The following is a 54,093-nucleotide window of genomic DNA, read 5'->3' on the forward strand; positions in this document are numbered from 1 at the left end:
GGTGGTGCACTACTTATAAGGTTACATTGCCATGGTAACATGCTGCAAAACTAACCTCTTTTTTGAACAGGTTATATTCCAGATTAGAGATCAGCAGGTATGAAATCACCATCAACTCACTAACCATGAAAATAGTATCACCGCGCCTGGATGATCCCTCAGTGTCTGTTTTTGAAATATTGTCTAAAGTCTCTGTGTTTCCTCAATGAGCATAATTTTTTTTTATTGTCCTGTTTGCTGAAAACTGTTCTACAGCATTTTCATTGAGCTATAAGCATTAATACAAAACAGGGTACCTACTTGTAGGCTATTTGTGGCTAGGCTAATTTGTGCATGGCCTGTTGTAAGCCTGCATTTATTGATATATTTATTCTTTGCTCTCAAACCACAGAGCGCCACAGAGGCTCCAGCTGAAGGAAGCAAAAATAAAACTGTCTTATGTACATTTAAAAATTAATTTTAATAATGGGTGATAGAGTAATGGGTGATGATAGATCAGGTTCTGAAATAGGACAAACTTTCTTATGACACTAGCTCTTTTTCAGTCTTAAGAGCTTAAAGCAAACACACATTCATACAGCACTTTTTATACTAAACTGCAGTGCTTTTCCTCTTACACACACACAAACACACACACTCTTGTAGCTACCTTGACTGCAGCTGCTGTGGTGCTTTCAGTCTGCATTATGTGCTTAACCTCTTCACCCCCGCCCCCCATGAAATAGTTTTATCTTCCTTTGTGCCGTCGCCGATACAGTTGCCTATAATTGTGACTGGTCAGACACTGCTGGCACCTCCCCATTCATGTGTGTTAACTTACAGAGTTGACAACCACCTTCAAGTGACACTTATCCTGAGTCCAGATAATGGAAAGATACCCGGAGCATGCTGAGCTCTCTTCATAGTAGAAGCCTCAGGGAATAAACCATAAGAATGAGGGTGGGGTTCTAAAAACAAACAAAATGGGGAGGATGCAAACACACTCCTAGTTGCTAAGGAAAAATAAAAGAGCACATGAATGATTCATTTAATGCAACACATCAATCTTTCAATCGATATTAATGAAAATGCATTCACTTGAACCACATGCACAATATGTTTTGAATCTATGTGAAAACACAATGACATTGGTCTATGAAAAAGGAAATAGTCACAGTTTACTAAGGGTGTGTTAATGTCACATAGTCATACAGTTAATAGCATCTCCATAGGGGTTTCACCCTCAACTATCTTGGTTTGTTTTATTTTCATCATTTTATTGTGAAATAAAAAAAATCTTCCACTTTTCCCATTTTGCATCACACACATAAACTTCCACGCAGTCCCTCCAGGGAGCTGACCAAGTCTGACCACGATCCTGCTGCCGGCTGTTTACGAGCTCCATGGGAGCAACTGGGGTTTAGGAGGCTGGCTTGATGGCACCTCAGAGAACCTTTGGGGAGAAGAAACAAATATTAACTTTCCCTGCAAAGATTTTTCCAGCTGTTCTGAGGACTTGAACTATGACCCGCTGTCAAAGTCTTGTTCGGAAAAAAAAGTTTGTCTTGGCGACTGGAGAGAGCTCATAAAGTTTTAGTGGATCAGTCAGTTATGGAACAATGACAATTTACTTTTTGCTTCCTGCTTTCTAAACACTAATGTAATTCAGTTGATCAACTGCAAAATTTACAACACATATTTGTCTAAAAGCCCAACTCTCTAGTCAAGCCTTTGGGTAGTATGAAGTGTTTATGGTTGTAGCATTCAAGTAAATGTCTCCTATGCACAGATTAGTCATTAACACCAGTTTCTCAGGCTTCAGTATTTTCACAAACCATTTCCTTGTTAACAGTTTCCTGAAAGAAAAGCCAGAGAAAGAGTCATGCTGAATCACCTGAGCTCTACATTTGTTCTTTCAGCGATTCAAACTCATTGGTCAGACTTCTGTTCTGATCAAAATCACACCAGTTGCCACCACATTTAAAATAACAGAGTATGTTTTGTCAGTGTTCATGTTTCATGGCATGTTTGAACCTGAATCACAATCATTTCCTGAACCTAATCTAAATAGTTTTACAGTGTAAACCTCACCTGAAAAACAACTGGTGCCTAAACATCCAACGAAAAGCAAGAGTAAGGGGAGGGGGGGGGGGGGGGGAATCAGTGAATCAAAAAGTCACAACAAAGCAAAATAAAAAAGCAAACATAAAACTCATAAACAGGACACAAAGTGTAATCTCCTGGCTGACAAATACACTCTGCTGTCACCTCTCTGTCAACCCTAATATGGATTTTATCACCTCTTTAGAGAAGACCATTTCTCTGTAACCAGTATCGCCATGAGTGGTGCATTAAGGCACCAATACCAAAGAACACCTTGTGCTTATCTATAATGGCCCTGAGGGTGTAAACTATAACAACAAAAAGGAAAAACATAATAGCATTCCAGAAAACACCAAGACATAAAAACACAACATTATTCACTTTACTTGAGAATTAGTTAAAAAAAATAAAAAATTCTTGTTTTTGGCTATTTCTGTTCCTGTGCTACTCTGAGCTATGCCCTGTGAAAGGATGGAAGAGTAAAGGGAATATTTTAACAAAAGACATTAAACAAACTAATGTCTGCAGAAAAAATATTTTTAAACCTGAAAAGAATATTCCATAGCTTAAAAGAAATGTTTCCAGTTTACAGCAGATGAGATGTGGTGTGCAGCAGAGTTCGACTCTCCTTTTGGCCCGAGCCTTTCTGTGTGGGGTTTGTGTGTTCTCCCTGTGTTTGTGTGGGTTCTCTCTGAGGACTCCGGCTTCCTCCCACAGTCCAAAGACATGCTAGACACATGTCAACGTGTTAACTGGTGATTTTAAATTGGGCATAAGTGTGAATGGTTGCCTGTCTCTCTGCGTTAGTTGTACAGTACAGTGCTGTACTGTCTCCCTATAGTAGCTGGGATACGCTCCAGCCCCCCTGCAACCCTGATAAGGATAAGCTGAAGAGAATGGATGGATCCTAAAACAACATAGCATCTTAAGTGTTCACAGCACGGGGCAAACACCTTTAATCTCTGACAGATAAAGAACATCTCCACCAAAGTGTTCTATGTGACAGTCAAAGCACTGATTTTTTATTGTTGTTGACCCCCCAACTGTGACTCAAATCCTCAGCCTTGGCAGCAGTGCAGCCACCTGCATTTAACAAAGTGTGCTTTGTACATAAATCCACTGGGGTATTTAATGCAGTGTAATGAATCCATCCAAGTTATGAACATTTGTGGGGAAAAGAGGCTTGCAGACTGTAATTTCAGGCTATATGAGCCAACTCAAAGCTCAATTACAGCTTGTGTCACCAGAAGAGGCCTGGAGGCGCTGGAAAAAGAAGTGTTTCAGAATCTTTTCAAAGGCTCAGGTACACATTTTCTGCATGAAGCAGACAGCTGAGGCTCTGTAATGCACTTCAGATGAAAATTTCTCATCACAGGGAGATGAATATGTGTCGCATCTTTGCAGCCCTTGAGGAGCTGCAAAGATGCAACCGGCTTGATGCAAGTTCATGATTCCCGAGCGTGTGTGTGAGATGGATTTTCTCCCGCTGTAAAGTTTCTGGCCAACCCTCTTATTACTCTTGTTATGATTACATTTATGTAACATTATTTACTTGAAAAACATGATAAGAGACATAATCAAATATTCCCATCTTCATACAATCCATTTCAATTCTTTGTAAGTGTTATGAGTCAGAGTTTATTCCCTTCTATCGATATATCCCAGGAAATTATTGGGAGTTTCAGTGACGTAGGCAGTGTCTACGGTCTCAGTGTTATCAAACGGAAGTACTCACCCTCCCATACACGTGCACAATCGTGAGCGCGCGCTACAGCACTTCAACTTGTTGAAGTTTCCCCCTGAACTTTACATTCCGCGCGGACCTGCCCCCCGTTCAGCAGCATGCCTCTCTCCAACAAGTGGTGGATTTTGTGCGCAGTTTTGCTCTCCTGCCTGGTCCGTTTTGGGTCTTGCAGAAAAGGTAAGACGAATAAGACAAAGTTTGTATGTGTATATGCATGCGGGTTCTTTTTTAAACTGGCTTTAGTTAGTTCGCAACTTGTTTTTGTTGCTATACGACCGTGCTTTAGGAGAAAGTTCTCCTCGCGAACCTCGTGCGTAAAATACGACTACGCTCAGGGTTTATACATATTCACTTTCTTATATTTATCACTTAAGTTTTATTCCTGTTGAAATACTGCATGGATGTGTTAGGCATTAATGCGTGTTATTGTGTACAGCAGTACAGTCCTGTCCTATATTCATATATTCGTAAAGATTGCAACAAAAAACATTTTAGAAATTACGCGTAAATGTTCAAATGTACTCAATAGAAACTATTGTCATTTTTTTTTATTTACTTTTTTGCTTAAGAAGTATTACGTGTAAAAATCCAGAAAATGTTGAGACGTGACCCCATACTTTAATCAATGTCTTTACTGAGGTCCTGGCAACAACGTTTGTTTTGCTGTGTGTGACCTTTTAAAGTCGAGATGTGGCGTCTGGAGAGGCCAAAGTCCAGAACAAATGCAGTTCTCATACTGGCCACGACCCACACCTGAACCGCTTGGCACCTCCTCTCGTTCTGTCACGTCGCAACAACAGCCTTGCGAGCTGTAATGAGACCGATGAGATTGGATGTCAGATACCCAACAAGCTGTGAAAGGTCTGAGTTGTGGCAGGTCTGGTCCAAAGTGGTGAAGAAAATGTAGCCTAATATTCTGCTTTCACTTCTCCTTTCCTGAAAGCAAATACCGGTTTGGGTGAACTGTAACATTCACTGTATATCTTTAATGTCAGTGTCTGCTTTCTTCCTATCTCTCAAAGACACACAGCTCCTTTTTGCATCATTTCCAAGCATGGAAGGGACATTTTAAAGCTATAGTTAGAATTTGTAAGCCAGACACTTTGTTATGTTGACAAACTTGATATTTCCCCTGATAAATACACGTGTACATTTAATATCCAAGCATTTTCCTGGCTTCTTGTAAGATTTACATTTTAGTGAAACCCATGGAACAGTTTGAAGATGAGGGACTGCCAGCAAAGTTGATAGACCTTAATTGCAAATAGACTACGATAAAATTTTTCTTTGTAAAGATTGAATAACAACAAACTTAAAAACTGCTCTTAATGGGTGGCAACTTTCTAGTCCTTTGTCCAGAGGTGATTCAAAGGACTAGAAAGTTGCCACTTAAAATGCACATACATGGAAGAATGCATTGTTCTATTCCGTAACCAGAAACTAAGTCCTATTCCTGCAATATAGTTTATTAACTTACACTCAATGTTGGTATTATAAAAAGCCCTGTACACTCTCAAGACTGTATTCATGAGATGTGCCGTAATCTGTGAAAAATACTTTGTTATTGAGGCTGATGAATATGTAGTGGGTCTGTAGCTCGACTACAAATAATTACAAAACAAACTGAGGAAGGAGAAAATTTTGACTGACTGGACTTTATTTAGTTGGAAATGTGTTAAAGCCCAGTAATTTATTTTGTCAGCCTTCAATTTTTTAGGTCTGTGGGATATAGAGTGGAACTCGGTTGCCACTCCCTGTGGGTTTGAATGAGAAATACAGTCATGTATCATCTGCATATAAATGGAAAACAACTTTAAATTACATTGCAGAGGGGCAGATTTAGACACGTTTTAAAACTCCAGAGTTGACAAAACACCAGAATCATAACCTCTGTAATGATATAATCAGAGCAAAACACCACTGATATGTTCCCGAGTGACCCAAAACATAATCTTTCCAATATAAGCTGCGAGAGAATACATTTCCCTCCAATGGTAATTGAGAAACTAATTTCACTTGTACAGAAGAATATTGTGGAAGCAAGACTTCTTATTTTTCAGATATACTTTTGAAATTTTAGCGTTTACTGGACTGGATAGTAAAGAAAGTTTTCAGAAAAACGGGGAGAGAGTGTTTGGCATTGCCACAAAGGAAATGGTCTTGGGTTGGCTCAAACCAGTCACTCCAGTAGCTTTCAGCATATAGGTCACCTGCTTATCCAAGCGTCCTATATCAGTACCCATGACTTTTTTTTTTTTTAAGCATCTAAGAGACATTATTTTCCCTAAACCATCATTTTCTATTTATTGATGATTAACATTGTAAACATACAGGTCTTTTTAACCTTAAGGCAAAAACTTTAAAAATACTAAATGTTTTCTTAAAGCCATACAGATATTGTTATAGCAAACACGACCAGGGGCATTTTTATTTTTTAGCCACCCAGTAGTATGAGAAAGAAAATCTTCAGTAAATACAGAGAGACAATTTGTGTCTATTGCCCTATAGTGGCCTTCAATGTTTTGCTCACAGAAGAACGTTAGCTTTTACTATTTGCATATCATTTAGGTGCTCTTGAGAGGTAATGCAATAAGGGATTCACTGAGCCAGTTTGGGACTAAACATCGGTATCATTGGAGCACAGTTCTGGTCGTATCACTAATCGTCTCATGAAGGCGTAAACACTGTCTCATTAATTTGTGGAGGAATTTAATTAGAAGCTCGCTAGCTGTTTGAAGTGGCCCTTTTATTAGAGAGCCTCAGGCCATAGAAAGAAAACACTGTAGCATGTGCCATCTTAATTAGCGTCTGCAGTAAGGAGCAGACTTGAGAAAACTACGAGCCTTAGAATGTCACTAAAAACATTTTACCACAAGATCATTTCACCTATAACTGGAAAGTCTTCTCTGCACTGACTATTATTAGCTACAGACTAATGTTTCATGCTGGCAGTTTCTTTAATAAGGAATGTTAGTTTTGTCTCGACATGAAGCTCACCAAAAAGTGGCTCCACTGCAACATAACCAGCAGCCTTTCCTCAGGGTCATATAAGCATTAAAATGCAAGAGGCACGAAATCTCTCTCAGTGACGTAATTCATTGTTTTGCCTCTGTTCTCCATTTGTGGATGTACCAACTCCTAGTTTTTCAAACTTTATACTTTCGAGAGAGAATTTTTTGTTCTGTTTTTTTATGCCTAACTTTTATGTAATTTCACTTTGCCATGCAGACTTCGTTATTTCTTCTTCATAACTGACCCTTGTGGTCTTCAATGTCCCCACATACCAAATGCGTAATGGAAAAAGTAAACAAACTTACAAATTTTCTGCATCCGAACTTGCCGTGTACTATATGTGCACACTGTATGTGTTGTATTTTTGCAGGAAATTTGGCCTCAAAAAACACACTGTGAAAAGAAAAAAGTGAAGTTGGCATCAAGACATGATTAGCTGGTCCTGTAAGAACGTGAGATTCTGGGTACATTCAGTTCTCATGAGAAAGCAGCAGCAGGAAGAATTTCATGGTTTGATCCATGTTGAAGCTGTATCACGACCACTTTTATACGTTTTCAGAATGTCAGTCAAGCAATTTGAGGTCTTGTTGGCAGATTTGGGAGCAGATCTTAGGAGGTAGAAAAATGATTTCAGAGAGCCAGTTGACCCGGAGCATGGTCTAGCTTTGTGTTTGAGGTAAAACATTATTGTTTTACTATTTCCAAATCACTGTATATTTAGTACTGGTGTGCGATTTGAGTTACGAATGTGCTTGATGCCAAATGTAGTGGTCTGATTGGTTAGATCTTTTTGTGCAGATCCAAAAAAATCAACCGTGTTTCTAAAAATTCTAAAATGCCGCAAATTCGTCCAGTGAAATTATGTGGTTGGTATGTGTGGCTGCATTAAGAAAGGTGAGTCTGAAAAATGTTTTTAATGCACAAATTATTCACACAGGTTTTAGATGTTTTTACAGATGTAACTGAAGCCAAAAAGTGAAAATCCTAAAGGGAACATTTCTTGTAGACCTGCAGGTAGTGAAGAAAGGCATTGCAAACTTTTGTTAACTTGGAAATTGCTGCAAGGCATGAATATTTAATAACATAAATGGGACTTTAAGAACATCTAAATTGCCTCCTAAAAACATGGAACTGTATCACCAACAGAAAAAAAAAAGATAGAGCTTAAAAGTTCAGATTTGGAAAGCTTAGCACTCTGAGGATGCACTGTAAAAACTTTATGGAAGGACATTTATATAGCACTTTTCCAGGCTTACTGATAACCTAAAGGCACATTCTATAATAGAGCCAAGTCTCCGTAAAGATGTGGGCACAACAGACTCTGATTTCCTGTGTCTGGGTCTTATTTCATCCATTTTATTTTCCTGTGATGTTTCCTGTAGGCTGGGCAGAGGAACAGCTTTAGGTCCAAGCTGACTTAGCTTAATTCTTATCCCTCTCTTTCTGGGTCGATCACACTGCCTGCAGGGATTTTTGGACTGCATCCTCTGCCTGGCTGGTCAGATGATAAAGAGGTCAGCGATGGGCTCAAAGTCTCTTAATCCAGTCTCTGAGGAAAATTTTCAGGTATCTAGTAGAGATGGACCGATCCGATATTACGTATCGGTATCGGTCCGATACTGACCTAAATTACTGGATCGGATATCGGAGAAAAATAAAAAATTTAATCCGATCCATTAAATATCACGAAAGCATCTCACAAAACTTGCAACACACCGTAACTCACCTCAGAACGTTAGCACTCGGAGCAGTATGCATCACGTGATAGAGTGGCTGTGGCATGCGGGACCTGTCGGTGGTCTGGATAGCATTTGGAGCTTCGCTAGCAACCCGGCATTTCATCTCCGACAAAGTTATCCCGAGAGAAGTAAAGCAAGTGTGTAAGTCCATCTCTGAATGTTTGTAAAGCATTCCTGCGTTAAGCTTAACAAACGATATATGGAGCGACTGCCTCTTCTTGCTGCTACTTCAATCATGAAACTGCTTAACGATCAGCTGATCGGCTTTTCTGTCGCGAGTCCGTCTCTCTGGTTTGCTTTTGGCCCACTTTGCACCAGAAAGAGGAAACCAGCGGCTGAACAACAGCAGCACGTTTAAGCTTGATCAGCTGTTGTTAGAATTTATTTAATATTACTTTCTACTCCAGGATCTTTTTCTATGTAGCTGACGACTGGTAACTGTGCAGGGGCGGATCTAGCAAAGTTTAGCCAGAGGGGCCGATAGGGCATTAACAGGGAAAAGGGGGCACAAAGACATACTTTTCTTTCTTATTCTCATTTAAAATGTCAAGCTTTTAATAAATAATTATCTGACACCCAAAGTTTTAATTTGATGCAAAATGAATAGAAGTCCATTACTGTATATAGTAACTATTAAGTCTAATATATATACCCTAGTAAGCTATAGTACTTTTTCCTTTGGGAAGGTACCATCTGTGCAGTCTGCAATTCTGTTGAAGAAAGATGTTGAATCTATTTAATATTTCTTGAAAAATAATTGATTTCTGTGCATTTTTTTTCACACTGCATCAAATTAAGGTTGATTACGTTGATTAAGCATCATGAGGTGGAGCGTGAGGGGTGGTTCCCTATTTTTTATTTATTTATTTTTGTTGTTGCTGGGAGTTGGAACCCTATTAGTTAGGTTGCTTAATATTTATGCTAAGTACTCTTTAAAATACCAGAATAGGGAGGATGGTGTAGGTTTAAGTTTATTAGATTGATCAGTATTGCTGAAATATGAAATTTTTTTTTTGCATACAGGTATAACAGAATAGCTTTAGTGTAGTTGTTGTTTTAAACTTGAGTATGAACTTATACAAAATGCAGCAAGATATTTAAAAAACAGTTTTGTTGATTAAAAAACACTATATCGGATTCATATCGGTATCGGCAGATATCCAAATTTATGATATCGGTATCGGTATCGGACATAAAAAAGTGGTATCGTGCCATCTCTAGTATCTAGTGCATTGACTGTATCTACGTTTTGTTGAGTTCGTAACTTTAGTGATACCTACACAACACTACAAAAGACACCCAGTACTGCTGTTTTAAAGCCTTTTCATCATTGAGAGGGAGTAACAAGATAATTTCGAGCCCATTATTCGCAGCCCTTGAGTGTCTTTCCGGTTTTGTTACTTCAGCTTTCTGAGCGTTGCTGCCCTGTGCGACACCAAAAACATAAATATGTGACAATGTTCTGAAGTGGAAGCATATTTAATTAAATACGATTGTTTTATGTGGCCTACATTTTCAGCTTTCGCCCACCACAGTATCACTTTAAGTTAGACAGAGTGTTAAAATTCTGCTTGAGGTAATGCCTCTAGCTTTGCTGGTTGACTAATTAAAATGTGTGCCTCATCTTTTTCTGTGAATATACAGTGCATATCGCTAAGAAATATAGCATGTGTAATTGTAGCCTACACACCTGCTTGAGCGGGAACCATAAACTCATTGTGATACACAGTTACATAATTTAATTGGCTGGGAACAGCTTCTTATTTTATTTGACCTCATGAACTTTAGAAAGTCAGAAATTTCAGAGTTCAAAGGTCCTTGCTGATTCATCTGCTGCAGAATATAAAACACCTCAGCCTACATCAGAGCAGCAGGAACGCTAGTCGAGAGCCTATATAACACCCGCTTAATCTCTGAGCTTATTTTATATCTATGTGACAAACACCTTAATGAACACTTAAGGTTGGGTTACTTAGGCCTTGATCTATAAAAAATGAGGACACAATGAGACAACTCAGTCACTGAGGAAGATTTCATATATCCATGCAATTTATTATTTTTGAACAATCGTTTGAATTTTTGTATTGATGTACTTGTCTTGATTTCATCTGTGCAGGTGTTCCACACACTAACTCCTCTGACTGTAATGCTATGATATTTTACATTTGTACTTACTACTGGCTTGCTGAACATAAGGATTCCTCTCAGGTATGAGTATTTGGTCTTATTTGGAACAAGTTCTGGATGTTGTGGGGCAAAGATTTATTCGCAGCCTTGTACATTGTTCGCGCAGTTCTGAGGTCAACCAAATCTTTAAATTTGAGAATATTTAATTTGATAAAAAGTGGTTTTGATGGTTCTCTTGAAGTAGCTTTATTTAAACACCGAACTCCAATAAATTTTCCGTACACTAAGAGTAAGTAACAGTAACACAACATTTCCACTTTTGATTTATGATGTGCAAAATACAGATACTTGGAAACCCAGAAACATTCCAGTGCAAAGTTGTTCTGGGCATCAGATCTTTGTGCCGCTATTACCCTATTTTCAGATAAAAAGCTGACTGCAGTGCGTTTGGTGAATATACGTGTCCTTTGAGAGAAAATACCTGTCCACTCCAGTTTGACAGAGCTGGGGGGAGATGATAAATGTACTCTAAGGAGCATCCAGCGCAGGTTAATCGGTGAGTCCTGTGCACTGTCACCTGTAGAAGCTGGCAAACTACACTACCTTGGCTCTGTATTTAGAGGGAAGATGCTGTCTCTATAATCATTTCTCAACTCACCTGACAATATTTTGCTAGTGTGTTCTTTCACAGCTACAGAGGCATAGCCAGAACATCTGGAAATGCATGTACCAATTGCTCAATAGGAAGAAAAAGTGGCTCACCAAGGGATAGAAACATTACTTTCAGTGTACTAGCTTCCCATTATAGGCGTCAGTGAACACATGGATGTACTTTTTATTTAAAACTGTGTTGTTAAGTAATTTTAGGGCCACCCAGAAAAGGTTTGTAAAGAGACTCAAAGTCAGAAAGTCTTTTTTCCATTACTGAATATTCACTACCTGAAAAAAGGAATTCGTAATGTCTTTATGGTAAACAACAAGCAAAAATTTAGGTCTTAAATTGACTCTGAAGACTGGGATAATATTCTCAACCTGGGTCAGATTCCTTAAAAAAAGACCTGTTGCTATTCATAATTTTCAGTGACTGGCACAGATACATGAAGGGAAAAATGTGTGCAAAAGTACAGATATTTATCTGGAACATGGACTTGGTTATACTAATAATTTTGTAGTTTTGGGATGTGAAAGACAAAAAAAGGATATTAATATTTTAATAATATATTAATAATAATTTAAAAAAAAGAGCGTCCTAATTAGCTAACCTTACTTAGGGTCGCTGTACTCAGTAGGTTGATGACGTGAATTTGAATCAAAACAAATCATTTCAGTCGAAATGATCAAAACTGACTGTCTGCTATTATTTGTGAACAGACAGAGTAGCAAGTTGTTACTGGCCTGGATTTAACAACCATCTGGCAAACCTGATAAAAATAACTGGAACACGTTGGAGAAAAAGCTTTGTTTTGTCCTCCTGGCTGACGCTCCTATAATGACGTGACGTAACATCACAGCTCCGAATTCCACTGGTGTCACTCTGATGAATAAAGACCATCTGTAGTTACGTAGGTTGTTAAAAGAGGCCCATTTGTGCCTTTTTTTTTTTTTTTAACAAGACATGTTTAATTTCTGCCTTTTGTGTTGTTGATGGTGTTGTGTCATTCCAGGTACAAAACCAAACAAAGCTGGCCTTTTGTTCAAAGCTTTTCGTCCCTTTATCTGTCCCTGCACAGTGCGCTCTATCTTGAAGGAGTCTGCGGCTGACGGAGCTTCCTGCAAGCAGTAGCAACATTATTAACGTTGCTGTAGCTTGCAGGAAGCTTTAATCTCGCAAATGTTGAGTCATAATTGCCATTTTGCACAGGGGGTGAATGACACCGACATGGGAACTAATTAGGTCTGTAGCCTTATGCCTTCGTGAATGACTCACATTTGTTTGCTGAAAAAGATAGTGCTATCCTTTTTCCTTGACTCTGGAAAGTTTTTGTAGCCGAGCTCAACTGGCTGTCTGCAAGTGGATAAGGCTATGGTAGCATTTCCTGTTGGTGGAACTGACAATAAATGTAAGGTTTGTTTAAGGGGGAGTGTTTCGGAAGTTATGCATCTCACAGGATGCTGAACTTGTGGGAGATAATGGAAGTGGAAATATGGCTTGAGATATGGGAATGGTGGTAAATAACTTGTGCTATTGCATTATAGTAAATGGCCTGTATTTATATAGCGCTTTACGAGTCCCTAAGGACCCCAAAGCGCTTTACATATCCAGTCATCCACCCATTCACACACAGGTGAGGGCAAGCCACATTGTAGCCACAGCCACCCTGGGGCGCACTGACAGAGGCAAGGCTGCCGGACACTGGCGCCACCGGGCCCTCTGACCACCATCAGTAGGCAATGGGTGAAGTGTCTTGCCCAAGGACACAACGACCGAGACTGTCCAAGCCGGGGCTCGAACCGGCAACCTTCCGATTACAAGGCGAACTCTTAACTCTTGAGCCATGATCGCTTGCATTATTTCATTTTATATATAAATGCTGTATTTGTGTATGTTGGATTTATGTTGCTGGGGGAAAAAAGAAAAAAGAAGAAGAATCTCTTTTCTTAAGAAGGTGTGCTGACTTAACTGTGCTCTAGCATAGCAGCAAATATCAGCAGAGTGGACAAAAGGTTTGGGGAATAAAAGACAGAGGTGAACCAAGTCTGAACCTGTTGGAGGAGCAGTCAAGCAGAATGTCTGATGAAAGGCCAATCACTTCTTCTGGTTTGTACCAGTTCAGACAAGGCACATGTGGATGATGGGTTTCTTGTTTTTGACTGCTTGAGGTTGATAGTCACTGAAATTGAGCTTACGCCTCTTTCGCAGTCCCATGCTGCTCAGACTGATCTGATCTACTGAAACAACTCAAATGAAAGACCCGAATGAAATGTGAAAAACAACAGAGTGAGGTTGAGCTTATACCAACGTTTAAGGCAAACGAAGGCGTCAGCTGTCCAGGCTCCGGGCTGCAGTTGGGTCTGTTTTTGTTTACCTTCAGCCGTGCAACCTTTAACTTAAATATTGCACACATATCAACACGCAGAGCAGTGTCAGGTTCAGAGCAAGTCCGTCAAATGCAAGTCCATCACAAAAATGAAAACACAGCACACTCTGCACGAGTACACCGTCTTTAAATGCCACCTGCGATCTTGGCTTTGCCCCAGTGGTACTTTCAAATCAAGTGCAAAATCTTTACACAAAAACACAAGCAAACTGTAACAAATCTCGATACTGCTACTCGTTGATATTTCAAACATTGTTGAATGTATGAACTGGGAGAGTTAAAAACATGCAATAAAAGGCAATGTTTTATTATGAGAAATGTGGTATTTATAACTCCACACTGAGATTTGTGAATATGTGCTCAGATGAACAGCAGGATATTGGTATTTCTGGGCTTCTGAGCATATTGAAATATAACAAATAATAAATTATCAAGTTGTATCTGAACACACTGTTTCTTAAGCCTCCCACTGTGTCTTTCTGTCTGCCATTTCTCTAAAAAATGAGTTTTCCATTTTACGCATAGTGCAAAGTCAGACACAATCAGTTTTTCCTTTGTATTTGTAACACCTCTGACTTATTCCCTACAGCTTCTTTCTTTTCCATGCACTGTAATGTGAACAGATTGGTACTGCTCAATTTTGAGGAACAAAACATTGTTTATTTCTCTTGTTTGTGGTTTTGTTATTCGGTTTTAGTCATGGCAAAGCCATGACCGGGTCAGCCTGCTGGGCGCTCCGGACTGAAACATTTCATTGTCGTCTTGGTTGTTCCCACGATTGCATTATTTATTTATTTTTCCACCTGCAGTCTCACCATTGTTTTGATTTTCTAGTTGATTTTGTGAGTAAATTATTTGCAAACAAAACTGAATTATTGTGGTTTAACAATGATGCAAATACATAAATAGTCATTTCAACTGATGAAAACTCCACTAGGTTTAGAAATCATTGAACAGTCACAGCTGACAAAGCATCATAGCCACAGATTAAACATGTAAAAGCGACTAGCATCACTGGCACTGCGCAGGGGTTCGAGGCAAAACAGCACCAGAAAATGTTCAGTGAGCTACATTTTCATTCAATTTGTGTCTTTGGTGGACTTTTTCATGTCTTGCATCATATTTATGGCGAATTCTTGCAGCTGTAATGATGTTTAGAGATAATAATACTTGAATAGGAAAAAAAATACTTTATACGTTAACTATGGTGACAACTATGAAAGTCCATTTCCACCACCAAAAGAAAAAAAAACAATTATCCATAACTCGAAATTTCGAGTTAGTGCTGCCAATCAGTTATCTATGTGAATGACATCATTTCCTTGTTACCCAGAAGTAGAAGTTACCCTCCGCTACAATTGCTACAGCTAACCAGTATTACAGCCAGTCATGAATGCACAAATTGCTGAGTATTTTCAGCATGGCTTCACAAATGACGAAATCCTTGTGTTATTAGCTGAATCGTTACTATCGTGGCGTTACTATCAGCAAATGTACTTTCAAAAGCGCCAAATTGTTGCCAACCCGGTTTTGAGTGCGCATTCCTCTGCGCCATATCCTTCCGGGTAACAAGAAAATGACGTCATTATCGTAGATTACTGATTAGCAGAGCTAACTTGAAATTTCAAGTTACTTTTCTCAAAATTTTGAGTTAATAGGTCGAAATTTCGAGAAAGATAATGAGTTATGGATTGTGGTGTTTTTTTTTTGTTTGTTTTTTTTGCTTTTTTCCTTAGTGGCGTAAACAGACTTCCATGCAAAACAGTACCGTGCTAAGTAGCTTGCAATGCTGTATAATCTCAAGGTGTGTTCACATAGAAACTGAAGTTAAATTGAATTCGCTGTAATGTTTGTATTGTGTTGCCCTTGAAAGTCATAAAGCTGATTCATTGGAGCCTAACTGTCACAGGGTGAGAGGCTAGTTACACCCTGGACAGGTCATCAGCCTGTCACAGGGCGAACACGGAGACATGCAACCATTGCTCACATTCACACTCATTGTAATTATAGAATAACCAGTTATCCTAACCTTATGCACTCAGTTCGCTGTATTCAACATATTTGAATAAAAAAAGAAATTCTGTCACAGTTTTTTCTGTGGAGCTTTAAAAAGACATCATGTCATTTGTTAACCTCCAGGTCATGACCAAACCACTTAGGTGCAAAGTTGGGTTCAGGTTGCATTTCAGCCACCTGCTAACCAAGCATGTGTTAATTTTGATTACTGTTAGAGAGACTTAACCAAACCCAAATCATGTAATGCAGCAGTCCCCAACCCCCGGGCCTCGGACCGGTACCGGTCAATGAGTCGTTTGGTACCGGGCCGCGAGAGTTGAGGCTCAGGTGTGAAATGTGTGGTTTTCAGGGTTTTTATTGGTTTTCAGCGTTATTTTGTTATCATTTTTATCGTTAACTCTGTTTTCCTGGGTCTTTTCACGTGTGTTATGAATAAATCTTCTTTTTTTTCAGTACCGGTACTAGTTTTATTTTGTCCGCAACACCTTAAAGGCCGGTCCGTGAAAATCTTGTCGGGCATAAACCGGTCCGTGGCGCAAAAAAGGTTGGACCGCTGATGTAATGGAATAATAGTGTTTCACAAAGGGGACAGTTTGGATAGATGTGAACCTAAACATACAGGTCAATGGAGACCAGCTGGCTGTGAAGAGATTAAAAAATAAATTAGTAAATGATCTCATTTTTCAAGCTTAAAATGTCTCTTTGTACTGGTTATATTTTATTTTCTATAAAACTGGTCTGCCCATGCTGCCATCCATCTTGCTAATCTTTTCAGTTGATAACATAATGGCGGTGACCATGAAACCGTGGATTGAAATGGTTGCTGCTGATGTGAACAAAGTGGAAATAAAACAAAAGTGAACTTTCAGTGCCATTCGGCTGCGTTACCCTCAGGTGTCAGTGCAGGAGCAGCAGGCATAATCCTTCATATGAGAGCATGCTTTCAAACTTAACTTTTAGTCTCACTTTGGCTCTCCAATCAGCAATAGAAGAAGGACTTCCTTTTCTCTCATCTGTTTGTCTGAATTATAACCTGCACTGTAGAAAAAGGCTGCTGTATTGATCTCCTAATCTAATGAGTGTATCTACTGTACAATCGGTTGAGGATGGCATTTGCACAGATGGGGAATGAGCCACTTTCTCTCTGACCCATTGATTCAGCTGCACCATCACAACCACATCAAAGCCAAAAACATTAATGACCGTAGTCCTTAGAATCCTTCAGGTTCTTTTCAGTGCTTCATTGTACCTGGAATATTGATGCATCTGGAAAAAAACAAAACAAAAACTTTTAGCTAAGTTACTTAAAACAGCCAGTATAGCAAACTGTGAACCTGCGTCATGATTGTGATGTGCAGGCCAGCATTGTTTTTCTTCAGTCATTTACACCTTCAGCAGCTATGGGTTGTCCTGTCTAAATTATGAGCTGTTTTTATCTTTCTTTAGAACAATAAATCCTCATATTAAAAAATGTAAATATTTCACTTGTACCAAATATGACATTTATGAAATTTTACCTTCTTGAATGATGGATGTGAGCGTGATCAGGGCTTATAGCTATGAACCAACAAATCCTGTAGCGAAGCCTCTGTACCTCTTTTTCTCTTTAACCTATGTTAGAGTCATCTGATGTTGCCTCTGGTTCAGCTTTGATATTAGCAAAGACATCTGCATTTGGGGGCTCTTGATGCACTGACACTACCCTGTAAAATATGCCTGGCTTTCATTGTACGCACTCTGAGATAATCAGGTGTGTTTTTTTTGTTTTTTTTTGTGTTACCCTGAAATAAATAAATGAACTGATTTATTCAGATATATAGTTCTAATTGGTTAAAGACAGCAGTTACAAGTTTTAATCCAATCCGAATGTGTTATATCAGCGTGCCTTGTAATGAAAGTTTTCCATTACTGGTCTCAACGCTGCCATTTCTGAGAATGATTTGGTTGTCATTGCCAGTGATGTGATGAATAATTGTGAGTCTTTTTGTAGCTGGGACTTCCTCACTATGGCAGATGGTGCTGTTGTATTTTCTCCCCCAGCGGCTTTTGCAACTTATGTCGAACTTATGCCTGCATCATTGTCTGCCATATGCTCCTTCTGGACTGAGAAGTCACAGTCTTCTCTCGAATTAAAGGGACCAGACTATAATTTTGCTCGTACTGATGTAAACTTAATTTCTTGCAGTGGCACACACAGGTGTGCAGATAACTGTCACTAACCTGCGGTTCAGCTAATCACACACATCCTATTAAAGTGGCATCCAGGAAACCTGGTTTGTCCGGTTGATTGGCTGAGGACCGGCTGAACCAGACTCTAATTGGCACTGAGTGGGATTTTTTTGGGGTCGGCAGTGTTTTGGCTTTGCAAATGTCACAGCACGGAATTGGAAGAATCACTGAAGCGAGAGGGATTTGTGGTTCCCACTATTGTTTTATTATCAAGACCAAGTGGGAAACAGGTAGAGGCTCAACTTAGATATTGCCAGGAATAGATAATGCCTTTGCAACGTGGAGTGATTTCCACCACTGAACTGAAATAGGAGAAAAAGTCTCTTCAGGTTTGCAAGATATATGAAAAAGAGTTAAAATCATAAAGAAAAGGCAGACAAAGTTTTTGGGTTTATCTCACCAGGCTCTCAGAGAAAGAGAAGAACAAGCTAACAAAGAAAAAGTGGCCCTGGGTTAAAAAAAACAACAAAAAAACAAGGTAAGTGGAGATAAGTGTTAAATCTGGCTTGGCATGGACAAATGAGTCCACAAAAGCTATCGAGTTGTGGAGCAACAATTATCTTGCTCATTTCATCTCTCCTCCCTCCCCACCTGCCACGCCATTACAGAGGTTCTGATTAAAAATGCATGGATCCCACAAGCCTTTTGGATAATTAAGCAGGTTTTCTTGCAGCCTAAAGCAAAGCTCTGTTGCAATCTTTTTTAGCAACACCAGATAAAACATACTATACACCGAGATAAACAGAGCTCTGCATGATAACTTTGGTGTAAGTTTGGCGGTTTTGTAAGTTTTAACTTGGGTATCTCCAGCAGCAGTCAAGCCACCAGTTGTGGCAGGGTTTTGTCTATTCTCTGTGAACTGAGCGATACAGGGACCCAACCCATGGCTGCCCAAACATGAACTGGTTCACTACTCACTCTGGCTTCAGGGTAGCCCCCGGTTTGTTTCCCGACCACACAACCTGAACTTTCAAAGCTTTTATTGTTTGTAGAAATGGCAACACATTTGCCCTGGAGGCATGAACGTGTCAGTGTTTCAGGGGGATTCCTTTGATCTGCTGGCGAAAATACTTTAAAAGGTGATTGAGGCCATCTTTGATCTCTCAGCATGAAGAGCCATTGGAGGAACTTCCTCCTGCTTCCACGATTGATGCAGGAATCAGGTCATCTTTCTGTGGCAAAGACCCAGGTCTGTTGCTTTAATGAGCTGAATGTGGAATGATGTGCAGAATGATTTTTCCTGTGCAACCCTCTTTTTTTTTTTTTTTTTTTTTTTTTTTTTTTTGCTGACCCACCCAGTATCCTGCCGTTTGTAGCCTCAACCACACTAAGCATTAATTGTGTACACTTGCTAAAGTGAGCTCTGCTCTGTTAATAGATTAACCGAAAACAATGGTTCAAACCTGTTTGTGAGAGTGTAATTCAAAATGACATCATCTGCAGAACCACCAAATCCACCAGTTTGAGTCTGCAAAAAAAGCAATGCGGGTGTGTGTCAACTAGATGTCCTTCCCTGATTTGTCCCTTTTTGCCAGAGCTGACAAAGACTGTTAAAGACCTCGTGTGTTGATGCCAAAGCATTCAGGGAGCAGAGATGTATCCTTCTGTGCTCTAAAAAGAGAACGAAACTCTCCTGAAACCAAGTTACAAAACAAATGCATGTTTGGAAGTGTGTATGTACGTGCGCACACACAGAGGCAGAAACGCATACGCAGTGAGGGTGGCCTTATTTGCTCTGAGGTCAGCTGTAAAATCTTGGGACACACTGTGACTCACTGACTCGCCCTCAGCCCTTTGTCCACTGGCCTCAGGGCAGGGCTCTGATAAACACACAGCATTTCTTAAGTCTCGGGCCTATCTACACTGGCACGCTGATGCATCCTTTTGATTTCTTCATAAATGTTTAAGCATATTGACCCAAGTGTTGCAATCCAATATCAGTTTTATTTATTGGAATTTGCACTTGTTAAATATTTACTGAGACGAGTTAGTAAAGAAATGAATTTTCCATAAGCAGCTTTTTCAAGCAATGTTCACCATTTTTTTCCTGTCTTAAATAAACTCACCAACTAAGTAATGATTATTTTATCTCATCAAGCCTTAAAGGAATGGACATAAAAAAAAAACCTCCTTTAAACTCGTGGATCATGTCACTGATTGCAGATTGGGTCCTCGGGCAGTGAACAGAGACATGAGTGAATCTGTAGTTTGTCAGGCTTTCTATGAAGACTGTCAGGGATGTTTCCTAAATCATTACTTCCACAGTTTGACGTACTGTTTTGAGTGCATAAGTAAGTAAACACATGGAGTACTCTATGAATACCTGAACTGTGTGCACACAGTTGTCAAATAGCTGAGCGTGGATTAGTGCAGACGTCTTGCACTCGTGCGTGAAATAAGATAAAGAACTTAAAACATATAGACTGAGCACGATGTTGGCTACATAGGAATATGAAAGCCTCTTCAGCCAGTAGAAGGCGGACTCTTTATCAGCACGCGCCATGATGTCAGTGCTACTTAGCTTGGCACTAATAAAATCAGACATTGTGTTGTTTAGTATATGTGCCTGATAAGTGTTGTTTTCAGTGCACTGGAGGCATTTCTTATTGTATTGATACTGTGGTCATTTATTCAGCTTAGTGAGTAAATGTTCTCTTTCTGCTGTTTCTTTTCAAATCTCAACGCATGGGGAAATGTTAAAACCAGACTATTTCCCTTCCTGCAGTGAACATTCATACAGTTGATGCTATAGATGACAAATGCACTGGGAGCTGTCAAAACTGTGGCATTACTCTGCTCTTTATCTTTGTTTTCCATCTTTATTTGTCTCACTTTCCCAAGCTTGTCTTTTAGCACATCATGTTTAACTGTCATCCTGATGATGGTGCGTGCTCTTTCGTATTTTCTCTTCGACTCTTTCATGGGTTGCCTGTTTTTGTTTGCTGCTTTGTGGTAATTCAATCCTCTTTGCAAAGGGCCCTAGAAATGAAGACATGGGATAATCTTCTGTTACACCGAACAAGCTGGGACTGGGTTTCAATCAGACTCAACCTGCCCAGGGAATTACAGAGGTGCTCAGCACAGCGCACATGTTGAGCAACTCAGATCTTTATCCATCCATATGTGTACGTACAAATCTTGGCCAAGCTGAACTTGTCAGCAGTATTCAGAAGAGTAGCCATCAATAGAAATATGACGTGCCTGAAATCTGCTTCCTGATTCATTACGCTCCATATTTCATATTTCAAGAAGCATGCTAATAGGTCCAAGGATTTTTCTGATGCCTTTTGTGAACAATATTTACTTACCCTCTGTTCAACTCTGTAGAGGATTCCTGATGACAGATCCAGAGCTTTGGATGGATTTGTAGATTGCTCAGGGGTGTGTGTGAAAGTGTGTGTTTTTTATTGAATTTTACCCCGGCATACTTTAAAGATTTAATTTTAGTTTGCAAATTGCATCATGTAAAATACAGCTTATAGCTTTTTACATACATTTATAAATTTTTTGATCATAATATATAATTTTCCACCAAGAAAAACAGCTTGGGATTGACAAAAATAAAAACAATATTATTGCTGTTCATTCAGAATTATTTAATGTTGAATCTCTTTGGCATTTAGCTGCAGTTCTATGATGCTGCTCAAGAAAACCTGAGCTGGAATGAGGGTGACTAGAAGATTGCTCATGTCACGCCAACCACTCAAAAACTCTCAGCATTTCTTTCTTTAATGCCATCTATGTAATTAATTTCAGCCTTTTCTTCTTTGCGGCGCTCCTGATTGTACTTGATTGCACTGATGGGTTTTCCATTAAAAGGGTGCATAAAAAAAATAAAGGAGGACTTCTTAATTGTAAAATACTGGAGGCAGTGGCAAATTTCATTTATGCTAGCCTACCATTGTTCAGAGGAAAAGCTACTGGGAATACCTGACATGACTCATTATCTGCATCCATAAAAGGAATGCTTTGGAAATGATCTTTATTCTAACTTTATTCTGAACCTATCAAGAAAAAAATCTGATCGTTGCAGGTCTGGTCATTTTTTCCAATTAAAAAAACAAACAAAAAAAAAAACAAAAAAAACAAAAAAAAAACAAAACCAAAACATTAAATGAAAATGCAGGATTGGGCAGGGGTCAGGCTTCAAATCAAAGGAACCGCTGTTGGCTGGCATCTCATGTAAGGTTTAATTATTAGATTTATTTATAACAGTCACCTCAAGGTATAAGGTAAAGATGCTGCAATAATAGAGAGAAAACCCCAACAATCAGATGACCCACTCTGAGCAAGCACTTGTCAACAGTGGGAAGGAAGGCTCAGGGAGGGGTGGCCATCTGCTGCGATCAGTTTAGGGTGAGGGGAGGGAGATAGAAAAAAGACATGCTGTGGAAGAGAGCCAGAGATAAATAATTACTGATGAATAAATAGAAAATGGTGTATGAACACATAGAAAGGGAAATGAGGCACGTGAGGAAGAAACACTCATCATGGGAAGTCCCCAGCAGCCTAGGACAGTGTAATTACTTGAAGGTTCAGGGTCACCTGAAGCCGTAACTATTTGCTTTATCAAAAAGGAAAGCTTTAAGCCTGAAATTAAAAACAGAAGGTGTCTGTCTCCTGAATCCAAACAAATTCTTTAAAGGAAGTTTTGAGTCACCACATGGAAGTGGCTGGAATTTTTTTGGTTTCCCTGCAGAGAAAATGTCTTCAGTTGTGTTTCTTTTACACTGCCTCCCAATGCTTCTGTCTGAATAATGAACATGAGTGATAGAAGAAAAGAGTCCTTATTGCTTTGGTCTGGCTTAGACAGGAGGAGCAGAAATCAATAGGAGGAACCTGTTTCCTTTCCGTCTCCTTGGAAAGTCAAATTCTGGCTTATTGACCATTCCTATTTGCAAGACACTGTGTAACACAAAGCCCAGTCTGCACCATGTCTGCACTTTTATTTTTAAAGAATTTTTTGTGCTGTAACCATGGTAGCCCGAGGCATTCGATCTCAAAGAAGAGAGCAAACAATTGTGACTTGCCATCTTTCTCTTTAAAGTTTGTTCAGTGTGTTTCAGCACTAAGGTGCGTCCACATAGGCTGTGTGGGGTACCAGACAGACTCACTTCACCTATGTCAATGTGAAATTCCTCCCTGTCTGCTACTGCTTATCAGCCTCGGCAAGAGGAGCATGAACAAAAATACCACAAGACTCTTCAGGGAAACTCTGCTGGCCTCACCACATGCATTAGTAGTAACACAGGTCGGCTGGAAAGAAGGAGATTGGGAATATCTGATTGGTATCCCCAATGGCTGGTTGCAAGCTAGAATTGGACAGGTAAAGGAGGAGGACAGGCTGAAAGGATGAGCTGCTGCCCTCATTACCTTTCCTGGCAGAGTGACTGTTTGTTGACTGCTGTGCTGATAGGAGAGGGGTTAGGGTAGGTCCCATTAGAGGACCTGTTTTGATGAAACTCTGTAGCTTTCAGAAAACAAACCTTGTTTTTTCATCCCAGCTGCAAAACTCTAAAGTGGGTGATTTTTAAAACATCAATATATATATTACTAGATACATTATATAGCCTTGAAATCTTGTTAATTCAGTTCTGTTCCTTGTGTATGCTGGTACGGTAATGCAGGAGTTAACAGTGTCACTTTACTGGAAGAAGGTTCCTGGTTTAAGCCCTCCAGTCAGGAGAGGCCTTTCTATAATTCCACTCTGATTCCACCCCCCATTTGCTTGTTAAGTTATCTGGTGAATTTGTAGTTGTCTGACTGTGTTCTTCCTGTGATGGACCGGTGATCTATCCTGCTTCTACCATGCCTCTTTGCCTGCAGCCCGCAGGAGATGGCCCTCAGTTTGATAAGCTGTAAAACAAATTGATCTGTCTTGTGCATTTTTGGTTGTTTTAACACTTGTCTTCACTTTACTTAGGATTTCCTTTTGTCTTATTTTAAGTAAGCCATTAATACAGTGGTTGCCTTAAGCATCTGAGTAAATGGAGGAAGACTGGGACTTTACCCCAGAAGCAGAGGCAGAAGTGAAAATGGCATAGGCACTGGAAATTTTGAGTGCTCACATGCAGCTCCAGCAGGAAATAGTTTTGGGTTGCATTGCATGTGTGAAAATGTCTCTAGAGAGCTCAGAACTTAACCAGTATTCTTGGAATTTTTGCCTCACAATGTGACTTGCTAATCAGATCTAGGACAAGTCCTGAGAGTGACAGTGAAAATAACAAAGAGTGACAAACGTGGCTATATTTACCTCAGACCTTCTCTGCAGAATAGGCAGCATAGGTGGAAATTGTCATGCATTCTTTAAGAATCAGAATCAGAATCAGAAAGGGGTTTATTGCCAAATGTTGAGCAGGTTTACAACATTAGGAAATTGCTGCGGTGCTTCAGTGCAAACATAGTGTCATAAATAGCACTTAAATAGACATGAAAAAATAAAAGTAGGGATAAGAATTAAAAGTGCTACGTAGAAAGATATGTGCATGAGCTATACATGAGATATATACATGAGAATAAGAATTAAGAGTGCTACGTTGAAAGATATATACATGAGTGCAGGTGGTGGTCAGTGCCAATCATGGAATGATGCAGTGAACACAGCGTACAAAAACAAAACAAAAGTAACGCACTGAAGCACCAGGGCGACCATACGCGGCGCCATCTTGGTTGAAGACAGTTGAGCACCACCACTTAATGGGGATCCATAGCAAAAGCAATCAATTTTTGTGTCCGTGTGCATTTGTGTTATTATATTTTTTTCATTGTGCAGGATTGCGCGAGTATTGATTCACACTCCCAGGTTTCAAAAGTCACTCCTCTCTGTGCTCGTACGTGAAAAAAGCAGGGAAGGTAGGAAACACTGAGTGAGAGATTGCAACACATCGATTTATTTATTACATTAGCATGCGCAGAATCCATAAAGACATTTTTAAATGCTGTGGTTCAAGCTCTGTAAACCCCTTTTGGACAGATATCCAACAAACCAAAGAGATCTCAGTGGGTTTTGAAGTAACTGCACTGCTGCAGGCGAGCATAACAGAGACCTGACCTAAAAACAGCAGGGATGAGGACATAGAAAGCTATTTCCCAGCAGCACACAGAGACAGTGATTTAACATTCGCAACGGTGGTTAGTAGAGCTCAGAGGATTTCGTGTCACCTTTTTTTTTCATGGATCTGACAAAGCCAGCTTTTATAAATATTAATGACATTAGAGAACGCTGTCTGTGCAAAGCTCCATTGTCCACTGATCTTAAAAGTTGTGACCTCAACCGCCTAGTGATCAAGAAAGTTCACCTCAACAGGCCCGGTTATTTAACACTCTAATGATCCGGTCTCGCAGTTTGTGCAATAAATAATTTGATGTGCTGCAGTCCAAGCCATCGCTGTGTGCAGCATGCTGGGAAATTTGTGCTGCCTTCACTCAATCTTTTCCTTCCAGCTGCCACCTACCTGGATCTGATCTGCTTTTATGTCGCAGGGGAGTTTTGCTGGTTGCTGGTGCTTCCTTATTTTCAGTGCAAGTCCAAAAAAGAAGTATGCCAAAAGTAGAAGTTTTCTTTTAAGTTATTGCATAAAAATAAAATATGTGAGTAGCTTTTCTGACTAAATATTTGCATATTTCTAATTATTTTGTCAGGTCACACGGCGTGCTGTTCTTGTGTCTAAAGTGTAAACGGCTGAAAGCTGACTGTCAGCCGTTTACACGAAAGTCTTTTAAAAATTATACTGCCATGCAACTTTACCTTATCTCAAAGCCTGAGGTTAGAGTTTGATGCTGTGACCTAATTTCTTTCCTCACAAAAAAAAAAAAAATCCATTTTACTGGATGCCAAAAGAAGCTGAGCACTAAAAGTTGTGTTCTTGTCCCACCACAGCACATGGAGTGCCAGCTGAACCCGTCATCTTCAGTGAGTTATGTGCCCTGAAGGACGAGCCGGGGCCGTGCAGGGCCATAAAGGACAGATACTTCTTCAATGTCGACTCCGGACGCTGTGAACTCTTCGAATATGGAGGCTGTGGGGGAAACCAGAACAATTTTGAGACTTTGGAAGAATGCGAGGAAACATGCCTCGTCTCGGGTGAGTCTAACTTTTTTGGCTGACTAAATGATTTTTTTTGACGTTTTTTTTGAAAACTCACTTGAGCAGTGAACACATCAATCAATCAATCAAGGCTTTATTCACCACGTGCAGGTTGCCCTGCAGTGAAATGGGACCCCCACCCCTCCCCCGACCTTACACACACAACACAGACATCACATGGGGATACAGGTCGGAGATTGGTAGCGTTACAGAAAAACACTGAAATATACACTACAATGGGAAAGTACAAGAGGAAAAAAGAGACCTCTACTCATGCTGGGCTCCTGGGAGGACAGCATGAGAACAGGAAACAAAAAAACTCCTCTGAACAAAAAAGCACATAAATGTCCAAAGCACAACATTATGGAACACGTGACAAGCCACAGGGTTGGGTGGGGGGTGAGGAGTAATCCGAAGCAAACACAGCAGCCATCCTGCCCAGCGCTACCATTCCACCACGGGCTCAGACCCGCCGTGTTCCCAGGAGGGAACAAGCATCGAAGGCGTTCGGAAAGGGAGGGGTGATGCGTGTGTGCATATCAGTGTATATGTATGTGTGTGCGTGTCCAGAGTTCAGCTGAGACAATGTCCTTCGCCCTGCTAGGCTAAGTAAACAGTCTTCCAGCCAACCTAGGTGGCCTTGCATGGAATTGGAAGGAACAGACTAGCCCATCGTTATCAGGGAGTTTTTATTCGGCTCCAGCCTTGCGACCGCAGCTGGCACCGAAAGGGTATCCGCATGAAGTGATGGTGCTTTTTACTTTAGTGCGAACAGCTCATATAAATTTCAAAGCTGTTCTAACAGTCCAACACTGGTCTCTCAATCTCCCGTTGGAGAGCCGTGAGCTTCTCCATGATGTTATCAAACTTGCGCTCCGTGATGTTGTCATTCTTGTGCTCAAAGAGCCGATTCTGAGAACTCACGACCACAGTGAGCTGCTCCAAGATGTGATACAGTTTGCACTCAGAGGTCTTATTCTGAGTATTCATGGCAGCCGTGCGTTCTCCAAGATCTTCTCTGTGCTGCGCTCAATGAGCCCATTTTGAGAAACTCATACCTCGTCCCATCGTTTCAATCCCAGCGGGCAGCCTTGTGGGGGTTTGAACAGCCAGTTCCGCTTCCTTAATTCTTCGATAAGTCAGGGCCAAGCCAGCTCCGATCAGCAAGAACCCTGTTATGTCTGTGAAGGTTCTCAGTCATCCAGGTCATCGTAGTCAAAGGAGCTTGCAAAGAAAAGCGTCTGGACTTCTTTAAGTTACTTGAAGACGTTTCACCTCTCATCCGAGAAGCTTCTTCAGTTCTAAGGTCAAATGGTGGAGAGTCCCAGATATAAACCTAGTGGGAGTGACCCCCCACAGAGGGACAAAAGGACCCCCTGATGATCCTCTAATCGCCTGAGCCAAGGTGTGAAACTGGGTGTGGGTCCCAATCAGCCAGAGTTTCGGGTGTGTTCATTGTGAAACCTGGCCCCACCTTATCTTGCGAATTCCTGAGAACCCTGTTACCATGGTTCCGAATAGGTAGATATCTTCAGCACTCAGGCTCACCCAAGCCCAAACTTCTCATTGAGAAAAGGGTGTCAGTTGCATTTAGGGACCAGATGATCAAATCCATAATTCCTCTTTTAGGTTTTAGAGAACAGACTGTGAGAGAGTGTTCCAGGGAAAAGTAATATAAAAAACACGAGACTAGACAAGGACACAAGAGTCTAAGGAGGGAAGCTAAGGGAGAAGAGGAGGAGGAGAAAAGTGCGACCGCCTTCGTCAAGAGCAAGAGCAGAAAAAAAGGACACCTATGACACACAGATAATTTTTCATAGTGAGCACGCTCAGACCGAGGATCGTGGCACTGTTGTTGTTAGCAAAGGATCATTTTTGTTTTCAAGGACTGCTGTTCCTCATTAGGCTTTATTGCCTCCTTGGGCATAAAATCCTATTATAAAGTCATTCTGTTGTTATGTTGCTAACACGGAACATTGCCAGCACATTAATTCTGAACAGTTTTGCAGAAGCCATCTGCTTAATGTATAAAAGAAAACTTGGAAGTTTCTGGGTCATAATTATGTATAATTTGACCTTTTTTAATGAAAACTACCCAGCTTGACCCTGAAAAGGTCACTTAAAAAATTCACAACTGTCACCTTTTTTACTAGAGGGTAAAGATCTTACAGATATTTGAGAGAAATCCCCAACAGTCAAATTACTATGGGTGACTGCTCGGGGATGGTGGGAAGGAAGAACTTCCTTTTAACAAGAAGAGACCTCCAGCAGAGCCAGGCTCAGGAAGGGCCTGAAGCCAGCTGGGAGGTCTTGGGAAAACATAAAATGTAATGACATTCAGAATTACTATATGAAGATACTGTTAATGCTGAAGTGTATGGAGGATGACCCAAATGCTGCACAAGCCTGCATACAAACTAGAAAAAATAAAACACAACAAAACAAGACTATTTGGGTGAATTTTAATAACAAACAATACCCAGCATAAACAAAGTATGGCTCAGTCCAAAAAACAAACAAAAAAACATTAAAAACATTTAGGAGGAGTAAAATAAGACCCGTAGACATGGCTGTTTATACACACTGGGGTTGATAAGGAAGGTGGAGACAGGTGGGGAATGAGGCATAACTAAGCGTAATCATGATCCAGGAACTAGTTATCCGAATAAATCAGAAAATCACCGACAACCATTATTGATAAAAACACTGTGACACACAGAGGTAGTGGAAAGATGTGATTTTAGTGGGTCATGGGAAGTCCAGCAAAGCAAAGTCTGTAGTAGCATAATCAAGGAGGGCTCAAAGTCACGTGGCCCAGCCCGAACTATAAGCTTTATCAAAAAGAACAGTTTTCAATTCAATTCAATTTTATTTATATAGCGCCAAATCACAACAAAAGTCGCCTCAAGGCGCTTCATAGATACAGAGAAAAACCCAACAATCATATGACCCCCTATGAGCAAGCACTTTGGTGACAGTGGGAAGGAAAAACTCCCTTTTAACAGGAAGAAACCTCCGGCAGAACCAGACTCAGGGAGGGGCGGGGCCATCTGCTGCGACTGGTTGGGTTTTAAACCTAATCTTAAAAACAGGCGAGAGACTGAAGCCAAACAAGGAAACGGCTCCTTAGAAAATTTTAGCATGGTACACTGATATCCTCGTCAGATATGACATTTGAAATTGGTTGTAATTTTTAGGCAGGAGACAAAGCTATCTTGCAAGTAGCTTTTATCACTAAATGGTAATTACATTAATAACAGAAAATCAGGATTTTTTTTTTTTTTCAAATTGAGAGAGCTGCAAAATATTAGTCAGTATGCATTTAATAACTCCAAATGTGCTATTATTCACATGCTGAAGCATGAATTTGCATCATTAGCCTGTCTATTGTGTGTAAAGGACATGAAAATGAAGGAGCAGCATTGTTCTTGGCTTTAGAAACTAAAAACTGTGCTTGTTTTTCCAAGGATTATAGCAAGAAACATGACTAGGATTAGCAAGGTATTTAGCTCCATGGGTGCTAAGGTATCGGTACTTGTGCCAGCCACAGAAATCTCTAAAGTATTCGTTATTATCAATGCTGAAATATATGTGCCATATTTCACTTTTGCATTCAGGATGTGATGCAAAAAATGTATTGAGGGAAAGCTAACAGAATATATAAGAATCTGTCTATCCTTCAAGCTCGGGTCCTCTACCCGAGGCCTGGGATCTTAAGGGTCCTGCGCAATATCTTAGCTGTTCCTAGGACTGCGCTCTTACCTTCACCCTCCACATCTTCTAAAGCTCTTCGCTGAGCCCTTGGTATTTCTCCAGCTTCTTGTGTTCCTTCTTCCTGATGTTGTTGCATATTGATTCTTTCAGTGCAAAATATTAGTGTTCAAAAACAACTCTCTGTCACACTAAACAGTTATTTCTATAAAAATAAATGCAGTGTATAATTTAACCTTAAGCTAGAAAGCAACATGGGAACACTCAAGTAAAGTACCTTTAAATTGTGCTCCTGAATAGTAAGTAAAAGTGTTTACTGACATTTCCTTATGAGACCACAAAAGGATCTTGTGGAATAAAATAGTGGCTTCCTGCTGTTGCAAGAAGCCACTTTTAGTTGTTTTAGTCTTGAATGGCCTGTGAGCCTGCAGGATAGCTGTTTGTCTTATGCTGGAGCTCGGGATTACCAGTTACCTGTAGACACAAAGCTAGTTAGTCCCCTATGCTGGTGTCACAAGTTTGCATTTCAACAGACAAACACCCATTTTTTTATCCTCTTTATATCCCTGCTGTCTGGAAATAATATTCCAGAGCCACACCTCTGAAATCTCTGGAGCACTTTAAAGCCTTACAGGCCTCGTGTACATAGTTAAGGTTTCTAAGCCCAAAAATAGTTTAATTCCCCAAACTGCCAAAGCTGTGTTCAACATCTAAAAGTGAAAGCAAACAGGAATCTGCTTACATCATGCAGTCACGCACCACAAACTGCCGGTAATAGGTTCGTCAGAGGCAATATAGTCATTTTAAATTGCATTTAGATTAGATAAAAACTATTACTGGGAAACGCATGCATCAACCATATATACAGCAATCAAGATTGTACAGAAGGAAGAGGGCAAGAAGGAATGGCTTTTATAATTCAATTCAATTCAATTTTATTTATATAGCGCCAAATCACAACATAAGTCGCCTCAAGGCAAGCAGTGTGCACATAGGCAGTGCTTGTTTATCTGTCTGAGTTGCTCGAATAATTTTAAGATGGGTACAGATTCACCTCCGTCTTGCCGTAAAAGATTTGGGATGACTTTTTCTGGCTCAATTAGAGTGAAATCAACAATCTAGCTAAAAATACTTTTTGTCCCACTGGGTTCTGACTAGGAGGGAAGATTTTCTCTATGGTAGCGTTCCCAGGTAAAATCAAAATGCAGATGTAAAATTGTGGATATTTATAACACTGCTGCGGCTATTTCTCTCTCACTCCTCCCTGAAACATTGTGTGAGATGCCTGCTGCATATAGAGAAGATTGCAGATACTTCTATAAATTCCCATTAGGCTGTTGATAGCATGCAATCAGTGTTGCCATAAAGCACACCTGCTATTGTGCGCCAACTGTCAGATTGCAAAACAGACAAGTCGAGATGAGTTGCTTTTTTTCAACTCCCTTTTTTCTTGATGAGATGGAAAATTTTATAATCTTCATTATTGCTAAACTTCGCTTAACCTCCACGCTGCAAGACGCAAGTTCAAACACGTTATGCGGTAGCTGTTTTTCTGTAGTGTGGCGTGACTGGGCTTAACGGATATACACACACGCACATACAAAAAAAGCTCAGAACTAAATCCTGAGTGTACTAAAAGTAAAGGTAGAAAGGCCACTCTGTGTGTGTGTGTGTGTGTGTGTGTGTGTGTGTGTGTGTGTGTGTGTGTGTGTGTGTGTGAGAAACTATGAGTAAAGATGGACTAAATAAAAGGAGTGACAGGACCCCTTCATTGATCAATGCTGTATCCTCCCAAATCAATTGGTGACGGTGAAAGCACCGTGACACCTGCTAAGTGCAGCCTTGACAGCACAGCAATACATCCTGCCACTCATTGCACTGCACTTAGCTTTTGTTAAGTGGGACGAGGGTAATATATCATAAAACTGTCGCACTTGAAAAGCAATCAAAGCCGCGATAATTAGACCCGTTCACAATTGGAAGTTCAATTTATCCACAGTCAGGTTGTGCCGCAGCGCCTCACTCCAGAAGCACTTCAGGTGAAATCTGAAGTATGTGTTGTGAAAAACACTTGAAGTCGACAAAAGCAAATTTGGGAATGGGTGAGGAGCAGTTTTGTCTCGGTTCTGGAGCTGCGTGCAGAATGTATAGCATATAAATAATACACTTTTAATACTGAAGCATGTCTGATCAACGTGGAATATGTTTCTCTCACAGTAAGAAACCTTTACTTTTAGCATGTTATGGGATGCTTAATGCAGTCAAACAAGAGGATCATGAATGGATTTGCATCCTCCAACCATTGTTACATACAGGAAATGCCTCCATTTGATCCACACTATTGCGTGAGGCCACAGGATAACTGGTCTGTGTCTAAAGTCTCACACAAGTTTGAAACTTGCAGCCTTTTGGTTATAAAGAAAATATCACTGCATTAAATGCAGCTATAAATGTAACTTATCTGTATGATGGCATTTAAAGGGCACTTCCAGGACGGCCTTTATTGGTTTTTGGTTGAACAAATAAAAACATGTTAGAGCGCACTACAAGCAAGGGACAGCGTGTAGTGGTGGCTTTTATCTAAATTGAATCGCACTTTCAGGAGTGTATCCTTTTTTCCAGCGCTGGGTGATGACTTTGGTTTAAACTCAAAGTCGAAACTACAATGAAAGGAAATAAGCCAACAAGTTCCTGTTTCATTTGTGTTGATTCACAGCAGGCTTTAAATGCTTACACACACAAATATAAAGGAATCTGGTGCGTGTATCATTCAAGAGCTTTAACTTGGTAACTATGTTAACTCAATACTTTTCACTTACGTATTTCTTTCACATACTGTATAGGTAAGATTGCTTTAAACAACTCAAGCCATTCATAACATAGTCAAAGGAGCTTGCAAAGAAAAGCGTCTGGACTTCTTTAAGTTGCTTGAAGACCTGAAAGACAAAACGCCAAAACACAGACTTAACAATGTGGTGTATGCTGTACAGTGCAGCGAGGAATGCTCAGACCTCTACATTGGAGAGACCAAACAGCCACTTCACAAGCGCATGGCACAACACAGAAGAGCCACCTCCACAGGACAAGACTCAGCAGTCCATCTGCATCTTAAGGATAAAGGACACTCTTTCGAGGATGCCAATGTTCACATTTTGGACAGAGAGGACAGATGGTTTGAAAGAGGAGTGAAAGAAGCCATCTATGTCCACTGTGAGCGACCATCTTTGAACAGAGGCGGGGGTTTACGACACCAACTCTCTGCCATCTATAATCCAGTTTTGAGATCCCTTCCCAGACGCCTTAACGCCCACTCACATCCTGGGCCATCTGACCTCAGGAATTCGCATGATAAGGTGGGGCCAGGTTTCACAATGAGCTCACCCGAAACTCTGGCTGATTGGGACCCACGCCCAGTTTTCCACCTTGGCTCAGACGATTAGAGGATCATCAGGGGGTCCTTTTGTCCCTCTGTGGGGGGGTCACTCCCACTAGGTTTATATCTGGGACTCTCCACCATTTGACCTTAGAACTGAAGAAGCTTCTCGGATGAGAGGTGAAACGTCTTCAAGCAACTTAAAGAAGTCCAGACGCTTTTCTTTGCAAGCTCCTTTGACTACGATGACCTGGATGACTGAGAACCTTCACAGACATTCATAACATAATTAAGTTGCTTTCAGGTCCACATTAGTAAAACGAATATCACATTTGTGTTATTCAGTCTGATGGGTTTGTAAATTAATTTGAAATTAACCTAAATTAGCATCAAAATTTCATTAGCACTACCTGTTAGTGTGCTCTCCACTATCCAGTTGGCCTTTTACAGGATATGTTTGTTTGTATGATGGAACACATTAAATCCTTCACTCAGCAACTCTGTATGGTTTTGCCAACAGGAATACAAAGCTAGACTTTTTCACAATGAAACCTTGAAAATGTCATCACTAAATCTCAGGAATCAGATCTTTAAGATCCAATGTCTTCCTCTGTGTTTTGACTCATTCTGTGCAACAGGCCTGTCAAATCAGCAACTGTTTATTTCTCACAAACACTGCACACGGCAAAAAGTCTGCACACTCTGATTTGATTTATGCCACCTGTCCCTTCTAAACTTCGTTATACCAGATGACAAAGACATAGACAGCTTGTTGAGAATCTTCTTGTAAAGGTCAGAAACCGATGTGAGGAACATTGTGGCTTACCCCAAAAAATCACCAGGTCCAAAACTCTTCTTTTAGTTTGCTTTGCCTTTTATAGCTAAGCCCGCAGAGGTCAGGGAGACAAACAAGGGTTTCTCTGTCACTGATGTGCTTATTTGTACTTACCCCTTACATTCAGCGTGTGAGCACAGCTTTTTATACACCAAAGTGAAAAAAGAGATAGCAGCAAACCTGTAACTACACAAACGGTATTATATTGCTGGAGGTCTTTGAAATGTCAAATTTGTTAAGGGTGTGGAAAAGGCCTGTGTACTAAACAACATCATTATACAAGGGTAAGCTGTTTTTACATTGTTTTGCAGTGACTATTTGGGGACTGAATTATGTTTTGGAGGTGGTTAAGTAAACCAGTAAATAATCTTACCCCCGAAATCCATCATTTTTGTTGATTTGTTTATTCCTCATACTCCAGCGGTGTTTATGTATGAAATCTCAAAATCATAGAAATGTATTGTTTTTATTAATGTTTTACAAATATGTTGTGACATTATTATGCTAGATGAAAATTAGCAAAGGCAATGTTGTAATTTCCAGATTTGCCCTCTCACTGCTGCTGGACACAGTGGTACAGAGGTGTGTTATTTGGGCTGTGACATAATGATGTTTGACAGGTTAAAGGTTTAGTTCGTTTAGTAACAGCATTTTCTTAAAGGATTTTTATACCACCTCATCTGTACTGTACCTGAGGCTGTGGATAATCTGGAATTCAGTTATAGTTTATGTAATTTTGTGTCAGATGTTACATTTAAGAGCAGCAGAAAGCTATTTAGAGCACATATTAGGCAATATTTGCAATACTTTAAATCAGAATCAGGATACTTTATTGATCCCTGGGGGAAATTATTTTTTGTTACAGTGCTCCATTATAAACCAACATTAAGACAAGACAGACAATACGCTAACTAAGAATAGCACTAATATATATATATATATATATATATATATATATATATATATATATATATATATATATATATATAAAAACACACCCAGCACGCCCCCGCGGGCGGTTTATCCTTCAAGCTCGGGTCCTCTACCAGAGGCCTGGGAGCTTGAGGGTCCTGCGCAGTATCTTAGCTGTTCCCAGGACTGCGCTCTTCTGGACAGAGATCTCCGATGTTGTTCCCGGGATCTGCTGGAGCCACTCGCCTAGCTTGGGAGTCACCGCACCTAGTGCTCCGATTACCACGGGGACCACCGTTACCTTCACCCTCCACATCCTCTCGAGCTCTTCTCTGAGCCCTTGGTATTTCTCCAGCTTCTCGTGTTCCTTCTTCCTGATATTGCTGTCATTCGGAACCGCTACATCGATCACTACGGCCGTCTTCTTCTGTTTGTCTACCACCACTATGTCCGGTTGGTTAGCCACCACCATTTTGTCCGTCTGTATCTGGAAGTCCCACAGGATCTTAGCTCGGTCATTCTCCACCACCCTTGGGGGCATCTCCCATTTTGACCTCGGGACTTCCAGGTTATACTCGGCACAGATGTTCCTGTACACTATGCCGGCCACTTGGTTATGGCGTTCCATGTATGCCTTGCCTGCTAGCATCTTGCACCCTGCTGTTATGTGCTGGATTGTCTCTGGGGCATCTTTACACAGCCTGCACCTGGGGTCTTGCCTGGTGTGATAGACCCCAGCCTCTATGGATCTTGTGCTCAGAGCTTGTTCTTGTGCTGCCATGATTAGTGCCTCTGTGCTGTCTTTCAGTCCAGCTTTGTCCAGCCACTGGTAGGATTTCTGGATATCAGCCACCTCCTCTATCTGCCGGTGGTACATACCGTGCATATATATATATATATATATATATTCGTTCAGTGGTGCTTTTCGGTAATCTCAGTCTCTCACTGAACGTGCTCCTGTGACTGACCAACATGTCATGGAGTGGGTGGGAGGTGTTATCCAACATTGTCTTTATCTTGGACAGCATCCGCCTCTCCGACACCACCTTGAGGGAGTCCAGCTCCATCCCCACAACATTGCTGGCCTTACGGATTAGTTTATTAAGAGTGTTGGCATCTGCGACCCTCAGCCTGCTCCCCCAGCATGCAACAGCATAGAGGATCGCACTGGCCACAACAGACTCATAGAAAATCCTCAGCGTTTTCTGGCAGATGTTGAAGGACCTCAGTCGCCTCAAAAAATAGAGACGACTCTGGCCCTTCCTGTAAAGTGCTGTGGTGTTTTTAGCCCAGTCCAGTTTATTGTCAATGTGTACTCCAAGGTATTTATAGTCCTCCACAATGTCAACACTGACCCCCTGGATTGAAACAGGGGTCAAGTGTTTCCTGGTCTTCCTGAAGTCCACGATCAGTTCCTTGGTCTTTGCCATGTTGAGCTGCAGATGATTCTGCTCACACCACGTGACAAAGGAGTCGACCACAGCCCGGTACTCTGTCTCATCATCCCTGCTGATGCATCCAACCACCGCAGAGTCATCAGAAAACTTCTGAAGATGACAGGTCTCTGTGCAGTGGCTGAAGTCTGTGGTGTAGAGGGTGAAGAGGAAGGGGGAGAGGACAGTCCCCTGTGGTGCCCCTGTGTTGCTGATCACCTTGTCAGACACACACTGTGGGAGACGTACATATTGTGGTCTTCCTGTCAGGTAATCAACAATCCAGGACACCAGAGAAGCATCCACCTGCATCGCTGCTAACTTATCACCCAGGAGGGTCGGCCTGATGGTGTTGAAAGCACTGGAAAAGTCAAAAAATATGACCCTCACAGTGCTCGCCGGCTGGTCCAGATGGGTGTAGACACGATTGAGCAGGTAGATGATGCCGTCCTCAGTTCCGAGACGAGGCTGATAAGCGAACTGAAGGGGATCCAGGTGTGGTCTTACTATGGGTCGCAGCTGGTCCAGGATGAGCCTTTCCAGGGTCTTCATGATGTGGGAGGTCAGTGCCACGGGCCTGTAATCCTGGGGGCCACTGGGACGTGGCGTCTTTGGTACAGGGATGAGGCGTGATGTCTTCCACATCACTGGGACCCTCTGCAGACTCAGACTCAGCATAAACAGTTTATGAAAGACTCCACACAGCTGGGGGGCACAGGCCTTGAGGACGAGGGGACTCACTCCGTCTGGTCCAGCAGACTTGCCTGAGTGAAGTCTCCTCATTTGCATCTCAACCTGGTATTGAGTGAAGGTGATGGGTGGGGGAGGGGTGTCAGGAATCTCACAGGAGGCAACAGCGCCATGTGAAGAGAGAGGCTGGCACAGTGGTGTGGCTCTGGATTCCAGGCTGACTACAGGTGAGGTTGTGGGAGCATAAATGCAAAAGCACATCCAATTAGGTGGCCCAATAGATGTATGTAATATCAGTTTCATGTACTAGAGTTAAATCAGCTGCCCTGATTCTGTACAAGTAGTCTTTTGTTTTCCCTAATCTGAAGGGTTTCCAATGAACCAGTAACCACAACGATGAGCATGACTGTGATTAGTTCCCATCTAATTTGGGTTTCGTATGTTTCAATTAGAAGCTTCAATGTGGAGTTAAGGAAAATAAAACATATGCAGTAAGCAAAAACGCCAAACAATTTCTAGTTAGAGCTTCTTATTTAATTTCTTTATACCAGTGAATTAATATATTGAAGCAGCCCTACAGTTGGTGAGGGAAATTCCCCACTGAAATCCATCCATTTAGTCTTATGGGAAACTGTTATGAGCCTTTCCACTGTTCACTGAGTCGGTCGGCCTGAGTCACTGGCAGATGAATTGCTAATGAAAAGAAAATGTTTTCAATAATAATTAGTTGCATTCTTGCTTAACTAACAGGCATGTGCAATTTTAGAAAGTAATTCGGGCCTTCCAATTATTGAGTTTTTTGACATTCTTTTTTTCTGCTGAGATAAGACAGACACTCATATAATTTTCTTCTCCTCGCAGCTCAGCCTGCAAGTGCTGACCTTTATCAGTGCTTATAGGCTGGAAGCTGCATTTATTTATTACTTTTCAATCACAAAAATAGCATAATGACAATTTAATCAGAAGCATATCGCAATATATATTAAATGAAAAAGTTGCTGTTGAGATCTGTGTCTGTCATTATCAACTGGAATTCACAGGCTTCAATTATTTTTCCACCCTGAGTTTGTTTATTTTTCTTTATTTACTCTTCCATTACAGATCAGCTGTCTTTTCTTTCCACATGAGGCTTCACTGAGAATGTGTAAGCACAATAAAGACCTTTCAAAATACGGTGACGTGTACTGACAAAAAAAATATGAAGGAAGAAGCAGAAAGAAAGTAAATGAGCAAGCGAAGAGATAAAGAAGCGATGGGCTGATCTGAAAGGTAGTCTAAATATTCAGCTCGTCCCATCAAAAGAGTCATTGTACATTGTTCCAAAATCTCATCTGTCTCCTCGTTCTGCAGATAACATTTAGGCAAAATATGAAAACATACATGTTTTTCTTTTTTTCTCCACACGTAATCCAGCTCAGCCCTCAGAATCTTTCACAGCTATCTTAAATATTAAAGTGTGCTTTGCTGAATGATGGGATGCTCTGTATGATTCATACCCAGTATTTGAGAAAAAAAATAAAAATAAAAAGCTGACCGATAATTCTCAAAACACAAATCATCTCTGCCACCTTCACGGCTTTAATAGAGAATTGTGCATTTGAATTATTCATCGCCGCTTTGCTCTGGTGAGTACGCAAGCCTGGCCCTTTGGCACAACTCTTTGCCCAAGCTTTTAAGTCAAAGTCACCTCATGAAATGTATTTAGATGTTACAATGATAGCTTTTTAATCACAGTCAGCCTTCAGTGGAGAGTGATTATTCAAAGACTTAACAGATAAACCGAACAGACAGTGTGCGGCTTTAAGATATCACTTGGCAACCATATTAGTCCTCAGATGCTTGACCACAGTGACTTTAGACAGGTAGCAGCATTTATTTACGCACAGGTCAGAAGTCCCAGGAGAATTCTCATTTGGCTTCGAACAAGAGTGATTGATTTTGTGTTTTCTTGGCTTGTTAGCCAGTAAATCACACTCTCTGGGCGGCTAATTGTCGCAGTCTTGATGGAAACCAGTGATGGTTCAGTCTGTCCATTTAACTGTTGATGAGCTATTTCAAAGAGTGCTGAAGTTTTTAAGCTCAGACTGTGTGTTTTACTTTATCTGTGCAATTATGTTTCCACGCAGCTAAAATATCACTTGAAGTAAACATTTATAAGCATACAGCTGAATACTAATGGATCAGTAGTGTGCTGATGACATGGCGTGCTTCCACCGATATAACTGCTGATAACTTTATGGATTGGTCATCAGGGTGCTTGGTTAAGGTCAGGGAAAGACCAGAGGAGAAACAAACAATGCTCACGTTACTTGAGAAACAAAGTGTTATTTACTTTTGTTTAAAACCACAGTCCGTTCGTAACCTTAGCCAAAGTTGATTCTGTTCATCTGGACGTAGCGTGGGAAAAACGTTTCTCGTCTAAGAGACTTCTTCAGTCTCCAAAGTGTTTTCGTTGCCTAACCTGAACCATAGATTGGTATTGTGAGCTGAGTGACCACCATCCACTCAGACCACCTTGATGCAGTTCATCATTGCAACTTCATTATTAAAACAAACAAACATGTCTCTGCATACATGGATAAAATCTTGCCTGGTTATCTACTAGACTCACAGGAAGCAGGCAGGCTGATGGTTCCCAGATTGCACCAAACGTACTGGAAAAACAGTTTGATGTAAATTCTTAGAGATTGGATCGACTTGTTTTTGTAATTGAGGTTTACTAACTGAAATGAAAGTGCCACGATCAAATTTGTTTACAATCTTTTGCTGAAACATGTCATTTTTTTGTCCATTCTTTAGACAGTGCAGTTACATTTCTGCTTTTGGATAAGCTTTGCACAGGGTTTTTTTAAAGTTAATAACAATATAATATAGTTTGCTTTTCACATATTCTAACCTATTAAAATCCTTCTCCAGGTTGTCATGTTGTTATTCAAGTAACACGAACACAAAATCTGATCTGAACATCCTAGTGTGTGACTAAAGTACCATTCAAACAGTGTCTTCACCGGTCCATGTAATGAACACATTTGACTGTTTTGTGCATAATTTACTCAGAAAATTAGTCTGGCATATTAAGTATGTTTTTGGAGACTGTGAGATCTCCACTAGAATGTAAAACAATAATTTGTGGGTTTGATGACAGCAGATGTTTGCACTTATCAATCCACTGATGTGAGGCTTAAGATGTTTACTTAATTTCTTTCACTGCCTTAACAATCTTTGGAATAAATATTCATTGAATAAAATGCACCACAAGTGTCATTTTAGATGTGAGGATAAAGATAATGATTACACTTTGATGATTATGCTTTTGCACCACGACAGGCATTTAGAGGATCCCATTACAATTTGATGTAATTGCAGAAGTATTTTGATAAGTGAATCACACACACACACTGTGTGTCATGGACTGAATGACTGAGGGGGCTTAGAGGCACATGTTCTACTCTGTGAAGAGCCACGCTGATCAGTATATTGACAGCTTGTCGAGTTGCACCTGTATTAGTTGACAATGCCTGTCTAATGCAAGCAGTGCATTTCATAGTATAGCCATGATTGGATTTCAGACTGAAATCAAGCTTTAGTCTGTTGCTTGTAATGATTTGAAGTTTTGTGACGGCTCATTCAGTTAATCAGCAGGGTTCCCACATCCTCCCATCTCTGCAGTGGTCCATACTGCAGATGTTGGGAATTTCAGATTAAAGACATGGTGACTGCTGAGTGCATGCATAAGCATCCTTAGCTGGATTACCGAGTAATAAGCTTTCAGTTAAAGGCATAAAGCATAAAACAAATCTGAGATACTGTGAGTAAAAAAAGACACACCGGAGCAGATTCAGAATTTAGATGAGCATCTAACTGTAGCTCAGAGGTGTAAGACCCTGGGCTCAGTACTCCGACACTCGAGGGTGATATTATACGCAACAAAAAGTGGAGAAGGGTAGAGCTGAAGTAAGAAGTAGAAAAGATATGATAGAAAAGAAAGCAGAGCCTTGGCAGGAGGAGGGAATGTGGGTCACCAGGGACAAGGGAACATAAGGAAGTTCTTGCTGGAAATGTTGACTCTTTGCCTTCTGTTGGATTGTATCTGAAACTTGACTGGAGAAGAAATGTCACTGTACCACTGGGGAGGCAAAAAGTGGGACAGACTGCCCGGTGATTGCAAAGTGCTTCATGGCATGCAGTCAATTTACTGCACCTTGTACCACGTACTGTTTTGAATAGGTTTATCTTCCCTCCCTGTGTCTTTGGTGTTGTGCCTGCTCCTTTTTTCTGTTTGGCAATTCTCATAAAGACATGTTTAATTGGATAGCACTGAACCTTTCTGCTCAAGGCATTGCTTCGTACGCATATAAGGAAAAAGCCATCACTGGCTTTATCGGATGGTATTGCATACTTTTGAAAATAATTTGCCACTCAGTTAAACTACATTCATAGCAAATGAAAACCCAACTGAAGCAGCAAAGTTAATTGTGTTTCTTTTTAGTTTCAGTTGGCTTTTTTTTTTTTTTTTTTTTTTTTTTTTTTTAAGGAAATCAATTTCAGAGTCATTGAAGCTTTATGTTCTGAATAAAAATGAAAGAAAGTGAAGTACCATTGATCCTACCAAACAAAGTGATGGTGGCTCTATATGTTGTGGAATACTGAACACAGTTTGGCTCTTCTTTGGGACTTTCTTTAATGAAGAATGAACGAATGAAGTTTCATTGTCATGCATTTTATATTTCAGATAGGAGTCAAATATGGAACAAAACTATGGACTTTCATGACTCAGAAAATGAACTGAAATGTCCAAAACCATTTTTAAGAGCTTGAAAAAAAAAGGTGTCTCACGTATTTAAACCCTAGTGGGGTTTGTCCGTCGAGAGGCGGTTGCTGACCTACTATTAATCATGTGTGCTGTCACATGATCCAAGGTGTGAAAAAAGGTGTATGTCGTTACACCAGAGGGTTTGGGTGAAACCTCTGTGACACCTTGCCTCACCCTATCATACGACATAAGTCATATGCTATTATTATTACTATTTAGCAGCAAATTAATAATTACACGTTTCAAGAGAATTTATTGTAACTCTTCCCTCTTTTACTTTCTTAGATAAGAAGAACCCATGTCATTTACCCCAGGCTCCCGGTCCCTGTCGAGGGCTCGTGTCACGCTTCTTCTTTGACAGCTCGAGTCAGGAGTGCAAGCAGTTCTATTATGGAGGATGTTTTGGCAATGCCAACAATTTCAGGACCATGGCTGAGTGTCAGGCAAAGTGTCTAAATCCAGGTAGGGATGCACTTGCATTCACTAATGCAGTTCACTGACTGTTGTTTTGAAGCGTTCTCTGATTTCTTCCATAGTCATATCTGCTTTTGATGAAGTCCTACATGAGGACCCAAAGATCACAGCCTTTCATTACAGCTTAATGGTCTTTATCCTCTGTATACAGAGAGTTCTCTAATCTTTTCATAATGTTAGAATCTGTAAAATTGCATGTAAAGAAACATTATTTTTTCTCCCTCACAGAGTGGAGAATCCTTTATTTTCTTTGCTTACTTTATCAATCATTTTCTTTTGAAAGGTTCCGCTGGCATCAAATTGTATATCAGCACGTTATTTTAAGCATGTTATATGTTGTCTTTGTACTGATTTTGATTAAACACATGGTTTGAATAACTTGTAAATCATTTGGATTTTGTGTATATTTTACACACAATAGCTTTCTTTTATTGGAAACATGGCCAGTTGCTGTGCATCAACAGAAAACCCATTTCAGTGAGGTGACATAATCAAAATAATTCTACCTCTGAAAATTAACTTTGTGATGACTTTTAGCTGACCGTGAAATCACATTCCACCTTGATTTAGCATTTAAATGGTTTTAAAGTGACCAAAGCATACTCAATTATACCAGACTTTAGGCATAAGTCGTTTAAATATTGAAATTTTAGGAAAATAACGAGCAAGTCGCTCGGCTGTGACCAGTTCTGCCAAAAGACCATGTTGTAGAGAGAATCGATTTTAATTCCACACAGACGAATGTTTAGTTTCATTTATAGACAAAATGTTTGCAAAACAACACCTTTTCCCAGCTGATGCTAATGTAATTAAACGTGCTTTAATTATGATTGATCAGGGGGATATACACTGAACAAAAATATAAACGCAACACTATTGTTTTTGCTCCCATTCCCCATGGGATGGACGTAGAGACCTAAAATTCATTCCAGATACACAATATAACCATCCCTCCCAAACAGTGGTCACAAATCAGTCCAAATGTGTGGTAGTGGGCACATCTGCTATATTGAGATAATCCATCCCACCTCACAGGTGTGCCACATCAGGATGCTGATCTGACATCATGAGTACACAGCAAATTCAAAAGTGTTACATTTTTTGGTGTTAATAGTCTCCTTGCAAAAGTAGAGTTAATTTTACTCTAAGTAGAGTCACATTCTTTTAATGTAACTCTGAGGTGTAAAATGATAGTAGTTAAAATCGAGTGTTAAAAATGAGTGTTTCTCTGTCAAATCTGGAGGTGTTACAATGGAAACATTAACTCCTGACCTCTTAACTCTGAACTCCTAGAGGGGCTGTGACACCAACCGAGTAAATTCACAGACTCCGCCCCCAGCACGGCTCCAATCGAAGCTGAAGTGAAGCAGTTTCAGAACATTTTGCTCTACATATTTGAGTTGTTTGCCATGCTTGGTAAGTCATTTTTTCAAAGATTGTTTCAATTGTTATTAGCTTTTACTTCTGTGGCTCTTTGGAGTTGAGACAAAGCTGTGTGAAAGACATTAGCCATGTTGCTCGCTGATAGCATAATATTCTGTTTTAGCTAGCTGAAAGGTATTGTTTGCGGGCAAATACCACAGCCTTGAAAAAAGCTTGCATGTGAATTTTCAGTCAAATCTTTGGTCAAATACACCTAAAACAATGCCTAGAATGTGAAATGTTGGTATAATGGTGCTACTTGAAGCCTGAAAACGATCGCCCATAAAAAACAAACAAACGAGCAAACAGCAGTAGCTGACGTCCTGACTGGATTCTACGTTAGCATATTCCCTCCAGAGTTTTGTGCACACGGTTTAGGTAAAAATGAAAAAGGTTGAGGTTTTACATTTAGTTCAGTATTACCTGTTGCCTGTGTCCTTGTCTTTTGGGAAAATACTTTACACAAGTAATGGCTCAAAGAGGATTCCTTTTTACTGTGCTGCAATTGTTTACTGGATTATTTGTGCCATTAATTAGTGTCAACTAATTTTTATTCAATCTCCGCACAGGATATGCTTGTGAAGATGGAATATGGGGGAGAGCAGAAGTGCGTTGAAGTTCCACAAAGTGATGAATGAAGGACATGCATATTGTATTGAAGAAATAAGTGATGAGAATGCTGTTATTTGCATTTACCATGTCAGACCTTTTGATAAACAAAATTCTAATGAAAGTGAGAACATGTATACTGTTACATCTTTCAGAAAATGTTTTGAAATTGTGGTGCACAGTTCAGAATAAATGTTTTTCAAAAACCATTGCATCTTTTTAGTAAATGTTTATTTCCAAAAGAAATTTCTAGAAGATCAGAACAGTAAAATTCCCACTTTTTAGAATGAATTAGAAGATAACTCTTACGTAGTTAAACTAAAATACTCTTTGAGAGTTAATATATAAACTCTTAACACCAAGTGTTAAATTATCAACTCCAGACAGATTTGGTGTTTAACACTAAATCAGAGTTAACGTACCAACTCTCCAAAAAGAGTTAAATTAACACTCTCTGGTGTGGACCCATATAGACACTTTAATAGTGTTGAAATCAAATCCGACAGTGTTAATTTGGACATGCTGGATTTGCTGTGTAGTGCACAGGTGTACCTCAGACTGCCCACAACAAAAGGCCACCCTGGAATGTGCAGTTTTTTGCACTATTGGGGGTCTGGGGACCCAGAACCGGTCAGTATCTGGTGTGACCACCATTTGCCTCATGCAGTGCAACACATCGTCGCATGGAGTCTATCAGATTGTCAATTGTGGCCTGTGGAATGTTGGTCCACTCCACTTCAATGGCTGTGCGAGGTTGTTGGATATTCGTGGGAACTGGTACACGCTGTCGTATACGCCGGTCAAGCACATCCCGAACATGCTCAATGGGTGACATGTCCGGTGAGTATGCTGGCCATGCAAGAACTGGGACATTCTCAGCTGCCATCTGCCCTGAACAATGTGAACCATGATTCATCCGTGAAGCGCACACCTCTCCAACGTGCCAGACGCCATCGAATGTGAGCATTTGCCCACACAAGTCTGTTACGGCGACGAGCTGGAGTCAGGTCAAGACCCCGATGAGGACGACGGGCATGCAGTTGAGCGTCCCTGAGACGGTTTCTGACAGTCTGTGCAGAAATTGTTTGGTTGTGCAAACCAATTGTTCCAGCAGCTGTCAGGGTGGCTGGTCTCAGACGATCTTGGAGGTGAACCTGCTGGATGTGGAGGTCCTGGGCTGGTGTGGTTACACGAGGTCTGCGGTTGTGAGGCCGGTTGGATGTGCTGCCATGTTCTCTGAAACGCCTGTGGAGACGGCTTATGGTTGAGAAATGAACATTCAATGCACGGGCGACAGATCTGGTTGACATTCCTGCTGTCAGCATGCCAATTGCACGCTCCCTCATTGCTTGTGGCATCTGTGGCATTTTGCTGTGAGTCAAAACTGCACATTCCAGGGTGGCCTTTTGTTGTGGGCAGTCTGAGGTACACCTGTGCACTACTCATGATGTCAGATCAGCATCCTGATGTGGCACACCTGTGAGGTGGGATGGATTCTCTCAATATAGCAGATGTGCCCACTACCACACATTTGGACTGATTTGTGACCACTGTTTGGGAGGGATGGTTATATTGTGTATCTGGAATGAATTTTAGGTCTCTACGTCCATCCCATGGGGAATGGGAGCAAAAACAAAAGTGTTGCGTTTATATTTTTGTTCAGTGTAATTAAATTTGTTCCAACTATAGTAGGTCTTGATGCTCAAACATCCAGGTAAAAAAAATCCCCAAAGGTTGATTCTGTTCATCTGGATGTAGCGTTTTCAGGAGGAGAAACATCATGTCCAGATGAACAGAATCAACTTTTCGAGATAAATACAGCAGGACTGATGTTCTGTGGATGGCAGTCGAGACACATGTTCTCAGATGTTGCTTTTCTCTTTTGTCCGTGTCAATATGGTGAACCCTACCACAGCACCAGAATCTCCTTCTCCAAGAAAAGACGATGTTCAGCCAATCATCGAGACTGGTAACGATGACTGTACACTGCACTCTGCCTATCTTCTTCTTCTTTCACCTGTTCCCTTTTAGTGTCATCACATCAGGTCATCTTCCTCCATCTCACCCTATCCCTAGCATCCTCCTCTGCCACACCAGCCTTCTGCATGTCCTCCTTTACCACATCCTTGAATCCTCTTTGTGGTCTTCCTCTTCTCCTCCTGCCTGGCAACTTCAGTATATCCACTATCTCCCACCTGCGCATATATTCAAACCATCTCAACATTGCCTTTCTCTGTAATATTCTGTGTCTTAAGTAACTGATAAATATAATTATTACTGATGGCATCATTCCCCTTGCAACTGGGATTAAAAAAAAAAAAAAAGAAAACAGTAAAAACCAGAATGAGATGGGCGATTGATGGAGGCATTCAGCCTATGTTGGCATGACTGGAAGCAGAAGGAAACAACATGTCCAAAAATCAGTAAATACTGCACAGATGGACAAATTGCTATTTAGTAATAAGTAGTTACATATGCATGTCATTAGTTAATTAAAGCTTTAGAGTACCAATTTTTTAATTTCATAAAGACGCAAGTAAGCTAATTCCAGTCTTTATGTAATCACTTTCCTGTCGCAATTCTCTGTTTTATGCACAGGTGCAAAATTTGCATTAATGATCACAACTGAGTCTGACAAAGGAAGCAAATTTATTCACTGACTGATTGATGGCTTCCCATATTGTTGCATTTCAGGGGAACAAATTGCAGGGGAACAAATCGCAAATGCACCGTTGGTGCAAGGGAATGACACAAATCCAGAGACAAACGGTAAGAAAATTCCACATTTTCAAGGAGAACTCAATGAGAAATCTTGGATGTAGCATTTAGAATTAAGGCTAATTTGATTTTATTCATGCAAATTGGTTGTTAGGTTACTATTCTTCATAACTCCATAAACACAGAGGCTACATTTCTGAGAACAGCCAGGATTTCACTCAATGTTAGTCTCATAAAGCCAAGTAACACGAGTCAAGAATGTGATATCAATAAAATCAGCCGGCTGTGTAGCTGATTGATGAAGTAAACTTGATCAGTGAGAAAACTGTGAAAAGCTCTGCGACTAAGATACAGTCAGACAATGAAGCACAAAGCTAGAAGCAGTACACGTAGTTTTCATTTATTACACAGAGTATTAGACATGTGGGATAGATTAATGGTCACAAGGCATGATTAAATCACTCATCTTGTCCTCAGTCATTGTTAAATTCTGAAATATGCTCAGACCTGAAAGTAAGCAATTCCAAGCCATTTATTAACTAGAGCAGTTTGTGCTGCCAAAAACTTTTTTGTTATAAAAAGAAGAAAAGAAATTGTCAAGGTGCAGTGATGCATAGATGGTAGACAGCTTTCAGAATTGCTTTTGTTGTGAAAAGCAAAGGGCAGAAACGGAGTGCATCAGTGTCCTCTTCCCACAACTCGTTTGTTACTTTCCCACTCACTAATTTTCGGTGTATTCGCAGTGTGGGAGCATAAATCACAGCTGTCCTGTTGCAAGGCTGTTTTGTACAGCTTGCAGGAAAGAACTGGGAGACCCTGGCTCGTCTCCCATCGCCCTCAACTCATTCAAAGAGTTATAATTCTAAGAATTCAATTTCACTGTTGTCAAAAATATTGAGTAGAAGAGATTCAGGATAAGTTAGCCTCTGTAGTTCCACCATGGAATCAATCTTTTTCTTTTTGAGGGTAATTCTTTGATTAAAAAAAACAAAACAAAAAACCCAAAGAACTCGTTGATGTAATAAAGTGTCTCTGAGAAGTAAAGTTGGTATGAATGTTGATTTCAATTCATTAATCAGGTCTTTAAAAGACAGATTTAGAAAATAGGTTTTGGTGATATTTGATGTCACAGTTCACTACTACGATGAACCGAGTTTGACTCTCAAAGTTACAAAAGCCAGAAATGAGCATGAGAGAACGTGGTGTGCATGCTGACGTCTGTCTGCCAAGCAGATGTTGCCATGTTGAAATCAAAGAAATCAAATCAAAGACTGACATCTTGTGGCTGCTCAGTGAAGCACACACTTTGGCTCTGTGGATCTCAGACTTTTTCAGGCATGAAACAGTTCTGGGCAGCTCCTCCGCCCAGAAAGTCATTAAAATCATCTCATCAATAACAATAATAAAAAAGGGAATATAAACTTGAAATTTAGCTAAATAAAATAAAACACAATAGCATCATGAAAACCCTTTATATATTTGCCAGGTTGCCTGCACCCAGTTATGTGCTGTGACTAGTTATAGTTTCTCTGTTTTTGTAACACGGGACATGACAAGTAACAGAAGACCACAGTTTTTCCAGCAAAGCATGTTTATAAAAAGCAGCTGTAGAACTCACTGAATTATCTAATTAATTATTTTTATCAAAGAGAATTTGCAATGCAAACAGTGGCATGACTGGCATGAAACAACACTTTGCGCACCTCACAGCTGTGTATGAGAACTCAAAAGTCGGTCTGATGGGAGCTTAAATGAGCTTTAATCTGCCAGCTCCAGAATACAAAGTCTGTGTGATGTGTGTTTGTGCCCATCTGGACATATTGTTGCAGATAACGGATTCATAGGCAGTGCGGGGGTGTCATTTGTGCTGTGTTTTGCACACTCCCAGGAGCATCTTTTGTGTCCTACATGTGAGAAAGGACAATATGAACAATGCCCTGACCTGGTTCTACCAACATGATCTATTTATGTGTGAGAACTTGTCATACTATATTATGTTTGGAAGTTTAACACAGTGGTGGAATAATTCTTATATATTAACTGTTTGCCTAAAAGACTGAGGCTTTGTGGTGATTTAGGGGTTTGAATTCCTAGCCAGTATATCTGAGTTTGGGTTTCAGACCCAGTGTCAGAAGTTCTTATTGTTAGGCTGATTTCTTTATCAAATGAGTCATTTTTGAGTATTAGCTCTGATTATTATTATTTATTGTATAGAATTATTGCTTTTTCGTGTGTTTAATTCTCTCGGTGTAAGCAATTCCAGGCCATTCTTATCCTCTATCTTGTCTTTCTGTTTATTCCTTTGTCCTGTAGTGTTCTCCTATATCCATCTTCATGCATAATGTGAGTCTCATCTCTGTGTTTAGGATAGGTCTTTGAGGTTTAAAGGTTATTATTATTATTATTATTATTATTATTATTAATATTGTACGCTGAGATCATTTTAATTTTTGTCTTACCTGACCCTGGATTCTCACCTGTGTTAACTGTGTCACCTATGCCTTGTTCCCCACCTGTGTGTGTATAAATAGTCCTGCCCCTGTGTATATATTGTCCTATCGTCTTTTGTCATTGTTTCCTGCAAGCCCTCCTGTGCTCTCTTGTGCTTCTGCGGTTTAATTTCAGATTTTGGGCTTTGTTCATTTGCGATGTAGTTTCACCCTGAACAAAATCACTTTTTGTTGTTGATCCTGGATTTCTCTGCAGTGTGACATTATTTTTGGTGACCTTAGCTGAGCCTAGCAAGTTAAATACTGAGATAAATGCTGAACTGTTAAGGTCACTGTTTGTCAGTGAAAATAAGTGTGCATCAGTAGTGAAAAAGAGTCATTGCTCATGGGTCTCCAGTCAGAATATGGAATATGGCCCTACTCTCACCCAGCAGAAAACTACAGAAAAAACAAAGAGGATGGCTTACACAGCAACTTCCACTCTCAGAATCTGTTACTCCAAGACTCAGCCTGAATATGCCAGTCAAAATCACTTTCAGGTGGATGAAGCCTAATGCAACAGTACACAAACAGGAATCATTCATCTTCCTCACCTTCAGGCTTGTGGTATCTTCAGCTTATGTCTTAGCTCTCTAATAAAACTAACATAGATCTAATTTAATCAAAGAATTATGTAACATTTTAAGGATGAAATGAAATAAAGTTGGCTGTTTGCTGTTTCTTGTGATTAACAGACTTCACTCTTTCAGAGCTGTGCTTCAGACCTGTGGACAAGGGGACATGTAGTGGTTCAGAGAGCAGATATGCATACATTCCAGAAAAAAAGCGATGCCAGTCATTTTCCTACAGCGGCTGTGGAGGGAATGAAAACAACTTCATAACCCGGAGACACTGCTTCCACAAATGCATCAGAAAGGGTAGGATTATTTTAAGAGATTCACTTTAATCCAATTCTGTTCAGTTTAGTTGATTTATATACTGCCAAATCACAACAGCAGTCACCTGAAGGCACTTATGTTGGTAATAAACCTACAATAATACAAAGAAAACCCCCAACAATCAAACATCCTCCTATGAGCAAGTACTTGGTGACAGTGGGAAGGAAAACCTCCCCTTTAACAGGAAGAAACCTCAAGCAGAACCAGGTTAAGACCCAGGATGACCCAAGGAAGACAGGACAATCTGGAACTGATCAGTTCCAAAGTTTGGCGTACCATGGCATGCTCATTCAGTTAATTTCTTTTTCATTTGTTGTCTTTAATTATTCCATTTTAAAAATCTAATATGAAGACATTTTGTGGTTTATGTTGCAGGTCATGGGAAGAGGATGATGATCCGAGTAAGGAGGAAAAACTTACACAACATTCTTAATTACTCAAGAAGAACACTCGACTCTGCGTGAGATTCTACTCTGCTGTCAGCTGTATTTATGCCAATATATGTTTTGTTTGGGCTTTTTTTTTTTTTTTTAGCTTTATGCATGTTTTTTTTTCTGCTCTGCAGCCAAGTCTGCCACAACCCCTTGACATCATTGGTCTGCCTCTGTGTTTATAGCAATATGATTTTCTTGACTTGTTGAAACATGTTTATTCATCTCAGGAATAATTTGAGCTTTATGTCATTTAAAAACTCTGTTAATTTTATTTTTGGTCAGACACATGAAAGTAATGCTGTGCTGCACTGTGCAGTTTGGAGTCATTGTTTAGAATCTGCATCTAAATGATGTTCATTAACTGAGATCGTTAGAAGAAAAGACTGCGGGATCCCCCTGTGGTCTAGATACTGGTGGCGGTAGAGGAGAATAAGCAGATGATGATGACGCTGATAGAGAATTTGGATCAAGCTCAAGGACAACCCACACTGGTGGACATGGGGAGGAGCAGGAGTAGATTACAATATGTTGTAATGGAACTAGAGGAGAAGCTGGAGATGGAGAAGCAAGGATATCAACAAGAGGAATGTCACAGATTGGCTCTTTCTTACTGAAATGAAACACATTTTGAAATAAGGGGGGGGGGGTCACTTTTTGAAGGAAAAAGTGTGACAAATGAAGCTAAAAGTGACACCAAAGAGGGATGATGTCCTTTCGTCCTAGATGAAGGTGAAGAATAATGATTGGACCCTGAAAAGAAACAAATGAGGGCAGACATTTCAGAGGATTTATTTTTTGAAAAGAAAAAAGCTTCATAAAAACAAACAGAGTTAGCCACTGAGAAATATCATAAAGAGCCTTGTCCTGTTTGCTTGTCTGTGTGCGTCCCTTTGCCGCTCAGACTGCTGCTGCCATGACCTTTAATAAAGAGCTGCCATACATGAATGAAACATATACTGAACAGCTATAGCGTATACATGATGATCATGTCTTTGTCTTTTCAATAATAACTTGCTCAGAAAAGGGCAAGCATAGTATCAAAGAATAATATTTCTGCCTTTCATTACAAAACATTAAAATTTATGACGCCTGAGTGACATACAGAGCCTGAGTGACATACAGAGACAGATGAGCTTTGATATCGCAGCAGGATAGTCGTGTTTTCGATTTACATCAGAATTTATGGAAAAAAAAATAACATCGTACAAGCAGACTTTGAAATAATTGCTACACCGTGCTGCTGAGGACTGTGCTCTCTGTTGGTGTCGTTGTACGTCAGGCAGCATCTCATATTCTTCTGTAGCACACTTGGCTTGGGATAACAGATCTTGTGTAAAAATGATTTTTTAATTACATAAATTTGATTTTTAATGAATTAAACTTGTTATTCGCATTGTTTCTATGGCTTATTGACAAAAAACATTTGTTTGGCTGATGTTTATGCTCTGGGCACTAATGCTTTGCACTGCAGTTATTATATGTATACATATTTTATGTCTTTCTATTTTTACGATCAGATATTATCGTTTCGATATAAACTTCTCACTATAGCCTTAATGGGAATACATCTAATGCATATTTACTGTGTATGTACAGCAGCTGATGCTATTCTACTGTGGTATTGGCATAGTTTCTCTTCAGTGTGAACGGCAGCATTAAAGTTGTGCACAATTCTTCGTCCAGAATTGAATTTTTTTTAAGCAACTCCACAATCAAGAAACCATCACAGCTGTAAATCATTGTGAACAGGATAATGACTGTATTGTTGTTTGTTGTTGATTTTTTTTATGACTTTAAATCAATGTTTTCAAGCTTTGGAATGTTGTTGGTAAGAAAAGCCAGAAGGGGGCAGTGTTGTGTAAAGAAAGACGTTTGTGAGCAGCAGACGAACAGTGCTGTTTACTGTACATGGCTGTAATGGATGGGACTGAAAGTTTATATAATACATTTCAACAATCCTATTGTGTTTCGTGTTTATTTACTCTCTTTCCATCTCTTTTAGTTTGAGTGACAAGTCCAGAGTTTTACACTGGAAAACAAAGAATAGCAAAATGGCCTTCAGAACTCTAAATAAGACAACAGAAATCGTGTAGAGTTGCAAGAATTGTCAACTGAACTATCAGCTTTATAACAACATAAAGCTGACAATTTACACCCTGCACAACAGTCCGTTATTGTTGTGCAGGGTGGGGGTGAATTTTTTTAAGCATCCTTCTAGGTTACCTCTGTTGTAGGCTAGTGCAGAATCCACAGCCTGCATATTTTCAGTGGAATCTGGGTAATTTTCAAGACTTGATCTCTGTTTTGTTATTGATTACTTTATTACGCTATTTTTATTCAAGTCTGTAGAAAATGCTTTCATAAAGCTGCACAAGACAATAATTTCAGAATGTCAAATCAATGCATCTCATGTGAAAGACATTCTCTATACTGACAAACCCACTGAGACGTATCACCTGATATAGTTCTAGTTTTATAGGATGGAACTTTCTCCTGTTTTGAGTGAAGAAACACTCTTGAACCCATACACAATCATCATTTAATAGTTAGCTGGTAAGCTGCTGGAATATATCTCTCTCATCTACAATAGAAATATAAGAGTGGTGCAAGAACTTTGTAAGTCTTTTTCCTCTAAAATGAAAAGTGGATCCAAATCATGCTAGCTAAGTGAGTCCAACAGCATAACAGAGACACAACATCCCATCAGTGCAGGATCAAGGGTTCAGATATTTCCTTCAGTCTGTTACGCCTCTGTTTGTGTGCTTTACCAGCTGGCGGTAACCCTCGTTGTGGCTGAAATCACTCAATATCAACTGAATTCTGAGTGTGTAAATCCACTTTGACACCGTGTTCAAATCATAATCTCACAGAGCAATTCCTTATAGTTTACAGAAAATGCAGCCTCCTACAGAAACACATCTATAAGTAAATGCTAATGAGATTATGTTTTTACCTGTATTTCTAGCTTATAATACAATAAATCCTCATCATATGTCAGATCCCACAGTGGAATAATGTTTGTCTGTATCTTACTTTACTAGAAAGTGTCGATGTATATATGTGGCCTGTCAAGAAAACACATTCCCCTGGCAGTAGACTCATTTTATCGGTGCATATATGTTTATGGCTTTAGAAAGCATCCAGTACTTTCATATCAGCAGTTTGGTTTGAAACTGCAGCTGGTTTGAAACAGAGAAGGTCAGAGAAG

At 40.1% G+C, this 54,093-nt stretch overlaps 1 protein-coding gene and 1 long non-coding RNA gene across 2 annotated transcripts; both read left to right on the top strand.

The window, feature by feature from the left end:
* The first annotated feature begins 3,859 nt into the window (after positions 1-3,859).
* On the top strand, positions 3,860-52,846 carry tfpia (tissue factor pathway inhibitor a). The gene is made up of 7 exons (XM_085249033.1): positions 3,860-4,003; positions 25,867-26,070; positions 42,126-42,302; positions 46,261-46,314; positions 47,040-47,114; positions 50,263-50,430; positions 50,827-52,846. The coding sequence occupies exons 1-7, from the start codon at positions 3,925-3,927 to the stop codon at positions 50,913-50,915; spliced, it is 846 nt and encodes a 281-aa protein (XP_085105159.1). The 5' UTR covers positions 3,860-3,924; the 3' UTR covers positions 50,916-52,846.
* On the top strand, positions 42,837-44,367 carry LOC146557200 (uncharacterized). Its single transcript, XR_014888911.1, has 2 exons — positions 42,837-43,730; positions 44,306-44,367. It is a non-coding gene; the product is annotated as an uncharacterized LOC146557200 (long non-coding RNA).
* Positions 52,847-54,093: the final 1,247 nt, after the last annotated feature.

The sequence above is a fragment of the Mchenga conophoros genome, linkage group LG16 (assembly GCF_057382185.1).
Source record: "Mchenga conophoros isolate Kocher_MC1m ecotype Shallow Benthic linkage group LG16, M_conophoros_male_GT1.1, whole genome shotgun sequence".
In the NCBI taxonomy this organism is placed as follows: Eukaryota; Metazoa; Chordata; class Actinopteri; order Cichliformes; family Cichlidae; genus Mchenga; species Mchenga conophoros.

Excerpts from the sequence above, each read along its gene's own strand:
- tfpia (XM_085249033.1), top strand. The coding sequence starts at position 3,925 with ATGCCTCTCTCCAACAAGTGGTGGATTTTGTGCGCAGTTTTGCTCTCC. Across the intron at positions 26,071-42,125 it reads GGAAACATGCCTCGTCTCGG|ATAAGAAGAACCCATGTCAT; the intron begins GTGAGTCTAACT and ends TTACTTTCTTAG. Across the intron at positions 50,431-50,826 it reads CCACAAATGCATCAGAAAGG|GTCATGGGAAGAGGATGATG; the intron begins GTAGGATTATTT and ends TTTATGTTGCAG.